Source organism: Gracilinanus agilis, chromosome 1 (assembly GCF_016433145.1).
Source record: "Gracilinanus agilis isolate LMUSP501 chromosome 1, AgileGrace, whole genome shotgun sequence".
In the NCBI taxonomy this organism is placed as follows: Eukaryota; Metazoa; Chordata; class Mammalia; order Didelphimorphia; family Didelphidae; genus Gracilinanus; species Gracilinanus agilis.
Genome location: NC_058130.1, coordinates 370,333,161 through 370,397,438, shown reverse-complemented (window position 1 = coordinate 370,397,438; position 64,278 = coordinate 370,333,161). Strand labels below are relative to the sequence as shown.

At 35.3% G+C, this 64,278-nt stretch overlaps 1 protein-coding gene across 1 annotated transcript; it reads right to left on the bottom strand.

The window, feature by feature from the left end:
* Positions 1–9,312: 9,312 nt before the first annotated feature.
* EMB (embigin) lies at positions 9,313–52,331 on the bottom strand. Its single transcript, XM_044657750.1, has 10 exons — positions 52,238–52,331; positions 37,767–37,897; positions 35,656–35,665; positions 23,492–23,660; positions 23,227–23,315; positions 16,956–17,083; positions 12,551–12,830; positions 11,823–11,856; positions 10,088–10,180; positions 9,313–9,340 (listed from the first exon to the last, which is right to left on the bottom strand). Exons 1-9 carry the CDS (start codon positions 52,329–52,331, stop codon positions 10,090–10,092), a joined length of 1,026 nt encoding a protein of 341 aa, XP_044513685.1. The 3' UTR covers positions 9,313–9,340; positions 10,088–10,089.
* Between the last annotated feature and the right edge of the window lie 11,947 nt (positions 52,332–64,278).

The following is a 64,278-nucleotide window of genomic DNA, read 5'->3' as shown; positions in this document are numbered from 1 at the left end:
ATTAGAGAAATGCAAATCAAAACAACTCTGAGGTATCACCTCACACCTAGCAGACTGGCTAAAATGAAAGAAGGGGAGAGTAATGAATGTTGGAGGGGATGTGGCAAAATCGGGACATTGATGCATTGCTTGGTGGAGTTGTGAACTGATCCAGCCATTCTGGCTGGCAATTTGGAACTATGCCCAAAGGGCTATAAAAGAATGCCTGCCCTTTGATCCAGCCATACCATTGCTGGGTTTGTACCCCAAACAGATCATAGATAAACAGACTTGTATGAAAATATTTATAGCTGCGCTTTTTGTAGTGGCAAAAAACTGGAAAATGAGGGGATGTCCTTCAGTTGGGGAATGGCTGAACAAATTGTGGTATATGCTGGTGATGGAATACTATTGTGCTAAAAGGAATAATAAACTGGAGGAATTCCATGCAAATTGGAAAGACCTCCAGGAAGTGATGCAGAGTGAAAGGAGCAGAGCCAGAAGAACATTGTACACAGAGACTGATATACTATGGTAAAATCAAATGTAATGGGCTCCTGTACCAGCAGCACTGCAATGACACAGGACAGCTCTGAGGGATTTATGGTAAAGATGCTACCCACATTCAGAGGAAGGACTGCAGGAGAGGAAACATATAAGATAAACAATTGCTTGAATGCATGGGCTGAGGTGGACATGAATGGGAAATAGACCCTGAACAAGGACACATGTTACAACCAGTGGAAATGTGCGTTGGCCATGGGTGGGGGGCGAGCAGGGGGTGGGGGTGGTGAAGGGGAAAGTAGGGGCATAAAGTATGTAAACAGATTAAAAACGAATATTAATAAATGTCTAATAAAAAAATCTATATCCCATATTTCCAATTCTCAATAAGGATTTGATAATCAAGTAATTGCCATTGCTACTAAGGACATAACAGTGTATTTCCCTTGGGATCCCCTCAAAATCTTTATGAATTCTGAGACATGGCTACATTAATTTGCAGACATTTTTCTGGGACTACTACTATTTCCCTTATAATCAATCCATCCATGCCAGACCCTTTGTGCTCTCTCCCCCATTCTATGTCACCATACCATTGCCCACTCTGGAATACAAAATTTCAAAACTGTCCTCTATACTACACACTTGTGTCTTTATCAAATCAATTACTTTGTACATCTTTTATTTAATTGCTTATGCATATGCTTGCCTTCAAAATAGCATAAGCTCCAGGAGACCAGGGACTGTTTCTTTATCTTTGTATTGCCAAACTCTAACACAGTACTTTGTATATCATATGCTTTAGAATTAAATTTCAGTATTGGAGATATTGAAGAGCATATGATCAGAAAAGCAAGAATATAGCATCTAATCAATGAAATACTTTTTATGTATTAAATTACATTTAAATGTCTATTTGAATATGTGTAGTCATAAATGTATGTGGTGAGCATAATTTAAGGGTTTAAAATTTTTATTATCTTCTATTTGTTTTGATGTTTGCTTATTTCTGAAAGCTTTAGAATATCAAATCCCCAAACTTAAAAACAAAATGAAATTCCCCCAAAAACTCTTTTTAAGCCAGTTTTGCCAAAGATGGTTGACACAAAGCAAAGTCAGCATAGGAAAAGACAAATAATTAGCCTTATCTCTGTGGGCTGGCCAATTAAACAATCAGGTTATGGCCTCATTTCTTTTGTGATCAGAAATAGACTTAGAACAAAGTGTCTGTGGGACAAGCTATTCTGTCTGCTCCTTAGGTTAATCTGTTGCTGATGATCACCACTTGGGGACAGTTTAGTCTATGATGAGGGAATGGATCCCGTTGACATTAGGTCAACCAAAAAATCATGATCTTCTGGATGAAATATAAAGCTGACTTCCACTGATGTACAAACTTTAACAATTATTCTTGAGGAGGAGAGAATGGATAAAAGTAGGCCAATTGCATAGTTCATAATTCTGCTAAAAAATCTTCTCATAATACACATGATTTAATATCATTCTTTCAAGAATAAAATATTTTGTTTCAGTAACATCGATTCAGATGCTGATAGTTTTACATAGGTAATGTAGAGAATGATTTCTAAATAATACAGAAAGTTCTTACTTTTATCAAGAAAACCCAAATAATTTACAAAAACAATCTTTGACATAAACAAAATATCACTCAGTATGAAACAGTCCCATTTTTAAAAAGAATAAAAAAATTTAATTTAAAGACAAAAATTAAAACAGGGTAAATTGTAATCAATTTTCTGTTAAGAATTTTCATGGATAGTTACCAAGAACATGTCTACCTGGATGACCAAAGAAAATGCTCTGAAATATCAATTAATTTTAGGTAATTATACAAAACTCCCAAGTTTTGTGATTCCTTACATAAAAGCATTGAAGAGATAAAAATTATGCATCTTTAATTTTACAATGACTTTTCTGTATCTATGTAGCCTCATCTTACAAAAGACTATCTCACAGTTTATTTATGGGTATATGTTACAACCATTAAATACCTTTTAGGATTGTTTCTAAGAATTCTAGGATGAAATCTTGGGAAAGAATTGGAAATTAGAATGTACGCTTGCGTCAAAGAAATTACACAACACATTTTCTTGTGGAACAAAATAACAATGTGGTTTGCCATTGAATTTCTACATCCACTCTTGAGCATTCATGAAGAAAAATTTAGAAAAAAACCATTAATATATTCTCAAGTATAAACAAATTTAAATTTCACCCAATACTGGGTACATGGTACTTAAGTTTTATTTGATGCAATTATAAATTTGATTTCTCCATTTTCTACTTCATGCATATTAATTTCATTAAATGCTATTGAAACAGATAAAATATTGATACTGATATAGTCTGTGCTATTTTTACAATACAGTAAGGAGTTGAACAATTACATATGTACATGAGGGCAAGACAGAGAAAATAAGGTAATTATCCCAAGTTGCAACACATTTTTTTCTTATTTAAATGTTTTATTTTCTTTTAATTACATGTAAAAACAATTCTTGACATGTTTCCTTTTTTAATTTTGAGCTCCAAATTCTCTTCCTCTCTCCGAGTCAGTAAGCATTTTAATATAGATTATACATGTCATCAGTTTTATCACATTCAAGTAAACATCTTAATAATTTCCATAATCATAAAGATTTGCAAATAATAAACATAACACCCTAAACAACTGTTTTATCATGAATGCCTTAAACATATTTTTATTAATTTCCCTTTGGCTTTTATACAGGATAAAGTAAGTCTTCATCTTGTTTGCTGAAGGTAATTTTAAAAATGATATTTTCTTGAGTAGTCTTCGACTTGGTGAAATTTTTCATTTAAAATTTTTATATTTTTAAAAAATATTCTTCCATATTTACATGATTCATTTTCTTTTCTTCTCCTTTTCCCTCTCCTTCCCAGAGCTGACATAACTTGGTAAAACTTAAAGCAAAGAAGGAAATAGAAACTAGTGCCTTATTATGCAGTGGGAGACTACTTAAAAAATTTTTTTTTTACTAACCATTTGTTAGAAAAGAGGAAAACTCAGTTTTTTAGCTTGTTACATAAGAGTATTAAAAGGAAAAAAATATATGTGGCTGCTTGTTTCCATAGATTGTCTCTCCAGAATGAGTGAGCAAGTTTTCAAGTGTTAATCATTCTCTAAACTATTTCACTGTTTCCATGCCAGAGATATGAAAATATAAAGATGACCCAGCATGCTTGCAATGTGGTTATATACATTGCAAATACTATTATTTATCAAACTTGTTAATATTCCTAATGTAGACATTAATGTATTAATTAGATCCTGCCTCTTAGATTATTCCAAAAAGCACATATTGTCTTATTTTATATTTAAATTCAAATCCTTAAGTCACTCAACAAAAACCCACAAGACAGGTCACAGCCACATTTGGTAGTATCCTTGTAATTAGCCACTTTTTAAAAGCTGTTAGGAATGGATCCCTTCATCATTCTAAATGCCTGTATTGACAACTGTTTCATTATGATTCAGGAGAAAAAAATTAAAAGGGAACTGATGATTTTGTTTAATGTTTCATAACAATAGATCACAGATTCAGAGCTGGAATACCCTCACTTTAGAGCTTAGGAAGCTTAGGCTTAGAAACGTTATGTGACTTGCCATCACAAAGATATTAAGTGGCACGGCTTAATGGTGATAGAAAAATGTATTCATTCAGGTAAAATACTGTACTGAATTTTGTATTAAGATGTGAGTTCTTACTCAGGTTCAGCTACTTGTTTTCTGTGGCCTTGGGTAAATGTCTTCATCACTTTACATCTTAAGTTACCCTAACTATAAAATCAGACAGCTGGGATCAGTATAGTCTCTTCCAGGTCCAAGTCCTTGGAAAAATGCTTATTGTGTTCCTCCTCTTTACAAGATACCATGCCGTGAAAATATGACAATATATGTGCCTGCTTTTTTTGAGACAAGTGGCCTTTTGTTGATTATTTAATAAAAGACTTATTCCTCATTCTATGAATAAAAATAAGAGAATTGGACAGTAAATACCTACATGGAAATACATGCAAGTGACTCTCAAATGAAGAGCCAGAAACTGCAAGAACTGAGTTGGGTGTCTTGTTTATATTTTTAAGAAGTTTGACCAAGAACAGAAAATTCTACTAGCTTATTCTTATTTTCTCGAAGTCCAAATTTTCAAAAGTAGCTATCTGTATTGTGTCTTTTAAGCCAAGGCCCCCAGGCACAAAATTGATCATGACACTACCTATTTGAACATGCAGTACCACTGTACACAGACATAAATACATAAGACTCACTAATTGAAACAGATTCGGAATTTGTAATAATTACAACATGATTCAGCCTTAAGTTAATGTTTGCATTCTCTGCGGGGGGGAGGGGGGGAATGGGATTCTGAAATAAATGAAGAGATTAAAGAGATTTAGGAAAGGATTATAAGATGCCTCAACTCTTTTAAGCACTTTGGACTATCCATATATACAAAGGGCCAATCAGGAAGAAGTCTTACTTGGTCATTAAAGGAAGTCTGTAGGAGTTCTGCTTAATTACTAATTTTCATTATGTATTCATTCTTATAAGTAGTACAACCAACATTTCTCTTTGAAAATATTTTGTAGTTCAGACTTTTCTCTAAATTACACAGAGATTCCTTCCAATTAAGAGAAATCAATGAATCTCCATTGAATTTGTACATTACCCTGAAAATTAATGCCTTTAGATATTTTAGGAAGCATGCCACTGACAAACTTAATGAGGCTTTATTTATTGCATTGAGACAGCACACTGTTAGTATGACAAATTTAATGTATTTTTCCCAAGTGTATAACAACATCATGGAGCAGCTTAGGCACTGGAATCATTTGGCTAGCTCACTCCCTCATTAGTCAATCCATTGAGCTTGTCCATGAGCTTGGCCAGTTAAGATCATTTCTGTTGTCCTTAAAATGTAGCCTGTCTGAGCACTCTAAAAAACCTGCAACTTCACTTTATATTATTCAAGAAATGTGTTCTATTAATCCATGAACTTACCCAGAGTTTTTTCTAGGAGGGGGAAAAAGTTATACTAAGCAATGTTACTTTAAAAAAAATCAATTGACTGTAGGAATATTTTAGACTCTATAGAACAGCAATTTTTCTTCCTTGCAAATTATTTCACACTAAGTGGATATAAGTAAAAGGAATAGGGGAAAAGCACAGCATAAATAGATGAAAGAGAGTGTACACCAGTGATTACCATGCAGAGCTAAAAATGTTCTAAACTATGTCATTGTACAAATACTAAACACATCATTCACTTGGACTTAATGAACTAGTCCATTCAGTCAAACAGCTAGCTTGCCCAAGTTTTTGCTGTGAAATAACAATTGACGGGTTCTTTAAACAAAACTGATACAATCGATCAGTTGTGTGGGAAGAAACCCAAGTCTATTCAGTCTTGAGGGATTTCCAAACAACATAAATGCAGTGGCTTTGGCTGTGAGGCTCAGTGCTGGGAAGTGTAGCATCATGGAGAGGTGGCACTTTCACTCCAGTATTTGTTCATCTGCAATGTATGACTATAATTAACAAGCATTTGAAGTCAGGACTGTAACGATTTCTTTGTTCACTAATGTCAATAAACTTTTAAAAACATTGATCTAGTCTGTGTTGTATTCATTAATAATTTTGACAATTTGATTACCAAAACATCACCATTTCCTCTATTTTTTCCCTATAAATTAATATCGGCATTCATGCGTGCTTTTGTAAATTGCTGACCTCCTCCTTCTAATATGACAATACTGCCAGCATTAAGGTACAAGGAGTTCAAATATCCGGGATCTTTAATCACATTTATTCTAAAGCATTTATGCTTCAGCATGGATAACAATTTAAATAAGGCTTGGATTCAAATCTTGCCTCACACTCACTAGCTCAGTTATCATGGGAAGTATCAGTTTCTCAGTTGTAGAATGGGGATGATAATTCTTGCTCTATAGGGATATTGTGAGGAAAATGCTTTGCAAACCCTAAGGTGCTACATCAGTATTAGTGGCTATCATTACTACAAAATACCTTGCCTTGGATTTCATTTAGGTAATTGCCATGTACTATATTCTCATTTTAAAGAAACATTAGGATGAAGCAAGGTAGTAATGAGGCATACAAAGTATATTTGTCTTCTGGAAAACATTACACTAAAGTAGTTTTGCCAGTTGAAGTCAGCCAAAGCAACACGTTGATGCATTTTCAAGCTGGTACAGAAGGTCTGAGTGACAGGTGAAAATATCCATGTCTGCTGCCCACCTCCCTCATTCTACAAGGCAGAATAAAATGCTCAGTAACAGCACCATGTACCTCTGCCATCATCACCAAAGAGCTCCTTTGTGCTACCAACTCTACTTTGCAGTATTCATATTTGGGAGAAACCAAAGAGGAGAAAAGAGGTGTGGCCATAATAAAGTCAAAGTCAGTTATATACCTTACCTTCTTTCTTTGTCATGTTAAATATATTGCCGGAAATTTATACATGCCACCATTTGGGGATTAAACAAGCTAAATAGAAGAGGTAGTCTCCTCCTGCTTAACAGATTCAAGTTATTTACCAAGGACATAGTAAGCATTTGACAATTTTTTCTTTCAGTAATATTTTATTTTTTCCAATTACATGTAAAAACTATTTTTCACATCTGTTTTCTGACATTTTGCCAACTTCTCCCCCATCCTCCCTCCCTCCTTTTTCCCCTTCCTGAGACAGTAAGAACTTGATATAGATTTTGCATATGCAATCATAACCAATACTTATTGAATGACTGATAAAAGACTGCCTCTGGAGAATTATTTTAGTTTTCAGAGTGTTTAAGGCTAAATAACAGAACAAAATCCAAACTGTATTGCTATAAAGTTCCAAGAACTATAATGTTTTAACAACAGTGCATTTAAAGAGAGAGGAACTGACAGTTTTGTTGTCAGAAACATATGGACAAGACATATGTAAAATACAAAGAGTAAAAAATAAGCAAAATAAAACATTTCTCAAACATAATTTTAATATTAAAATCAAAGACCTTGGTGTTAAAAACATTATATAAACTCATCTTCCATTTGATTTGGAGTATATGGAATATGTAAATATTTGGAGATATAGATATGTAAAACAATGCAAATAAGATCTTTGACAAAACGATTTTAACCAACAAAAGAGCAAGAAAAAGTTTTGTTTTGATTTTTTAAGGAAGCACTTTTAAAAGAATTCATTTTTAAGGAAGCAAAGAAATGAACTACTTTATCCTCTTAAAAGTACACTGGTTCACAATGGATGCCATAACATCTGTCAGCCAAAGGAACTATACAGAGGTATATTGAATATATAACAAATAATTCCTTAGCTCCTTGGGGGCAGAAACTGTTTTGTCTCTTGTCTTTGTATTAACACAGTGTCTAGAACAAAGGAGGCACTTAATAAATGTTTACTAATAGACTGAATAGCTATTTAGATTAGTCACTGAAATTTAAAAGCCCTCATCAACTGGGAAAAAATAATACCTGGGGAACTATCCTAATAATCAACTGTGTGAGATATAGCAAATACATATAATGTGTTCAGTCACTGTCCTTTGGAGCAAGTCAGGGATGTGGGGAAATCACATATTAGAAGATATATTGGAGCAGTCATCTCTGATAGAAATGCTAGTTAACAAATCTAATATCCATCCAAAGAGCAGTCCAGGCTAGTCACATATGAAGTCCAAAATCTCTGGGTCTAAATGGTTCTAGGGAGTCCAAAATGATGGTCTTTGGATTTCAAATTCCTCCACATTAAAACTAGGGAACAATGTGGTCCAAAGTGAGAAGGTAAGAGATGGGAAATGACATACATTGACCTTAGTTTTGGAGTGACATGATATGAATCAAATTGATTTGTTTGTTTCCACATTTGTTTGTAGTAAGATTATAGGTAAAAAGGTAGTTTTAAAAGGAAATAGTCTATAATCTTTTACAGAAGGCATTGCTTTCCCAGTTGGGGATGGGAATGGGGCCTATATGATTTCACTGGTATGAAAAAATCTTAATTAACGAAACTCTCTACCAATGGATGTTGACACTTTCTATGCAACTTATGGCCTTAGAATGTTGCCTCGACCACTGAGAAGTTGGGTAACTTGAGTGGGGTCCCAAGATACAATATTTGTCAGAGGTAGGAACTGAACCCTGATCTTCCTGGCTTCAAGGTGAGTTCTCTGTCCAATACAACATGCTGCCTCTCTTTCTCAACTGAAAATAAATTTTCACTGTGTGATCCTTTAAGTCATAATTTTTCTAAATAGGCATTCTATATTTTATTAACTTTTAAAAATATTTCAATATTTTATTAAGATACATGGCAAAGGCTTTCCCTTTAATGATATCTTTGGTTTTTTGTTTCTTTAATGCACAAATATCTATTAAAGATTTTTGCTGGTATCTGTTCTATGTGTTCTTGGAAAACTAGCATAAAGCCAAGATTTTCATAAGACTGGGAAAAACCCTGCTGAGCAACATTATTTTTTAAAAAGTGTTAATATGTGCAAATCCAAACAGTAATAATACTTTTGCCTTTCACTAATAATGTGAAATAATCACAGCATGAAAAATGTCTGCAACTCTGGAATAAGTATATACTATTTATAAAATAATTTATCAAACACAGGGATGGTGTCATTTTTCTATTGCATAGTATCTAATTTTTTTAAAAAGCAACAACAAGAAAAACCATATAACCTTGAGAGAAAGCATAAACAAACTTGAAATGTGCAACTGTGAACACAGCTTCCCAGGATTCTTCATTATTAAATGATTTTTCTTTTGTTGGCTTGAAATTTCCTGAATTAAATAAAGCATTTTAAGTATGATTAATATGACATTTTCTTTGACAAGCAGTGTTACTACAGTGATTCTTTAACATTGATTATACAGTGCTTTAAGAGGTTGCAACTCATGAAATTTGCCCAAATGAAATCCCTAGACTAAATTCACAAATGATATTATATGAAAGAAAATATAAGCAGAATATAACCAGTAAAGAAACTAGAGAAAAAGTGGTGAAAAAGTTTTCAGAATAAATTTTACATTGCTCCCAACACCCAAAAAAAGGTATAAAGAGGAATAAGGAGTTTATATTATTGAGAATGTGAATGTGTCAAAACTTGGAAAAGCAACAGAAAACTTGGAGCACAATAAGATAAATCCAAAAACACTGCAGAATAATGTCAGCATTGTAACATACTGTGATTCACTTTTTTTTAAATTTTAAATTGTACCTTCTATCTTAGAATCAATACTAGCTATTTGTTCCAAGGAAGAAGAACAGTAAGGGACTAGGCAATTAGGGGTAAGTGAGTGGCCCAGAATCACAGAGCTAAGCCATGATTCATTTTTCAGGAAAGGCTATATTCTCTTCTATGAAGATAAGAATCCTTATTTATTTAGATTTTTGTCTAAAATTTGTGTTTCTCCTATATAATTTGTGTCAAAAATACAAACGTATATTATAAAATTCTAAGCCTTTTTATGAGGCAAAAAGTCTTGTATGTCCATGCTAGCCATGGTATAAATAGAAGCAAGTTATACCTTTAATTGGAGGAGAAATTCTCACTGACTTCACTCTTTCTGTGTCTGGTCCTGTGCTCATCCTTTTGTACCCCATTGTGATCTTCAGATTTTCTGTATGAAATATAAACACAGAAAGGAAGACAATCACCACATGCTTACTCTACCTAAAATATAGTAGGATCGATTATCACATCAGGACATCTTTTAATAGCAATAGATATTATTAAAGCATAATTGATACCTCCAAAAACTACTGCTTCTACCATGGAATGGAAGTGGACCAGGACCCTTGACAGCTATGACACTAGAGAAGAGCAGGTCATCCTAAGCTAAAGAGAAGCTTCTTGTAATGGCTTATTGACTTTTTGTTGACTGAGGACCAGATTATGCTCAATATCAGAAGGGTAGCTTCCAAAGTAGTTCATTTGGCCAAATGAAACAGAACATTTTGTTTCTGTCCAATGAATACCATGAAGGTATTCAATTTTATGAAGCACATAGAGAAGTTGATCTCCATGGCCCTCCTCTCTTAGGCTCAGAGTGGAATTGTTCTCCAAAGTGGCACAGATGAAATGTCGTCAAGAAAGAAATATGTTACAGGTACATCAATGGAGAAACCAACAGATATATATTTGGGGTTATTCCAGTAAGTTTGATATCCTCACTTATGAAGTGAAATATACTCCAAAAACTAGGTAGCCACAGCATTCCTGCAAATAGAAATTATATATCTTTCAAAGATAGTATAGAAAAGAGAAAAATGTAAAAGGGATTTTCTGGAGATATTTATCCTGTGTCCATTCTGAATATAGAAATATAACCATAATTAATGTTCTCTCCTAAGTATGGAGGAGATGAGTTCCTTAGGACTATCTATATCAGCCTGTGAAGACATAACATGTGCAGAGTGCAGAGCCTAGAACCCAGAGCCCACACTTGGGGGAGTTGCTCCGTTCCCCTCTATTCCCCCTCTTCCCAGCACCTGAGGCCATTTTTTGCATAGCCTACCCCTCTGTCCAGCTGCCCAAAGCAAGCACTTCCTCTCTTGGCTCTCTCTGGTAATGTGGGGCCTCACAAAAAGCTTGAATTTGCACTCTGAAAAGGTTCATAGTTGCTAGTCTAGATGATGAGTACACATCTATTTGAACTGATTGAATCAACTAGACATTATAGTGTTGTGAAGACATCTTTGGTGCAAATGATCAACATTTACTATGTTACTAATGATGTGTAATGACCAATGAGCTAAATGTCTATAGATTCACTAAAACAATTATTTTGAGAAAAATGGGAAAATTACCAATTTAATATTGTAATGCTATAATCTGAATCATTCTCAAAAGAATTATTTAAATTCACTCTTTTCTTGGTTCTTAGATTTTATACCTCTTGATACAATTTTTACAATTTTATAGAGGTCATGGACCTTTTGTTAATATTGACTGAAATTTATAAAGTAAAACTGAACTAGCACATATAAAAAATTATGAGAAATTATTTGTTTATTAAGAAAGAGTGAGTAAATATTTGGACCTATGGTTCTGTTCATGTCCATTTTGCATTCTTATTTGTTTCATGAGTTGACTTGAATAATAATTTCAATACATCACTTATAGGTTAACATTTTGGTGAAGAAATTCTAGTGAAGTAAAAGTCACATTAAATATTCACACTTTTTCTAGATTATATCATTTCTTATAATTTCATATTAAACTATATAATTATAAATTAACAAATACCAAGCTATACTTACAGATGTTCAGATTGTTCAAAATCTTTTCCGTCTTCTGTGTTAAAAAAAAAAGGATAATTTTAATCTTAGGATTATTTTAATGATTTTTTAATGATAATGCATGATTAGTTTTCTATAAATACGTTTCCCTCAAAGAAAGTAAAGAGAGTTAACAGTTAACATTTCAAATTACAAATTTAATAAAGAGTTATGATGTGATATTTTAATTTTCCAACAAAAAGAAGTAACAGTATTGACAAGAGTTGATATTCAAAAATTTTGTTTCTCATTAACTATTTAGACTCATGATTATATGCTACATATAAAATGTAAAAGTGATATAAAAATTCTTGATTCTCCTGAATCTTTTACTTAATCAAAAATATGTAACTTCAATAGACTGATGAATGACTATTTTTGTTTTGCAACATTATACTAAGGATTATTACAGAATTCATTAATATTCTATTGAATACATTTTTATATACTATATGATGTGTGGGGCTCATCTAAGGAAAATCAGGGCCAAGTAGAAACAGAAAGTATGCTACAAAACTAATACATACTAAACAGGTTAATATGGACAAAGGATAAGAGTATCAGCTTTATTGGTATGGAATACCAGTAACTGCTAGTATGAACTAAAAGGCTCTTGATGTTAATAATGGCCACTTCTGGCAGTAAGAGTATCTAAAACTTTACTGTGTGCTAATGAGTCATAATGAAGTATTTTGGAATAACATTCCTACCTGAGGGCATCCGTTTCTTTTTGGTGTACTGCTCATAGAGAAAAATGCCAGTGACTAAAATTATAACTTCAGCAGTTACTGCAAGAAATGGTTTAAGTGGCACCAGGTAGGTTAGCACTTTTAGGAGCTGCTTTCCTTCACTTTCTCCTAGAGGGAATATCGCTTGGCACCAGTACATTCCACTCTCTGTTGCTTTAAGATGCTTTATCTTTATCTTTGTTTCGTTAAGTGAGGATGGTAGAATTTCATATTTGTCTTTCACGTCAATGTCAATGGGAACCTAAGTGAGGAGACATTAAAATCATGTATAAAAATTATGTGGTTGGAATTTTTTGGTTTGGGTGATTGTTTTTAAATGGACCTACAATTCCATCTCTGTGAAGGGATTTCCAGTGGTGAATTTCCTCTACACCAAAGCAGATAGGTACCTGCTCGGCAGCATATCGATTAGATTGGTCTAGGACCTTGGGAGCTAAGTGGAAAATCAAGTATCATACAAATCCTCCTGACTCCAAATTCAGCTCTATTACTTTTGTCACAATGCCTCTCAGAAATATATCTATTTATATGCTATATAGGCAAGGTATTCCTAAAGAAAACATAGCATAGTAAAAGTCAAGACATAGCATCTATACCTTTAAAAGACAAGTGATCTGTCGAAGGTAGCTTTCACAGATTCACAACTTAGACATTGTCCTAGACTCCAAATTCTCTCTTCACCCATATATCTAATCAACCATTAAGTTTCATACTTTCTATCTTAAAAATATCCTTCATATCTGACCCCTTTCTCTCCATTCACCAAACTATCACTTTAGTTCAGACCCACATCACAACTTGACTACTGCAATAGCCTCATCATTGGGTTGTCCTGCCTCATGTCCCTCTTCACTCATCCTGCCTCCAGAGTAATTTTGCTCAAGTACAGATCTGATCCTGTTAGGTGGCTTCCTATCACCTCTAGAATAAAACAAATTCCTAATACGGTGCTTTGGACATAGTAGGCACTTAATTCTTGATTGCTATAGATAATGGTCTTTTTTGGTTTTGAAGAGTCAACAAGGAGATCCCATCTTTCACCTTCTGTTTCTGTAGTGTAAAATAAAAGTTTGGATTATATCAGAGATTCCTAACCTGATTTTTATCATGGATTCCTTCATCAGCTTGATGATGCCTAAGAACCTCTTTTTCAGAATGAATATTTCAAGTGAATAAAAAAATGTGAAAATATTATCAAAAAAACTAATTGTGGTAAAATTATATACATACATTTTATATACATACACACACACACACACACACACACACACACATATATATATATATATAAACACTTCAGAGATCACATTTAAAACCCTTGATAGTAGACAATTTTAAAATTTATGATCCCATAATTATTATGGGGAAATGGAAATATTGTAGAATTTAGAAGCAGGTCTATGCTCTTTAGTATTTTTAAGATATAAAAATGTAATCCTAGCACACAAGAGCAGCATCTGCAAAATGTTGGTCAGTCACTCTAAGCATGCCTCTGAAGGGGGAAAATCCACTGCCTCTCCTAATAGAAGAATTCTCCTTCATCAAGTAAATGTGATTTCTTTAGCATTCACTGGTAGAGTGGGAACAGAAAGGAGATGGGATATCATCTTGAGAATCAGAATGTTGGTGCACTTAAATCTGACTCTTTCTTTTTCTAGATTTTTTAATGAATATTTATTTCTTAATATTCCCTATGTTCTGTTTAGTTTCTGAAGGGATCTCATATTCAGATATTATCTAAGCCTATTACTTAATATAATATACATTATTTTACTGACAACTTTTATCTTACTATATGTCATGACTTAAATTAGAATCTCAATTAAAAATATTTCCAAGATCTGATTAAGACCTAATGCCCTGGTCTTTTATTATCTGTGAACAGATTACTCAAACTCATGTCCTCTTGGCAGCCATGAGTCATCTGGGGACCTCTCCAAGGACGCTACTCTTGGGACTAGATAGAACTAAAAGTATATTCTTGATTGTATATAAAAACACAATATAATTGCTTTATATTACTCTTTGTTTTACATTCAAACAATAATTTCTTAAGTACAGATATCCCTTTCAAATGATGGGGTTCAGGGGTGTGGTGCCCCCCATGATCTGGAAAATCAATGTAAAATTTTTTGGCCCTCCCTTATTACAAGAAGAAGTCTCAATTTTTTTTTCTTTTATTTTTATGGGGGTACTTTATTGTCAAATTTAAATTAGGTATTTGGCCATAGGCTATAAGTAGGTCAATGTGAACATTTCTTGTATTTGGCTTTTATGTTCTTTTTGCAAACTTTGAAATTTACTTATTTTAACTAGAAAAAATAAATCATGCATATCTCTGTCATCAAAACATGAAATATGTTGATATTATGTGATATTCTACATATATTTTATGCACTTCTGAGTTTCAAAACTTTTTCTATGTCATCTACTGCCCTTCATTTGTTGTCTGTGGCTTCTGCAGAGCTCCCCCAAAATTCCTATTTAATTTCTTATGCTGATCTATGATACATTGAAACCATAATAGGAAAAGCCATTATGTGGAAAGAATACCTGTATAAATTAGGCACCAGGCAATGTTCCATCTCTCTTTCATATCATATATACAAACACTTGGGAACTTGATCATAAAAGTTTAAATGTTAGGGAAACCCCATCAATCAATCAAAATCACTCAACTAAATGTTGACTGAAGCAAATATTTTATGGTTGTTACTCTTCTATGTTGGTGCATTAGTAGCAAGGTCAAGGCAATATGATACCCTAAACTCACACGTAAAGCACTCTACCAAAATAATTCCATTGGTACCAAATTCTCAATTTGTCACTGAGAACTTTTTCTTCTAATAGAATGGAGTCTCTTCCCTCAAGGACCTGAAGCAGGATCAGTCTTACTTGAGTTGAAATGTCCAACAAATGTGGAAGCTCAACACAGCTGTAAGGCAGTATTATTATCTGACAAATCCACTTGCCTTTGACAGGAATTTATTCTCACTCCTCAATTAGGTGTTACAGCAAGAGAAGAAAGAGAATATAATGGTGACATAGTCTACTGCTATTATGAAACAATGCGGAGATGCTTTGATGAGTCTTATTGATTATCTGTCTTTATAGTCAGCAATTGGGACAATTCACTCTTCTGGATTACTTCTCAGTTACTGGGAATTGATTTTCTTTGTCTTCCCTTGGACATTTGCCACCCCTAGGACATCTAGCCCTATTTAGCTAGTAAAGTCTACACATTTGACTTAAGAAGATAAATTGCATGTGTAGATTAAAAGAAAAAAACAGTTTAGGAAAATGTGATGTTTTTCTTTTTCAACCAATCTGAGTGATATCAAGACAACCTTAGTTAACCTATATTATATGACCTGCCATCTCAGAGAAAGGGGAGAAGGCAGGAGGAAGAGAACATGGATTGCAAAATGTCAAAAAATAATTCTTAAAAATTGTATCTACATGTAATTGGGAAATTTTTAATAAAATAAAGAGGGGGAAAAAAGATCATAGTTAAAATCTATCGTCAGATATATACTAGTTGTGTGATCTTAGGCAAGTCACCTAACCTCTGTCTGTTTCCTTATCCGTAGAGTAGGGTTAATAATAATAGTACCTACCTCCCAAGCTTATGAAGATCACAAGAGGTATTATTTGTAAAGTACTTAGCACAATACCTGGCACAGAGTAGGCACTTATTCCCTCCCTACCCTTTTCCCCTATTTTACAATGATAGTGAACCAGGGAAAAGGAAGAGTGAGAGTTTTCTTTCAAAGGTTGATTTATTTTGAACTGTGATTTTGCTGTAGTTGGGAACTCCCATTGAGGAATCTTTCTTTTTCTCTCAACAAAGATCTTTCACAGCTCTAGAACTCATTGTATTAGACATTCACTGCTGCACTGAGAGATGAAGTGACTTATCCAACCTCCCAGAGCCAGTATGTGTCAGAGAGAGGACCTGAACACAGGTCTTCTCGATTTAGAGGCTAATTCTTTATCCACTTTGCACACTACCTTAGCAACTTGGGAATAAGGCCTCTTTCCTCAAAGAAATATCTCTCCAGATCACCAATTATAAACACAAAGGCAAATGAATTGTGCTCTCCTTTCTAAGAGATAAAATAAATCAATAATTTTATTTTAAAATCGGTTTTATGCCTTATTAAGAATGACTTCTGAATTCTGACTAGGCAGATGACAACATATTTATCATCAATACTGTTTGTGTTTTCTAAGGATACTAAAGGTGAATAGCAGGGTACTTTCAGGAGTTTGAATGAACCTAAAGTAAAGTCTTGGGTATATTATTAATAATGCAATAAAAACTTTCATTTATTTTTTTTCTTTCATCAGAAAAATTAAATCTTACCTTTTCACTTCCATTACTGGAATACCAGATCCACTCTAAAGGGACATATGTTTTAGTGTTACAGTATAAAACAACAGAATCCCGTTCATAATTCACCAATGGTTTTTCTTTTGTATAAACTCCAGGAACTAAGGAATAATAAGAGAAATGCAAAATTAGCAAAAATAAATTTAAATGAAATGCAAATTTAAGTATGTTTAAATATTTCTTTAAAAATTTATTTCCTGGGGGCAGCTGGGTAGTTCAGTGGATTGAGAGCCAGGCCTAGAGACAGGAGGTCCTGGGTTCAATTCTGACCTCAAACACATCCCAGCTGTGTGACCCTGGGCAAGTCACTTGACCCCCATTGCCTACCCTTACCACTCTTCTGCCTTGAAGCCAAAACATAGTATTGACTCCAAGACAGAAGGTAAGGGTTTAAAAAATTTGTTTTTTATTTCCTGGGGGCAGCTGGGTGGCTCAGTGGTTTGAGAGCCAGGCCTAGAAATGAGAGATCCTAGGTTCAAACCTGGCATCAGACACTTCCTAGCTATGTGACCTTGTGAAAGTCACTTAACCCCCATTGCCTAGCCCTTACCACTCTTCTGCCTTGGAGCCAATGTACAGTACTGATTCTAAGACAGAAGGTAAGGGTTTAAAAGAAAAAGTTATTTCCTCACATTTCTAATTGTGTAATGATTCATAATGTGATATTAGTTGCTATTTATTTCCCTGCAGTTAGTAGCACAATGTCAGAAGAGATGAAACGCTTATCTGTTTCAGTTTAACCTAGCAAGTTCATAAACCTCATCAATGTTGTTCAAGAACAACTCAATAGAATAGTTTCACAACAACATTAGTAAGCACTATATATCAGAAGTAATGGAAATTTAAGAACAATGACTAATGAAGTGACCAATCATTTTTAATTCTGATGATAAATCATGCTTTCTATGTTTTAACTAAAAGATGGTGTTACAGAATGAGGCATACATTTATAAACCCTGACCACATGAAGATTGTATGTATGCATAACTATACTGACTTGTTTTTTTGTTTTTTTGTTTTTTTTAAAAATTTTAAACCCATAACTTCTGTGTATTGACTTATAGGTGGAAGATTGGTAAGGGTAGGCAATGGGGGTCAAGTGACTTGCCCAGGGTCACACAGCTGGGAAGTGTCTGAGGCTGGATTTGAACTTAGGACCTCCCGTCTCTAGGCCTGGCTCTCAATCCACTGAGCTACCCAGCTGCCCCTGTATACTGACTTGTTTTAACGAAAGATTTTTGGGTAGAGAAAGAATTAGGAGGGAGTAGAGGGAAAATTATAATAGGATGGTAAAAAAGAGGGAGAGGAAAAAGAACTTAGTGAATCATCACAAACACACATATAAGAGAGAAAAGGGAAGTCCAGAAGAGTTCACAGAGAAGTAGGGGAGGATTAGCTCTACTGGATTAAATTTGAAATATACAAAACACTCCTTTTTTCTATTCTATGAATAGGTAAATGTGTCAAATTAATGATAATTAAAAGAAATCTGATAAAAAAGAAAGCAATGGAGAGTCAAGAATTTTGACACTAGGAATTTTTCAAAATGAACAGATTACAATGAAACCAGGGTTTCTAAATCCATCCTAATATCTCCAAGCTATCTGATAAGAAGACTGAAACAGGGATGTTGATGTTTTGGTAAATGCTTGACAATTGGCTTTATGGGGGGGGTGGGGGGCAATAATTAGAAAACTTTTATGTTTAATTTCCACTATTAATATCTCCTCTATTACTTTCATAACTTCAAGAAATCAGCAAAATAAATCAAGCCTTGATTTGTAGCACCTACCTATTTTGAAGGTGTAAATGATCACAATGAATATTTAAACAACTAGCCTTCAAGATGAAATGAGTCCAGCATAGTACTAGAAGGAGAATAAATAGCCAGGAGAAATCAGCAGGACTCTAAGGAGTCAGTAGTCTTCCCAGTGTGTCTGTATTTGTGTGTCCCACTAGGATGAGATTTATGTAGTGGGTTGTACAATGGTTTTTAAGGAATACAGAGGCAATGGGTAGTGATAGGGTTTCACAAAGAAGAAACAACTATACCTATAGATAGTTCCTTCTAATATAATTCCCTATTCTTTAATATGCCTATACCAAGAATGTGGAACCCTGATGTGACCACACCATAGAATATGGTTTTGTTCATACCCAGAAGGTATGATTTTTAAGGATCTCTCTCTCTCTCTCTCTGTCTCTGTCTCTCTCTCTCTCTCTCTCTCTGTCTCTCTCTCAACTGATAGGATCCATAGTAGAAGAAAAACACTGGTGGCTCTAGCTACAAAATTGAAATGAAGTAGTATTTAGGGTAGAAAGGGCTTTATTAGCTCTCTTTTCACAATGTTTTCTTACCTGATAAAAGAGGCATTTAGAGCAACTTGCTATGTGTCACAGAACAGAAGAAATTAGATTTAGTGTAGAAAAGCCAATGTGCACATCCATCTCAGTGAAGATTCCAACGTGAAAGGAGGGAAGAAAATCACTCAGGCAAAGACCAGAGGCCACAGAACTGAGTGCTGAGCTTGCACTTTCAGTTCAAGGAGCAATGAAAAGAATCAATCATAACATCATAGGATCAGAGACTTAGAACTATCTGTAAGAGACTTTTGATATCCACTACCAAAGAAGGAACTGATGGAACCTGAATACAGATTAAAGTATACCATTTTTCACCTTATTTCTGCCATGAATTCATCTCTCATGTAAACAATGTGACTTCTTTCACAACATGATGAATGGAAATATGTATTATATGACAACACATGTATGACCTAACAAATTACTTACCATCTTGGGAAGGGGGAGGGAAGAAAATATAGATTGCAAAATGTCAGAAAACAATTATTTAAAATTGTATCAACATGTAAAAAAAAAAAGAAACATTTGAGGCCATCCAGTGCAATACTCTCATTTTGCAGTTAAGGAAACTGAGGCCCAGAGAAACTAAGTGACTTGCCCAAAGTCATAGATGTAGCAATTGGTGGGGCCAGGAATCTAATATAGGACCTTTGCCTCCAAATCCAGTGTTCTTTCCACTATAACATCAGGATCAGGAAGTGAATCCAAGAAGATTGCCATGACAATTAATTATATAGCAGACAAGAAAAACTCATTTGTCAATCTGGATTTATTGAGCATTCACTACATGGGAGGCTGAACAAGAAGCTGGCTGAAAAAAAGCTTATTCTGATGACATTTGCACAGTAGCTAGAACGTTTCCGCCCTAACCCATGTAAGTTTAAATGAGACCTTTCCAAATCAAGGCATTCCACGCATGGCTGGTCCATTGCAATAAAAAGGAGTCAGCATGACAAAAGCTAGAGTGGGTCTCAATATGACCATAGAATAGAAGGAAAAAAAAAAAAGACTATAGACCCATTCTGACTATCTCTCATAACCAAAAATAAAAAAGGTCAACATGTACCTCCTGTGAAGGCTAAATTTTAAATCAGAGTAAATTTCCAATATACAACATTTCTCTCAAATCATCTTATTTAATTAAAAGGGAACATATTGTGGCATGTAATGGAAAAAGATACTTCTCTTACATAATTGCCCTGACCCACTTTTGAGAAAGTTATTTGTGTAGGCTCAGCTTAATTTTCTTCTGCAGCTGGCTGTCCATCAGCTAAAAAAAAAATGATTAGTCCTGTAGATGGGGGCAACCTGTCCAACTAACACTGGAAGCAGCTTCATGGTCCAAGTGCACAATGTGGCTGATCTGGTACTGGTAATAAAACTCTCCAGAGAATATGGGTCAGAGTAATAGGTTTTGATTTATTTTTAAGAAACGAAAACTAGGTACTTAAAGGTCAAGTATGCTTAAGGCCAGCATTAGGATGAATCTCAAAGCAGCTGCAATTATGATGTATTTAATGGAGATAAAAAGTCTTGGGTCACAATGCTCCTGTTTTTGAACAGGGTATGTAGGGGAGCCTACATCCTCATCCAGAAACTACATGGCACCTTTTGATCTAAAACTCATCCCTTGACTCATTAGCAGCTGCAGGTTCAGAATGTACACCTTGGTTATCGTTCACTTTCTGGCATCCAGATATTCTGCTGACAGCCAAATGCCAAAAGGCAGCAGCTTTTTTGGCATCGTACTAATCAGCTACGTAGAGGCCATTTTATAATCTCATAGTAATAAATCATCTCTGTCTTGCACAGAGACAATGACATTGTTGCTGAATTGTTCCAAGGGTTCAGCCTTGTGCACTTGTATTTGACTTAGCACTCAGTAGAGACTTCCTTTGTCCTATTTAAAACTAAAGCTTCAATAGACTTTCAGCTATGTCCCAAGCCCAACTCTTCCAGCAAAAGATGTTAAGACCTCTTCTTAGTAGAAATGAAGAGCCACATCTAATGACTGTGAAGTAATAGGAAGATTGAGTAGTTATAAAATATTTTTGCCTTGAAGGTCTGCTTAGATAACTGCAATATGGATCATTCAGTGAAAGCTTTTAAATTGTATTCTGATGAAATTAATTGTTTCTTCAGGCAATATTCATTTTCAAATGAATTGTAGGGCAGAATTCTCTCTTAGGAAAGAAGAGCTAGAGGAACACATTTATTAACTTTACAAATACCTCCAGGATAAGGGGTATGCTTACAGTTGCATTCAAGTTAAATGCATGTTAAAAACTATCAAGCCCATTTGAAATGTTTCCATCTAAATTCGAGAAAGGAAAAAAAAGAAACATTGCTAAAACTCAGGTATCCTTTTATCTAAAAACAACAACTAACAAATCAAAGCAGAAAAGTAATTAAATGGTACCCACTGATTCATACACACACAAATATGTATTCCCATATACATGTATACATAAATATACATATATAAAGAAATATATAGACATAACTTATAGAAAAACATAATAAAGAAAATACTAGAAGGGAAAAATTAAAGATTAAAAGAGGGGTGAATTAGCAATTAAGAAAAGTATCACCTTGAATTATACTACATTGTGAATTAGAAAGTAGCCCTGTCAAAGCTATATTTCTACTTTGAAAAATGGGACTCTTTCATTAGAAGAGCAAGCCTAAATAAGAAAAAAATAGATTATGTCTAAATACTTTCTAAGCCTTTGTTTTATTTATCTCTTGATTTGAACATATTGTTTAATCCATGAAATGTGATTTGAACAAGTGGCCCAAGGTAGTATATCCATCAAAAACATGTATGAAATAGACACATGCTGTGCGTCTAACAAAATTCCAAATGGAGGGAGAAGAGTAAAAGTGGAAGGGAAAAGGGAAAAAAAATACAAGGTAAGAATGTGAGTCTTTAGAGACATACTCTACACAAATTAATTTAGAATACTTAAAAGTAGGCTACTAACAAGTATAAAATGAAAAACAGCATGAATGTGTAGATGTTAGGATAACAGAGAAATGTGTCTAGAAGAGCTCAATTTTTAATCATGATCATCAAAAAGCAATGAGTTGTGGCTACTGACTAGGAACTTGAAGGAAACTGAAAGAAATTATCTCTCAAGTTGCTATGTAACTGAAAAATGATACAAGTCTTTAATAGTTAAGGCTTTTTTTATAGCTAACCTAACCCAGATAATGTTGTTTTCATGATATCATGGTATAGCTATGAAAATATATCACTCAAAATACTTATTTTTGCCAGGAAAATTCTATATCTCAGAAACTTATCTGTTTTTGATAAGTGATTCTTATTTTCACAAGCATTTTAGAAACAGGAAAAATGTTCATGAGGATGGAGGCTCTAGAAATGGGCTTGCCTGAGGGCTATTTGATGAGCAAGATTTCAATTTTCTTACGTAGCACATTTTTTGAAAAAGAGGTTCAAAAATCCAGTTGCTTTAAGGAATTACTAGTGTGAAAATTCTCTCCATCACTACAAGTGTTCAACTGTTCTTCAAGAGTTCTTAGTGTTCTAAGAAGCTTAGTGACTTGTCCATTTTTACACAGACAGGATATGTCAAAAATGGAAGTTGAATCTAGATAATCTGGACCTTAAGGCAAGTCCCTTATCAGTTTGCGTCATACTCATACCCAACATGGTAGATACATACCAAATGCATTATTTGTGGTCTATACCTAAATATTTGCTTATACATGTGGATCCATATATAAATGTTTTGTTTTTATGTCAAATGTTAGATTCTATTGTTTGCAGTGTTTATTCATTAGAAATGTAACAGAACTATGAAGTTTTATAATTCAGAGACCATAATACTAACATTGTTAAGTTCTCAGTACTGACCTTCTAGGTTAAATATGCCCTTTTGAACATTTTCTTCTTGAATAATACAAGAGTAGCTTCCCATATGCATTCTATCAGTGATCATCAACCTAGAGAGAATTGAAGTTATTATGTTTGTGCCTTTATATTTTTGAAGAAGGAAAAATGAAAAGATTTAGGCACTGAAAACAATCTTGATCAACATAAAAACACTAGAATGAAAAGAAATAATATTCAACTAATTCATGCTCATAGAAGTAAAAAGTCAAACTTATGAATTACTTACCTGATGTAAGTTTGCAAGATATTTCCAATTATTTGGACATTACTTGTTTTATTGATCACATCATTTCCTTTTTTCCAAACTGCATGCACTGAATGTGGTTTCTGGATGGTACTGAAGTTACATTTTAGTTCAATGTTAGCAGAGTTTCCTACAGTTACATTTTTTTCCACTGTTCCTATTAATTTAAGAAGACAAAGACTAAAATTAAGAATTAAACATTTGTAGCAGATTCAAAATATTTAGTGTAATTTTGTTTGATTCACTTTGTCAGATTTGAAGGAAAAAATATTAATAGAATACATATATTCCATAATCCTATTGTACTTATGCATTCTCAAGTAGGAGATAAGCTCTCTAAAGATAAGGACTATGATTTTTTTTTTGTTGTCTTCCTTGTTCAGTAATTTTCAATCATGTCTGACTCTCCATAACTCCATTTGGGGCTTTCTTGGCAGAGATACTAGAATGGTATATCATTTTCTTCTCTAGCTCATTTTAGAGAAGAGGAAACTGTGGCAAATGGGGCTAAATGACGTGCCCAGGATCACATAGTTACTAAGTGTCTGAAAATAAATTTGATCCCGGGCACACTATCCATTGTGCCACCTGCCTGCCCCAGCTTTATATTCTACTTTATATCCGTAGCATAATACTTGACACAAAGAAGGTGTTCTGATAAATATTTCTGATTGTTGAAGAATGGTCTCAAAGTTTGTTAATAGAGTAGCATAAAAATTTTAGCTTTAGAAGTTAAAGAAGTCTATTTTTATAATATTAATTTCATTTGTAAAATGAAGATAATCTCTATTTTAACTACTTTATAGAGTTGTTGGGAAGCTTAGGTGAAATAATATATGAAAAGTGCTTTGTAAATATGATTTTTTGAAAAGTCAGCTATTACTTCTTAATACTAAGAAGTTTGAAGCAGAAAATTTACATGGAGCTACAGAAGAACTCATTTTTATGGTCACTATGGATGGAGTAGTGATTGGAAAGTTTCCCTCAGAATCAGGAAGATCAGGGTTTAAGGTCTTTCTCCAGCAGAGTGTGGACACCTGGCAAGACACTTGACTTTTCAGAAGGAGCTGATTTGTACTAGATAATAGGAATGTCTTCAATCAAGAGTTCCCATTATTAATGAAATCCCCATCCTTACTGTTAAGTCAGGTCCTAAGGGTATCCTATTATCAATCACATAATTTGTTCTTACATAGCTTCCTGAGACTTCCCATAATTCTCTATAAGACTCTCAATACTCTAAAACAGTAATGGGCAAACTTTAAAACTTTAAAGTTTTTAAAGAGGGGGCCAAAGGAAAGAAAATGCTCATCTGTCAGTCTGTTTTTAAGGCAACTCTTTCGAAGTTTCATTGTATTGTATCCTACTCATAGTATTTGTCAGATTAGGAATAATGTCTTGTGCTGGAGAGAACATTTCAGGGGGCAGCATCTGGCCTGAGGGCCGTAGTTTGCCCATCCCTGCTCTAGTACACTTTTGATTTTTTCCCCCAACAAATGAATAGATTACATCAAGGGCAAGATGTGTGGAAAAGCTCAACAGCAACTAGCTTTTGTCTAATAGTTTATTATGCCATCACTTGTCATTACATTTAAAAATTTAGAGTAAAAAAATGCTTTTCTGAGAAGCAACCAGGTGTAAAGTTTGAAAAAAAATATGCACTATAGTCTGAAATGCTTTGTGAGCAAATGCTTGAAATAATTGCTTGTACAATTCAAAAACAGCTGAGTTAAATGCCCTGCTTTAAAGCAGAAAGCCTTTGAATATAGAATAATGGAATCTAGAAATTTTCAAACAGCAAGGAAAAATTTTATAAAACTATAATCAATTGAAAATGTAGTGCAGGGGGGCTGCTAGGTGGCCCAATGAATAAAGAGCCAGACCTGGAGATAGGAGGTCCTGAGTTCAAATCTGATCTGAAATACTTCCTAGCTGTGTTACCCTGGGCAAGGCACTTAATTGCCTATTTTTTACTGCTCTTCTGCATTGGAACCATTATTTGGTATTGATGCTAAGAAGGAAATAAAGGGTTTAAAAAAATGTAGTTCAGGTAGAAAGAGTTTTGTATACCATTAAATATTCTAGGGTACCTGAAATATCCTCTGCTCCCTTTTGGGAATACTAAATATTGTTTCCAAGGTAGAAGGGTGATAAGGGCTAGGCAATGGGAGTTAAGTGACTTGCCGAGGCTCACCCAACTGAGGCCAGATTTGAACTCAGGATCTCTCTCATCTTCAGGCCTGGCTCTCAATCCACTAAGCCCCACTGCCCTGGAAGATAAAGATTTTTTTTTATGCAGTGCAGGTAGAAATAGTTTTGAATACCATTAGATATTCTAGGACACCTGAAATATTCTTTACTCCCTTTTGTGTTGTCATCCATCCTTTAGTCTCATTTCAATTTAACCAACATTAATGTTAAGACCGGAGCCTTGGATATGGGGATGGAGGGAGGAAAAATGAGACTAGTCTTGCTTTCAAGTAACTTATATATAATTGGGAAGTAATCAATAAATGTGGACAAAATATATAGAGAATAATACAAAGTTATTTCAAGAAGAACACATTAACAACTGCATGAATTGGCAAAGGCTGCTTAGAGGAACTGGCACTTAATCTGTGTCTTAAAGGAAAGTTTGAATAATCTGAAGGATGTAAAGAATTAAGTCATCTGACTTCTGCTCAGCAGAAATACAAACCAAAGAAAATGTTGAACACTTACTGTGTGCTAAGTATTAGGTTATGGATATAAATGGAAATATCTTCAAAGAGTTTACGATCTAGCTGAAAAATGAAACTTTTGAAACTATGAAATTATTGAGTAATTTAAATTATAATTGTATTAAATTTAGTACTACAAATTAGCCACAAAATCATACAAGAACTGAAAAAGGTAAATTACTTCTAAAAAAAGAAGTGTGTCATGCAATAAAAAGTCCTATATTTGAAGTGAAAAGACCAAGTTTTTAAATCCTGCTTCATTTTCATGATGACTAGGAAACCTTGTACAAATTACAGAACCTCCTGGAAGCTTAGTTTCCTTCCTTGTAAAATGGGGCTGATGATACATCGACTTCTTACCTTACAGTGTCATTGAGAGGATCCATTTGGATAATGTGTATAAAATATGTTAGCTATTGTTGCTATAGTAATTCTGAGAGAATTATGAGCACAGAATTCACCCCTGGATATGAGATTTAAGTTGAGCCTTGAAGGATGAATAGAATTTGGAAAAGTAAAGGGGAGGGGAGCATTCAAGGTAAAGGGTACATTTTTTCTAGAGACACAGCAACCACTGCTATTAGGCAACTTGTGAGGAATTAAGTAGAACACTAAACATCTGTTCATCAAAAGCAATAGGAAAGGGGATGCCAGCAATTAAAAAAAAAGATTCTATCATCATCTCTCTTTTCAAATTTCCTTTCCCAATCCTCTCCTTTTTTAATTCCAACAGGAAATTAAGTTTTCAGTGATATTCTAAAGGAAGATTAAAAAATATACTTCTAATTTTTCTCCAACAATAATATCCCTGTATCTAGAACATTCTCACTCCAATGTCTATCCTCTTTAAAGGAATTACAGTGTTCTGAATAATGCAATACTCAGTCAAGCAATGAAATCAAACATTCAAGAAATATGACTATAAGACTGAAAGAAGAAAAGATTCTGAGAATAGAAATGGTTATTTTGTAAAATTTGGAAACACAAACCCTAATTGTTATAGGAAAATTGTAGATTAGTATTTATCATAAGATAAGATAAGATAAAGCAGACCAGGAAAAAACTGGTAGGAGCTGAAAATTCCAAACCTGGAATTGTGGGCAGTTGCTTATCCAAAGTGACTGATAAGGCTGACAAGTTTGCCTTTGGGAGTGAGTTGTGGAGTTGGAGGTTTTGGCAAATGACCAGCAAAGCCTGTGGATTTATACTGGGATCCTGGATAGTGGAGCTAACCTTGGATTTACTGAGAGAACTCCAAGCAAGACCAAGGAGTTATTAAGTTGAGTTAGGGGTTTTTCTGGGCTGGTGGACAACCACAGAAAACCCTATTCTCCCAAGCTTCTAGTGGATTTACTTTGGTGATCACCTGGAGTTTCTGAGACCTGATCCATCTTGAACTAAACCGTGGACTGCTCCATGAGATTCCCATTAACCCTTGCCTTGATAGCCCTGCCTAAACTGACTGCTTATAGATAGTGTTAGAGAAGCCATTTTCCCTATCCAACATTCCCTGGCAGTTACCCATAGACTGAAGTGACAATTGATCCTCTTACCTCCCTTTCCTGCTCTAGTTAACTATTAAAATCTTATTACATAAGCTTTCTTGACTTCTCGTTCCCAGACTACAAGAACCCACTGTTAAAACTGTTTCCCTGGCTATGCTTGGTTTCTGTTATTTGTTATTTCCCCAGCTAAGTGTGATAGTTTGTTACCTTTCCCAAATCAGCTGAGAGGTTAGTTTACCAGCCGTAATTAGAAATATTAGAAGGTATTTCCCCTTCTAATCCCGTACCTATTCCCTTATTCCCCAGATACTCATTTCATAATGAACCAATCAGAAAGAGGGCTTGGAATGGTTATAGAAAGGCTGAACTAAGCATGATTTATGAATATAATGGTATATTATAGTATAATAAGAAATGAAGAGAATCACACCTGGAAGACTTTTATGAACTGATGCAGAATTAGAAAGCAGAACCAGAAAAACAATTCACATTAACAAAAATAGCATAAAGACAAAAAACTCCTAAATACTTAGAAATATTACCAATGCAACAAACAGCCACAATTCCAGAGTACCAATGATGAAGCATGCTATGTTTCTCCTGCCAGTGAAATTTTAGACTTAAGATACAGAATAAGACAGAGAGACATTTTTGGACATGATCAATATAGGTATTTGTTTTGTTTGAGAATGTGAAAAGGGTTTTGTTTTACTTTTTTAATTTAGTGAGAATTTGAGGGATATAAATAAGCAGAACACCTACTGGAGCTGGGGACTACTAGCTGGGCTACCTTACTTCCCTTCCTCTGGCTTTCCCTTCCCTTCCCTTCCTTCTCCTATCCTACCTTCCTCCCTTCTTTCATCTCACAATTGATTCTATTTATCTTCTGAAATGGATAGGTGTTGCCTTAAAAAAAAATTAATTGAAGGCCAAATCCACATCCAAATCCACATTCATCTCTTAAATCCAAATTTTTAAATTAATTTTAGTTATTTTGTAGGTTTTGTTTCCTTCTTATTTGTATATAATCAACATTATAGAGAATTTTTTAAAAAGTCCTCTTTGAAGTGAAAGAAATCCTATAGGCACAGCACCATCATAATCTTTTCCTAATATATCACAAATATTTAAGTTGATAATGCATAAGATTCAGAATTTTATACTCCATAAAATAGTCATTATCATTAATGATTTTAAGAATACAATGATTAGTTATTTTAATTGAATGTTAACTTGAAAAAATGCAATTTATACTTTAGAGAGAAGTGAACTCCTCGCTTTAAGGGCTTCTGTCACATTCCTTCTAGGAAATTCTGGGTAAATTTCTTAAACTCTTTGTCCTAGGCAACTCTTTAACTAAAAGTCAAATATTTGATTTGGTAGAGAGTGCTTTACTAGATGTTTCCTATATTAATGAAATCACAATTATTTTTAATAATCCTATGTGTGCATGTATACATAAAAAGAGGAAGAGGCATTCAGACCCCACTAGAATATCACCAGTTATTTTAAAAAAATTTTAAGCATATGTAAAATTTTCATTGAGGTATCAATCATCTGTAAATCCGCCCCCACTCCAATTATGATATTTAGAATATTATCATGTGACCATGGGGGCAAGTCAATGGTTTTGAGATTCTTCATCTGCAAAATGAATGGACAAGATTATACTGTATACCTGTCATAGGAGCCCATAATTATTGAGATAAGACTCCCCTTGGTAGTTTTATAAATAATTAGAAAATAATCAATTTACAATAACTTTCAGTTGGCAAATTCAAATTTCCACTGAAAGAAATCAAAGTGGAATGAATTGTAGTGGTGACTGAATTAAAACAATCCTATTTCACTTTGGATTGACTGATTTTAGAACCTGACTAAGAATTTCAGAGATTTAAACAAGAAATGTGAATCCAAAGCCTTTGAGAAAATATCCATTTTATGATAAGTTTATAGGGGGAGGTGAAAATACAGGTTTATGATTTCAGAATAACATGACCAGTCAGGCCGAAAGGAATACTTATTAATAGTTGAATAACAATTTGTAGAGGGGGAGGCAGTGGATGAAGAGGAATGATTTCTAGTGAACCAATCCCAGGATCTGTACATATCTTGTTAGTATTTTGTCAGTGATTTGGATAGAAACATAGATGTTCTATGAAGCAAATATACCAGTTACATAAAGCTAAGTGTAATAGCCAACAGGTTAGGTTATAAGCATGATCCCAAAAGATCTTGACATGGTAGAATATTGATCCAAAACTACTAAGATGTGATTTAATAAAGATAAATATTAAGCCTTACATAGTTTCCTAAAAAGTATAAGGAAGAAGGAAGAGATGGATGGACATTATTTCAATTTTTAAAAAATGATATGGACCCATAAAAGCATAACTACTAAAGATCTGAGGAATCATTCACTTTGAGCTTTCCCCTAAATCTCAGAGCTTTAGTGGAAAATAAACTCAATATGATGAGCAATGTAAAGGGTCCAACCAAAAAGCTACTATGATCTTAGGAAAAACCTGAAGAGCACATAGGTGAACAGGATCTGGAAAGGATCCACAATCACATAAATATAGAATTGATGGTAAGAACTGAGAATATAGAGTATAAAAAAGACTGAAAAGGATATAATTGTCTTTCTTCAAATATTGGAAAGATTCTCATGTGAAAGAGGGATTATACTTTTCTTACTTGATCCCAAAGGACATAACTAGAAGATATGGACAGAATTTACAAAGATGCAAATTTAGTCTTGATGTCAAGAAAAAATTCAGTCATTAAAACAAACTAATACCTGACCAGATTGCCTTTGGGGTAGGAATGCTCCCCTCACTATAAGTTTTTAAATAAAAGCCAAATGGACTCTCAACAAGTATGTTGTAGAGAGGATTCCTGTTTGGGCATGTGTTTAGAGGTCATCATCATTATCATGATAGCTAACATTTATGTAGTGCCAAGCAATATGTCAAATGTTTTACAATTATAATCTCATTTGTTCCTTTAAATTTTGAAATTCTTTTAAAATGTTATATACATATATATGAAGAGAGAGACAAAGACAGATTTTCTTTTTATATCATCCTCATTTTTAAATATACACCTTGTTTCTTTGCTACCATGAAGGATTCTTATTGGTTCAGATCAATTACTTTTGAAAACTCTTAAACGTTTAAATTTAACTGAATCTTGTCTTTTACCTTTTAATTTCCAATCACCTTTTTTAATCCTTATTCATCTTAAGTTTTCTATAATATTTGACACTTTTCTCCTTAATATACTATTTTCTCTAGGTTCTTATGATACAGTTCTCTTTGTTCTCTTCCTGTTTTTCTGACTGCTCCTCCTCATTCCCTAAAGCTCTTTATCCAGGTTGCATTAGATAATTGGGAGTGTCTCCCAAAGCTCTACCCTAGATCCTTTTTTTTTTCCTGTATACTACTTCTCCTGGTGGTTATCAACTCACATGGAGTCAATGATCAATGTATGCAGATAATTCTCTGATCTTCTTTTTTCCTTTTTTTTTTTAAAACCCTTACCTTCCTTCTTAGAATAAATACGATATATTGGTCCCAAAGAAGAATAGCAGTAAGGGCTAGGCAATTGGGGTTAAGTGTCTTGCCCTCGGTCACACAGCTAGGAAGTGTATGAGGCCATGTTTGAACCCAGGACCTTCCACTTCTAGACCTGGTGCTCAATCCACTGAGCCACCTAACTGTCCCTCTCTCATCTCTTTATCCATTATTAACCTCTTCTCTAACATCTGGTCTTGCTTCTCCAACTTTCTATTGGACATCTTGGATTAGAAGTCTCAAAGACAACTTAAACTTAGTATGTCCCAAACTAAACTTTTTATTTCTTATTTTAAAATTTCTCGGCTCACTCACTTGTTTCTTCTGTCAAGGAACCACTATTCTTCGATTTACCCAGTTTCACATTGTCATCCTCTACTACTCACCCTCACTCCTTATCCAATCAGATGCCAAATCTTACCATTTTCCCCTTCATAGTATATCTTCTATATACCCCATTCCCTCTTTGTACTCTGCCGTACAGTGGTATAGGCCATCATCAACTCATGACTAGACTGCTACAATAGCCTGCAAGTTGTTATTCCTGCTTCAAGGCTCTCTCCCACTCCAGTATGTCCTCCACTAAACTGTCTATTTTACCTTCTTAAAGCATGTCTGACCATGTTTCCCTTCCCTCCTCAACCAAATTCATAAAAACCAATGCCTTCTTATTTCTTCTAGGATCAAATATTAAATCCACTATGTATCTTTTAAAGCTCTTCACAACCTGGCATAAGTTTAAGGGTTCCTGGGTTCAAGAGTTTTAGGCAGTGGATGCCCAGAAGGAGATTTATTGAGTTTTTCTGCTTCTTAGAGAAAGAAGACAGGCCAAATGGTTCTTATGTGGCATCCTACTTGAAGTGTAAAGCCACCAGGGATTTTGCCTGAGGCAAAAGTTGGAGGCAGGAGACCCTATAATCTGAGTGCCTTGTAGACTAGAGTAGAGCAGTATGTTCCAGAGACTGCAAGACCAAGGTCAGCAAAAACAGTGAAACAACATCAACATCCAAAGTCTAAGTTACCCCTCCTTCCCAAGCATTGACCACACAGATTCCCCATATGTGTTCCTGTCTACTTGTGGCCAGATGAGACAATAAGCCTTTAAGTGCTAAAACATGCTAGAAACTGTGCTAAGAGTTGAGGGTACAAATGCAAGCAAAGAGACAGCCCCTGCCATAAAGGAATTTACAATCTAATGGAGGAAGACAACACACAAAAGAGAACTAGCTGGAAAGAATGGGTTGGGCAGACACGGTGTTGAAAATCAGAAGCACAAGTAGGGAAACCAAGAATGAGCTCACCATGAAATGAAAGTTGCTGAAGGAACTTGTCAATGGGAGAAGAGACAGGTACAACAGAGGCACAATAGGTGAATACTACAAGGTAAAAGACTGTACATAGTGATGGATGTTTCAGGGTAAGACTTCATGAGGCATAATATAAAATTCTGAAAATCAGAAGCATAAACTTACAACCTCTTTGAGTGTCTACTCTCAGCACTGAGAGTATCTATAAGAAAATGTACTCTAGTTTTATGGGAAAAATACTATGCTGCTATTTTTCTTACAAACTATGTCTTTTAGCTGACTGAAAGATATGAGGCAGCAAGGTTGAACAATACCAGCTATAGAGGTAGGAAAACCTGAGTTCAATTCCAGCCTTGGGTTACTAGCTATAGAAATCTGAGCAATTCACTTAATGTGACTATGCTTCAGTTTCCTTATGTGAAAAGTGAAAATGATAGTAGCACCTATCTCCCAAGTTCACTGTGAAAAGAAAATGGGATATTTATAAGGTGTATTGCAAACCTTAATATGCTGCTTATTTCTTCTAGGATCAAATATTAAATCCACTATGTATCTTTTAAAGCTCTTCACAACCTGGTACAAGTTTAAGGGTTCCTGAGTTCACTGATTATTAAACAAATCAGTGAAGGCTTGAAAGCTATAATTTCAGAAGTATGGATCCATCAAGCACCACAAACCTGAAGTATCCATTTCCTGGGAGAAATGACCAGAAAAAACGAATTGGGGGCAGGATGCCCCAATATTGCTACATGTGTAAGTATTAAGATATGCATTGTGTATATATGTATAATGTGTGTGTTATAAAAACACATAAATACGATATGTATAGAAGCATCTGTTTATAACATATGCCTAGAATACATGGGAATAATAACAAAGGAAACATACTAGAAAGACTTTTCAAACAGACATCCATTTAGTTTTAACAATGCAAGAAAATCTGGAGGGCTTTCTGTGACTGAAAGTACATTTGCAAAATGGGAACTTTTCAAAGACGTTTAGTAAATATTGAGAAAATCTGGTTGCCTTATAACTATTCAAGTGAAGTTTTAAGCCTTATTTCCTGTTAAGAGAAGGTTCTTGGCTCACTGTTTTCCTCCATTTACTCTTGTAATAGACATTAAAACATTTACTCTGTTATTTCTCCATTTTGAAAATTGATTTCAGATGCAAGTGTTTTGTCATCTTGGGGACAGATGACAAAGTGGTAAATGTCTACTTATGTTTTAACAATGTATTTCTACTCTTATTTTCAACAGTCGAATAGTAATTGTTAGTGAATGGCAATGAATAATAGCCCGATTCTTGCACAATCATTGTTCCACAACAAAAAGAATGGAATAGAGTAGTATTTCAAATCCTCCTGTATCATCAGTTAAAGGGATGCTACTGCTTTTGTTAGACACATTGCCTTAGCCATGATTTAGGCTTGCCACTGCTGTTTTCAAATGATTTTACTAACACAAAGATATTCTAAACTGATACAAAAATCACCCAGCTAACACACTACAGTGTTTAAACTGGGCGGTCTATGTTGTTGAGTTTGGGTGCTGCCAACTCCTGCTTTTTCCCACAGAAGCCCTACCTTTTTTAACTACAACTTCTTTTTTCAGAACAGGTGAATGAAGGGTACTGAATCTCAACAGCACACCCACTTTCATTTGACCAGAATCTAAATAGCCTACAATCACTTTTTTCTTGACTCTCGTCTCATCATCACATCATCACATCATACCTTTTCTTTCATCTTTATTGTTCTAACAGAATTCTGACAGAAAACTATGTGGATACTGTCTATTGGTTCTTGGTGTTGGTGATCATATTCCCCTTACAAACACAAAAGGACTGAGCCACAGGAATCAGTGTCAGAAGAGCCTAGTAGCTTGTACTAGAAGTGGGGTTAAACTAAGTGGCATGGATTGTATCCCATGCACAGATTCATCCATCTATTCATTGTCATCTGACAAATGTTGATTGAATCAATACATGCCTATTGTGGATTTTAAAATTAATGTTCAATAACTAAATGTTCTATTTTATAATGTTTTATTAATAATAAAGTAACATAAAAAATAGAGGGAAAAGGTGATAAACTCACACAACCCGCTTCCAGGAGTAAAAGAGCAAGAGGGAAGAGTTACAGCCAACTATAAAACAATAACATGACCATGCAAATGTGGAGGTGCAGGAGACATTAAAGAAAATTTTAGGAAAACTAAGGACTTATGGGGATGAAGTCCAAGGTTTGAAATTTCCATTTATACAATATGCCATATTATAGAAGACACTGATCTTAGTACAGTCAAATCAAGGTATGGACCAGTTTAAAAAATACTAATAATAATAGGAGTTGGCTAGGTGGCTCAAGAAACTGAGAACCAAGCCTAAGGTGGGAAGTCCTGGGTTCAGATCAGACACTTCCTAGCAAACTCCCATTGCCTAGCCCTTACCACTCTTCTGCCTTGGAACTTCTAAAACAGAAGTAAGGGTTTTAAAAATAGTAACAGTAATAAAGAGAGAGGAGAGATATAATTCATAATCCTCAACACAAACTTATTTAAAATACAAGTGGTAATTTTCTTTGCTAGTTGCTTTGTTCCCTGCTCCTCGTTCCCCTATTCCAGACATGATACATTTACGTGCCTCTACTTGCAGACTCTTCTCACACCACTGTGAGACAGTTCTAGCAGGGGAGAGGAAGTACAAAAGGCATCTTTGCTTCACAAAGCCCTTTGTTCATTCACTTTCAAGCTCTATTTCATCAACTGCTCTAACATTCCTGTAATTTAGACCCTTTACCTATCTCCTAATCTTTTGTTGCCTAGATTATTCCAAGTGGTTTCTTGATCCTTGAACACTGTTACCGTAACTACCTGGCTGCCAGAACTCTAGCTTGCTTAGATCTATAATGGCCATCTGTCTCTCACCGATTTGGCAGACAATGTTGGACTTGACCCTTGCTTGCTTAGATACAGACTACCATAGGTACCCCAGGGCTGCCTAATTTATCAGACCTGTCAGATTGGTTGAATTCTGGACCTGGCATGTCCTATCCAGTTGACACTTTAGTCTTCATTTGATGCATTAGTTATATCAATAGGTAAGTGTGGAAAGAGATAGTATTAATTTTGGTGATCAGAAATTATGGAAATTGATATATTTGTCTGAAACTCTCAAAAATGTTTTGGCCTAAAGGACCAACTGCCAAATGGCCAGAAAGGGAAAAGGGAGTGGGGGGGAGATAAAGTAAAAGTGAAACAACTCTAAAGTGAGGGACTATTACACAATCAACAATGGTCAAGCAATAAATATTTATCAAGAATGTTATGTGTCAGGTACAGTGTTAAGCACTGGGAAAGGAATTCTCAGTCTAATGGGGAGGGAAAAAAAGCATTCAAACAATTATGTGCCTACAGTTATGGGCAAAGAAGTTATATACAGGTAAACTGGAGATAATCAACAGAAGGAAGGCCCTAGGATTAAGCTGGCTCAGGAAAGGATTTTTTTTGAGGTGGAATTTTAACTGAGACTTGAAAGAAATTACAGAAGCCAGGAAGCAGGGATGAGGAGGAAGTGTTCTAGATGTCAGGTACAACTAGTGAAAATGCCAGAAACCAGAGATAGAGTGCCTTGCGAATAACAACAAGAAAGCTAGTGTCATTGAAATGCAAAGTCTGGAGTATCTATTAAATGTAAAAATACTGGAAAGATGGAGACAGCAGGTTATAAAAGAGCTTCCCATTTTTGGATTTTTAGAATTCCTCGTGAAAGTGATAAGTAGACAATAAAGTTTATCAAATGGGTAGAAAAGAAAAGAAATGGTTGGACCAAATACCAAGACAGGAAATTTAGAATAAGAAGCTCTTATGTAGCAGTATTGCACATATGCCATCAAAAATCCAGAGTAAAAATGCCAGTGATATTAGAAAGTCTCTGATGCCTATTAAATACATTCAAACAAAAGTAAAATAAAAGAGTTTGAAAATGTGCCTTAACCATAGTCTCAGCAAATACAATTGCTAAAACTGCTTAAACCAACTAGAAGTAACTTCAAAGCAAAATAAAATTTTTATCATGCTATTCTATTGTATCAAATAATAAAAATGGCTATTTTTAATGTGCTAAAACCTCTTAAAACATAATTATTCTTACTGTTCAAGAACTAAAAATTGCTATTGTAAAAATTATTCCTGAACAATTGAGTCAATAAGCTTTTATTAAACACTTATAATAAGATGGTAGACATAGTGGGAGGAAGAGAGGGAGAAAGTGAGGGAGGATTCTGAAGGTTAAAAGTCTTTCAAAGTTCCAAAGTTTACTCTTCATATGGTACAATGCATGGACTTGAATAAGAACAATTTGACTCTAAAATCCTGCCACAGACACTTACTAATGGTGTAACTCCTATTCAAGTCAATTAATTTATCTGTGCCTTAGTTTTCTTATCTGTAAAATGGGAGCAATAATAGAAACTACTTTATCATGAGAGCCAAATGATTTAATATAGCGTCCCAAAAGTCTAAGGGCAATTTTAACCTAGCTTTCATAGTTTAAATTCATATTTTATAATAATATAATAATTAAATATTTAGTTAAATAGTTTAAAACTACTACAAGATTTTGGGGACACCCTATATATAAAGTTTTTCACAAAATTAAAGCATTATATAAATTCTAATTATTATTATGGTTTTTTTGCCAGTCTATTCACTGAATGCTTTGATGGATTCACAAAATCCATGTGGCCATCAGTCCACATTAGTCCAAGTGTCCACGCACTTGGACAAAATATAACCATTTTGCCAGGGTAAAAATATGGCTTATAATTTTAGTCATTTCCTCTAGAAAAATATGGGGCCAGTAATTGTGGCAAGAGTTAATTCCCTTATAAAAGTGAAGGTCTTCATGGAAGGAGACAAGACACTAAGAATTTTAGTTGAAAGTAACTAAATTTCTTTTCCTCTCCACTTAAAATTATGAATAATTATAAAAATTCATCTATAAATAAACTTGAGAACTTTTATCAGAAAAAAACAGTACAATGTCACAATGGATACTAAGGATGCTGAAAAATATAAATTCAGCAAGATTAGAAAATAATCTAAATGTGTATTTCATTTGACCAATTCGAAGTGCATTAAATACCATACATATTTACCCATTACAAGGAGGCTAGCCTCCATAGAGATTGGTTCTGGGTAAAATTCAGTTGAACTTGTTGCATTTTCCTTGTCCATACTTATAGTTTCTTCAGTGGGAATTTCAGTAGTGAAATCTGCATCTATTAGAAAAAAGAAAATGTAATTTTGTTAATTTCCATACATATACCAGCATATACCAGATAATTCTTTGAAAAACTGATTTGTAACACAATATTATATACATATTATTTAATATGCTATGAAGATGCAGACAGAATGATTAAAAATAGATCTTTTTTCTGGGTAGGTTTTTGGTCTAATTCATGCTTAAAAACTAGTATTTTAAATGAATAATTTTCCTTTAAAAATAGTATGCAGCTCATCTTAAATTAGACCCATATATACTTTTTCCCAGGACTCAAAGAAATTATTTCTTTTATTTTAACTAAGGCTTTAGTGGTAAATGTTTAACAACTGGATCTTTTTTTTTTAATTCAATATACTTTTTAGTTTGATCTTTATTATTAACATATTCTCCATCACTTTCTGAAGTCTAGACAACCAACAAAAAAGTATACCAAGCTGATATTTGTAGCATTTGCCTATTTCCCAGGTGCAAATTCTCAAACTGAAAATTTAACAGTTGGCTTGGACTTGCCATATGGTACTCTGAGAGGCAAAGGAACTAGGATTATAACCAATAATCACCTACAAAACTAAGTGGAATTCTTTAGAGAGGAAAAAGAATACTTAATAGAATAATTTTAACAAAATAGAGGACTTCTAAACATTCCTGATGAAAAGACCAGTTGAATAGAAAATTTGGCATTCAAATCCAAGATTGAAAAGAAGCATAAAAAGGTAAATATGAAAGAGTAATTATAAGAGACTAAACAAGGTTAAACTATTTACATTCCTATGTAGGAAGGTACACGTAATTCCTAAGAATTTTAACATTAGAACAGTTAAAAGGAATTTATGAATAGAGTATGGATGTGAGTCAATTAGGTTGGAATGATCTCAAAAAAAATGAATACGGAAGAAAGAAGGATGAACCAGAAGAAGGGGGAAGGAAGAGGTAGAATGGAGAATTTTTTTTCTGACAAAAAAGATAAGCAAGGAAGAGTTTTTACAATGCAGGTGTGGCAGGTAATGCTTAAACCTCATTCTCAGCAGAAATGGTTCAAAGAAGGAAGAATATGTGTCTGTATATATGTGCATATATATGCAATCATTTATGTGTAGAAATGTAACTTGCCCAATTAAAAAATAGGAGGCGGTGATAAAAGAAATGGGGGAGTAGGGAAAGGGGGGCAATAAAGGGGAAAACAGAGAGGAGTGGTTTAAACCAAACCATACTTCTGTTTAGGGATGAGAGTATAATGTATGGGATGTGCTTATCCATAAAAGGCAAGCAGACAGCAAAATGTTTTAGGAGACAGAATCTAACACACATTGTTTATAAGAGACACACTTAAAACAGAAAGATCAGTTTAAAAAAAAGAGCTGGAGTAGAATCTAATATGCTTCAGCTGAAGTAAAAAAAAAAAAAAAAAGGCAAGGGTAGCAATCACGACATCAGACAAAGCAAAAGCAAAAACAGACCTAATTAAAAGAGATAATCAGGGAAATTACATTTTGCTGAAAGATACCCTTAACAATGAATTTATATCAAAAGAATTTTACAATATTTCTCTGATAAAAACCTCATTTTTTAAAACATACCAAATATGGAACTGAATCAAATTTTAAAAATAAGAGCCATTCCCCAACTGCTAAATGGTCAAAGGATGAGGAGCAGTTTTCAAAAGCAATCAAAGCTATCTATAGTCATATAAAACATGCTCCAAATCACTATTGATTTTAGAAATGCAAATTAAAATACCACTTCACACCTGTCTGAAATGAGAAGTGTTGGAGGGGATAAGGAAAAATAGATACATTAAAGAACTGTTTATAGAGTTATGAAATGGTCCTATTCATCCTGCAAAACAATTTGGAATGATGCTCAAAGGGCTCTAAAACTGTGCATACCCCTTGTCCAAGGAATAACACTGCTAGGTATTTATCCCAAAGAGATCAATAAAAAAGGACCTATATGTATTGGGGTGGCAAAGAATTGGAAATTGAGAGGATGCTCATCAATTGGGGAATGATGGACTAAGTTATAGAATATAATTGTGATATAATATCATTATGCTGTGGGAAATGACAAAGCAGGGTGATTTTGGAAGGACATGGAAAGACTTATGTAAACTAATGAAGAGAATGGTGAGAAGAATCAAAAGATCAATGTGTACAGTAACAGAATTGTTGTAATGATGATCCACTGTAAGAGACTTGGCTTAATACAATGATAATGATCCAAGATAATTCCAAAGGATTCATGATGAAAAAACACCACCTACCTCCTGAAAGATAACTGATGAACTGAGTACAAATTGAAATATAATTTTCTAGCTTTGTTTTTCTTCCTTTTTTTGAAATATGGTTAATATGGAAATGTGTTTTTCATGATTCGCATGCATAATTAATAACATTTTCTTTGCTTTCTCAGTGGATGGGGAAGGTAATGAGACAGGGAAAGATTTTGGAAAATCAAATTTAAAAAGAAAAAAATGTTAAAAAATAATCTTAAAGAAAAGAAGACAAGCAAAAATTAAAAAAATAAAACAACCCCAACTCCTTATCTTAGGGATGGAGGTAGGGAGACAGTTACTATAATAGAATAGTCTGCATCCTTTAAACTTTTCCATTCAATTTAAACAAAGTTTGAAGAATTTGGGAGGGGGAACTAAGATATCAGAGTAAGAGAAAGCAGTCAGCTGATCCCCTCTGCTCTTCAAACCTATCCACACAGACCTAAAAAAATTTCCACACTAATCCTGATGAGAAAATCTGAGAGAAGTCATAGGACATTTAAGAATAGTGAAGAGAGAAAAGTCTTAGGATACTGAGGATAGGGTTTGGGTTAAGAGCATGCAACACAAAAATCAGTATAGTACCTAGAAAGAAGCTATACAAGAAAACAAGAGATCTCAGACCCATACCAAGGATCTCCTGGCCCATTTTGAGGTAGTATAATGAAGACAGATTCCAACTGGCAGCTTTGTTGTACCCTACCCCTGTTCTTTATCACAGATCAAACCAAGATTTATTTGAACAGATCCAGAGCTAACAGAGGACCAGTGGCCTGAGGCTGATATTCCTAGGCAGTGAGCTCCTTAGGAGTTGGCAATGTACCTAGAAAGAGGAAGTTCAGAAACATAGAACAGTAGCATGGCTCAAACAAGGATGTGACTTCCAGAATCAAAGGCAGCCTGCAGAGGAATTAACCAGAGCAGGAATTCCAAACCAAAAGGGAGTATACAATTCTCCCACTCTGAACCTAGAGAGCTTTTCAGCTTTTGGGCTGATAGGGCAACAGTCTACCTGTAGTCTACTCTTGCTCAGACCAAAACTCAGGTCAGAAACTGTAATGAAGACCTCAACCACAAAAAATAACAATCAGATATTGTCCTGAATCATATCAGAAATACTGAACATTTAAAGGTCCCCAGTCTTTCCCTGTTATCTCATCAGCTAGTCAATAAATATTTATGTATCTACCTACTATGTGCTAAGCACTTAAAAAAAGAAAGAAAAAAAGTCCCTGCCCTCAAGAATCATTCACTCTAATGGAGGAAGATAAAACACAAAATAAGAAGGGGAAGCAGGTATTAGAAAGAAGAGAATAGAATCAAGTCCAAGGAGTGTGAAATGACCATAAATGAAGAGATGGCAGGCCTGGGAGCCTTCTTTAAATGGAGGTTTTTGGGTGGAGTTCTTTATTCCATACTCTAGTTCCCAATTAGAGAATATTGAAAATGTTTATGAGTTGGAAATATCAATGCTGATGCAATCTCCCAGGATGAGTTACCCTTATGGGAAAATTTTCTTACAGTATGGCAGAATTCAGTTCAAGAAGAGCAAGCTGGTCTGAAATAAATCCTTGAATAATACAACATCCAATACCCAAGAAAGATTCAAGAAGGCCAACCTTGTCCTTCCTACCAGAAATGATGCAAAGCCCAGGCTTAAACATGAAGTCAGAAGTCAAGAAGTAGGCTTGAAAAATGAATCACAACAACAACAAAATCCCTATAAACAGTTATTATGGTGGCAGGGAAGCTCAAGGCACAAATCCAGGAGAAAAGAATGAAATACAAAGGATATGCAACAAAGCCTCAAAGAAAATACAATTTTGGCACAAATAATGCATGTGATAAATATAGATGAAAAAATGTCATTTGATACAGCGTGAAATGAACAGAGCAGAAAATATAATATAAACAATGACTATAATAATGTAAATGGAAAGAATACATACTACCCCCCAAAATAAAAGATGAATGTAGAAAAACTATAAAGATTAAGTATAGGGGCAACTGGGTAGCTCAGTGGATTGAGAACCAGGCCAGGAGATGGGAGGTCCTAGGTTCAAATCTGGCCTCAGACACTTCCCAGCCATGTGACCCCCCCCACAAGTCACTTGACCCCCATTGTCTACCCTTCCTCTGTTAGGTGGAAGGGGACACATACTGGGGATAATTGGGATGATTTTTTAAAAAGAAAGGTATTAGCAAACCTATTTAAAAAAAAAAGGAATGACTGAGAAGTTGCAGTTTTTCTTTGCTATGACAATTTAGGATGTACTTAGAACTGTGTGGCAAGATGGCATTCCTTAAAATCAAAAGAAAATTGATTCACTAGAAACAGTATACCCAAAAAGCAAAAGTAGGAAAAGGAAGAAAATTCATCTTCTCCCTCATCTACCTCAACAGTGCAAAGAGATTGACAATTTCACCTGAGCTCAATTTTTATAAAAACTGTAATTTACCTTACTAGCTGCTATAATGTTAAAATGAGAGAATTCATAGATATCTTTGGTGTTTTTGAAATTTTAAATACTTTACAAACATAATCCACAAACATATGAATATTCCTTCAAATTAGTGATAAAGTAAACATTATTCCTTTTAAAGAGACTACAGTTGGCATAAGGTAGTTTCATGAAAGACCTTGGCTGATGCTGACATTAACAGAAATTGGCAAGAGAATCAAGCAGATGTAAGCTGACTACCAAGAAACTCTGGCTGAGTTAAGTATTTCAAAATGACAAGGTAGGTATTACCACATCCTCACACTAACTCTGCCAAAAACTAGCTATTTTGATTAATAACATGGAAATAGGTCTTGATCAATGATACATGTAAAACCCAGTGGAATTGCTCATTGGCTACGGGAGGGGTGTGGGAGGAAGGGAGGGAAAGAACATGAATCATGCAACCATGGGAAAATCTTCTTAAATAAATAAATAAATGAGCTTTAATTTTTAAAAACTAGCTATTTTGATTTTTCAAATAGATTGTGCCTATTTTAGTCCTTCAACGTTGTTCAATAAACTAGATTGCATTTAATAAAAAGAAACTTTAGAACTCAGGGAATATTACATTAGTTCCTATCTAATGATGACACTTCTTTGGATTAGAAATCGGTCATTTGAGACCTCATTCTCATTTTAATAAAAGAAACCTTGACTAGAAAGTCTTTACATGGTAAATCTTTTGAAGGGCAACACTGAGAGCATAATAAAAAACTAATGTAACAGTGTTACAATTAACTAGCTTGCTTTAAATCTGGAGGCAATACAATAATCTCTTAGGTCCATAATATTCTACCCTTGGCTGCTTTAGGGATAATCTTTATTTATTTATTTGTTTTTTGGAGGCCCTTACCTTCTGTCTTGGAATCAATAAGAGTGGTAAGGGCTAGGCAATGGGGGTTAAGTGACTTGCCCAGGGTCCCACAGCTAGGAAGTATCTGAGGTCGGGTTTGAACCCACAACCTCCAGTCTCTGGGCCTGACAGTCAATCCACTGAGCCACCCAGCTGCCTCTGGGGATATTTTTATTAAGTGAAAAACTGAGAACAATTAACAATTGCTCTGAGCCCCCAGTTAGGAAAATCAGTAACATTTTGTTATGCTTTAAATTCCCTGGAGACTGTAACTTAATTCATAATTATTTATTAAATGATAAAAAGTAGGCCAAAGTAAAAGGAGACATCAGACACCATGTGACCTTCAGCTCTGCCTCTCCTCCTACCCGTTCCCCCATTCCCCACCAATCCCCAGAGTTGGCCAGAGCATGACTATACACCTACTTAATCTGGAATTCCAAGGAAAATGTCCCTACTTCCTTCCTGTACTCCTATTTATGCTCTTTCTGGGGTCCCTTTCTCAAGCCTCATTGATTAGAGCACTCTGACATTACTTTAGACAAGTGTCAGGACACCAGGAGTAAAGAGATGTTTAGAATGGCTCACAGTGGGCATGTCCACTTTTCTCTGCTACATCATTTTAACAAGTATGTTTACATATAAAGAATTTGTCTCCATCCTAATGGGGGAAGGTGAGAAAGAAGCCCGTTGTAGTCTCAGTCTTAAAATTAAAACTTTTCACCTTTAAAATCCAAAGGATGTTTTGGGGTGCCTAAAAAGGGGTACAGTAAGTGTGAAATCTCCAAAATTTGAAGGGTATCTGGGCTCTTTGACATAATTTACACTCATATTCACCTCTAAGTTCTATCACCTTTGATAGTCAAAATTCATGTTACAAGGAACATGTGGAAGGAAGCAGAATCTATTACAATATCTTTTAATAGACAGGTACCAAGAAAGGGAATCTGTGGAGAGAATAGATCTATTCTTGGAATTTCCCTCAATCCTTGATGAGGTGGGGATAACTGGTAATATCAGCATAAATATTGTGCTTTTAGATTTTTATTGGGTTTATGGCCTGGCCATCCTCAATCACTACCTTCTCTACCACAGCTTGGACCTATTTTTTCTCTCTCCTTTCTCAAATTTCCCTTGTGGTACTAATCCTTTCTGACTCAGCTCTTAAAATGTGTCCCCACCTTCCTGCCTTTTGCCAGACTTGCTTGTTTTTAAAGCTCCATACAATTGGACTACCTACCTCAACCAATGCAAAAATATTTCCTATCATATCTAGAGGGAATTCTAGACTTCCTTAATACCTAGTAAATAACTGAGATGTGTTTTCACTTAAACAATATGTCAGGATTAAATAAGGTGGGGTCATTTTGAAAACATAAGCCGAACTTTCCATCCCTAATATACACCCCGATAAAGTAAGTAAATTCACAAATCAAGTTTTTTCCTTATGAATCAATCGGGTATGTTCTAGATTTTGTATTCCAACATTTTTTGTAAAGTCTCTACACAAAAGACAAAGTAAGAGTTTTCTAGATTTCTTAATGCATTAATCTGACCTTTGGACAGGCACAGGTGAGGTTTTTTTTTTTAATTACCAGTAATGTATATCAAAGTTTTCCCATTTAGATTTCACTATGCTTAATATTTACCAAATATTTTATGTTCCTAAAACATCTTTTTTTGTGCCAGGATGGACATTTTGGGAATATGATTTAATCAATCATGTCTTAATTCTTAATTAATGTAAAAACTCATCTTGTAAATCCTTGGGTATGTAGAGAACTGAATAAGAAAGAATAATTTATCCTTGTTCTGCAATGGTGCTTTCACATTGGATAGCTCCAGAAAGCCTGGCTTCTGGATTCCTCTGTCCCCTCCCCTCAAAAAAAAAAACAACAAAAAAAAAACCTTATACTGCATCTATATGGTTCTTTACAGGTTAGCAAAGCCAATTTTATATACATTATCACAGTTAATCTTCCCCAGGACTATTATGGTAGACATTGAAGGTAATATTTTCCTACCTTTATAGAAAAAAAATACAAGATTTGGAAAGGTTATTACTTTCTACACATAATGTTATATTGCTGGAAGCCATTGAGGCTGTGAGGTTAGCACGGTTACTCACAAGCTCTGACAATCCAGCACGACAGGTTGTCAGGATGGAAATTCCACACTCGGTTTCCCCTATGTGACTCTTTTTACAGTGACATTCACTTGCATTGAAATTATTGCAATCAATATCCTTCTCCGGCTCAAAGGGGACACAAAAAACAATACAGGTTCATGACAAGAACAATCACAGCCATAGACTACCCACTATCCCAAAATAAACCCCTGTACAACCCCCTAGAGTATAGAAATTTCCCGTAAAATCAGCCCAGCAGAAAACCAGCAGTTAGTGAGTTAATGCAAGTTTCTAAAGTTCCCAGCAAGAAAATACCTGGCCTGAGTTTGTTCCCAAACTCCTAGACCAAAGAAACAGTGAAACACAAAGAAATTAAGGCAATGACAAATTAGCACAGAATCACCCTACCAGAACTGTATTCTTAGTGATCCTATAGCAGAAAGAACACCATGGGAACAAAACTTGGACCAGACTGATATTATTGTATCTTATTAGATGTAATCAACTAACTTAACCATTTCCTTGATTTATGATGAGAATGGAGAATATCACATAAATATATACATGATTTAATTAGTCAAAAGAAAATTAACTATTATGCTTAGCTAGGAACTGTTGTACTTGTACCTTACGCATGGCTGAAAATAATAAGTTCCAACTAAGCCACCCCGTAATGAATAATTCTTGACAAGCCTGCTTCTTTGTTTAACCACAGTAAGATAATTAGTAAAAGCCAATCATATGATGTTTCAAAAGTTAATATGTGATTTTGAATGTATGGGAAAATCAAAACCTGTATGAGATCATAAAGAAAAAAGATATAAAAATAAAAATTAGCAGATGGCACAAGAAGGAACAGCCTCTACAATTTGACTTGCACTCTGGCTCGTTTTCATTTCATTCTTCACCACGCCATCCTACCTCCAGAGACCCAACCAAGGGAAGAGTGGGCTCTTTGCATTATATAGTGAGATTAGTGAGATTATTCTCCTATAGTTTAACTCTTCATTCAGATTTCTACTATACCACCCTCCTTCCTAATTCTATCAAATAGCAAGCATTTATGCTACTATGTCCCACAGCTGATGCTAAGTATTGAGGATACAAATAAAAGATGAAATAGTCTCTATCCTTGAGGACCTTATGTTTCTTAATATTGAACAAGTCACTTTAACCTCTTCAGATCTTAGTTTCTTCCTTCATAAAGAATAGGATTAAAAGAACTTTAAGGTCTCTTCTAGATCAAAATCATTTGATTATCTTCACATATAAAAGACATAGGAAAATGCTAGTATTGCTTCAAATGAGTATGGTATATAAAAAACTATACTTTTAGTAATTACAAAAACAAGTAATGTGTGACCTCGAGAAATGGATTTAAAAGGAATATAAACCCCATTACTAGAGGAAATGTCTTATCTAACTTTTCTATGTATTCTAGAAATAGAAGGCACTGATGTTGAATATATTTGATGTTGATGTAAATGGTTAGGCCATTACATTAAATATTTTTTTTCTCCGTTAGCATCTTTCTAAACTTCAAACATCTTTTTTAAGAGATTGTGCTAGTTAGTTCTCTGTGATAACAAAGAAAATGTAATTTTCCTTTTTCATGTAAAATTCTTTGTGGTAACAAAGAAATAAAATGGATGCTCAGCAACTGAGTAATGGCAGAAAGTGCTGTCAAATATATGAATATGATGGAATATAGAATTATTCAGGAAAAAATTATAAATGAGAGATCCAGAGAAATATAGGAACATTTGCATGAATAGAGGCAGAGTGAAAAAAAAAGGAAGAGAATAAAAACAATGACTACAATAATATAAATGAGATCTCTAGAAGGAAAAGATCAGTGCCATCCTAGAGGATAGATAGATGTTTGTCAAGCAAACTTCTTTCCTCATGGAACAAAGGAGAGGAAATAGTAGGTCAAATAATGTGTAAAATAACAGACAGTTACTGAATCATTAACTGTGATTGTTTTTCATGATTATAACAGACAATTTACTTTGGTGGGTATTGAAGAAAGGAATATTTTCAGACATAACTACTATAGTATAAGTTATCAATAAAATTTACTTTGAAAAAAGAGAACTTTAGGTTGGCAATAATAGCAGAAGAGAGGACTGAAGCACACTGGTGGAGAAAATAGTACTTATGGTTAAAGCCATGAGGGAAGACATGAATTTTCCACTATGTGATTATGTAGACTTGCCAGTAATTTGACTATGCAGTTGGTTTCAGTTGAAAAGAGTAAGAGATACCAAGGACAAGTTTAATTCATTTTGAGAATGTTTTCCCAGAAGACACCTCTTTCAGACTCACTTTCAAAACTCTTTCATTTTGACTTGTCTCTTAGTCCCCATAGAGAAGCTTCCAAAGCAATTATGCCTTGGGGGTCCAAATAACTTCCAACACTAAGTAGGAAGATAATTCAATTCTCCCATATAGTATTTTTATTATTTAAATGGTTACATATAGGCAGTTTGGAGTAGTGGACAGGGAAGTAGTACTTACAGGCTGGTGAGTCAATGGGCCAGTCAAATCAACCTCTAGGTAACTACCTAAGGCTATAATTTGTAGAAATGTGTTCAAATACACTTAAGAGAAAATGTTTCACTGGAAAAATGTAATGTCAATGAAATCACAGGTAAGGTTTTTGTTTTGTTTTGTTTTGTTTTTAATTCTTACCTTCAGTCTTAGAAGCCATACAAAGTATTGGTTCCAAGGAAGAAGAGTAAGGGTTGGCAATTAAAGTGACATACCAATACTCATACAGGTAGGAAGTGTCTGAGGCCACATTTGAACCCAGGACCTCCTGTCTCTGGGTCTGGCTCTATCCACCCAGCCACCTAGCTACCCCCATTCGTTTGTTTTCTTAAAGCAAAATTAACTGGAAACACTTCCTGAGTATAGCAATAGTGAATTAACAAAATGTTGTTCCAAAGGTTGGTTTGGAAACATTCAAAGATGATGTTTGGCCAGGCTAGCATTCTTTGTGAAGGCTGATGGGAGGGAAGGAAACGAGCATTGAGAGCACTTTAAAATATGATCTCATTTGATACTCTCAACAACCCTAGAAGATGCTATGATTATCACAATTTTACAGTTGAGGAAACTGAGGCAAACAAATTAATTCACTTGTCTAGGGTCACTACTAACTAGTGAGTGTCTTGTGGTTAAATTTGAATTCAAGTCTTCATAATGGGGCCTAGTACTTTATCCACTTCAACATCTAACTGTCACATGAGATACTGATTGATGCATGATGAAATGGTATATTACAAAGACTAAAGAGGGAAAAGGCTACTCACCTAGTCTCTGTAGATTAAATTTTGGAACTTTCTTCCTAAAATGGGTTTTTCTCTCAGATAGCAACAAATCAATGTGTGTTATATTTCCTGTGGATGGCAAACCTTGGATTCTAACCATGTTCAGTTGAACCCACCATAGTACATTCAAATATAATACTCAAGCTAGAACAAGCATTTTTAATTTATTAAATATCTATGTGTTAAGACACCCATTCTAAGCACTTTACAAATATTGATCATTTGATCATTTCTAAAGAAGGAAAAGCAACTTACATGAGGAAAACCTAATCCCAACAAAGATATTTAGTAAATGCTTACTGTATAAGACAGAAATAATTTTAAAACTGTACAGAAATTTTAAAATATTTTCCCACAGGCCTATGAATTTCTATAGAAATCAGCTTTGCACATTTTCTTTTTAGAACAAAATGTTTTCTTATACCAAGAGGCAGATGCTATTGTTATTCCTATTCACAGGTGAGAAAACTGATTTAGACAAACTTGCAGGTCACCCAACCTGTAATGTATGAATCTTCCTGACTTCAGGCCTAGTAAACTAGCCATGGCATCAGCTACCTTTATCAACTGCCTCTAATTCAGTCTAAAATACATTTCTGATAATAAGGTGGTCACTCTGCACTGGCCTGCCACTCACCGTTTTATCCCAGAATCTCAGTGTGCAATTCACAAATGGAACTTAAGTAGTACACTGGAGATCATGAGAAGCTATTTAGAATGCACAAAATAAGATCAAGAAAAAAGGCAAAAAGTGCCTAGTGGCAAAAAGAAATTGGTAAGTGGTTGAACTGGCAACACAGTTCAGAAGTTTAGAAGTTCCCAAATGGGTCAAAATTCATTGTTGGTAAAGATCTGAATATTCAGCTCTCCTGAGAGTCAGACTTGGACACTATTAAAATACAATGGGAACTGGACAGCTAGGTGGCTCAGGTGATAGATAACCAAGCCTAGAGATGGGAAGCCTTGAGTTTAAATCTAGCCTGAAATACTTCCTACCTGTGTGACCCTGAGCAGGTCACTTAATCCTCATTGCCTAGCTCTTACTGCTCTTCTGCCTTAGGATCAAGGGTTTAAAAAAATAGAATGGGGATTTAGGAAAGTTTATTGGGCAAAGAGAACTGAGTGGCAGAAGGTCTTAAGAAAAGTAGCCTAGGCTAGAAAACCTAATCCCAACAAAAAGTAGGCAACAATTATTTAGTAAATGCCTACTGTATGACACAGAAAACTTATGGTGCAAAAATGTCCAATTCCACCTCACTAAAGACCCAAGTCAGTTCACATCCACAAGTATTTTCTTATCGAAAACTCTTTATTTGTTTAGACTCTGAATTTAAAAACTTCCTTATTCCACTTCCTTCCCCCCCCCCCCATTCTTATCAACTTTCTGAGTATTCCTTCCTCCTCTTTGCCTATCAGTGACATCAGAAAATTTTCAGAGGCAATGGATAAGGAAACTGATGACTGAAGAAAATAAAGCATGAAGCGGATCTGAATTCTTCTAACTATATATTCCTTGTTCTTATTAAGCCAATAATCCCCATGGATCTGCCATGAAATCAGAAGTATGATTAATTTATAGCAAACCAGCCCAGTCCCTTTGTTTTAGGGGCTTCAACCAAGTAGGAAATGGAAAAACAAGACCTGAAAGTGTTGGAAACACAAAACACACACACACACACACACACACACACACACACACACACATTCAGTCCAAAGAATGGAGCAGTGAGCCCAGTTCGCCCCCGACCTCCATAGTTCTACTAGGGTTATTATTGTGATATTATAATTTATTTTTCTTCAAGCCTTTCTTTTATTCTAATTTAATTTCACCTATAAGGTAGGAGAGGGAGATCAAAGGGATAATTTCATAGAGCCAAGGGTCTCAGCCCTACAACTTCCCTACACCAAGTATTTCTTTTCCTCTAGTATTTCCCTAGACATTCACTTTAGTTTAAATTTTAAATAAAATGGTGATTAGACACGTGCTTTTGACTGATCCCAGGTGGTAGTTGGTGGTACTCAGAACTAGAAGTCATTATTTTGGAAAGGGGATGACAGAGGATATTTGGGGGGGGGGGGATAAAAATTTCAGGATGTTAACAATCAAAATGGGGTAGAACAAAGAGGGTAGCAGAATGAGATTGGGAACAAAGGCACAGTAAAAACATACTTAAACTAAAAGTGGGTCCCAAATTTAAATGGATGCTAATAGTAATGTTTTGTGGCCAAAAAGAGTAAACATACTCTAATGCTTGTTATAAATATAGAATGTGCTAAGATTTCTTTTTTTAAAAGAGGCCTTTGGTTCTGTAGTATTTACAATTTTGTAATAGTTTTGTTCTTTATGTAAAAATACTCTTCCATTAGATTTACTTCTTTTCAGGACTGGGGATACCAAAAATAGGAACTTATTGCCAGCTCATTTTAATGTAATAGTAACTGGTGATGCTAAGATGATGTAAAATAAAATGACCAATTTGCTGTTGGATTTGGTCAGGACACCTTTACATGTACAGATCCCTGCTCTCTCCAAGTTTCCAGGACACCTAAAGAAAAAAAAATTTTAATCCAGAAAGGGGAAAACATAGGACAGTTTTTCTTGGGAACTCATGAGTCTCCCTTTTCTGGGGTCTACAATTCAACTCTGAAAAGACAGAGAAAGCACCTTCCTCAAGCAGGTGCACCTGCCAGGAAGAAAGGAGCTCTTAAGTCTTATAATCACTAGCAGGAGGGCGGCTATCTGAGGGGAAAAGAGCTTTCAGAGGTTATCACTGCTCTCAGCTTCCCTATCTCCACCCGCACTTGGGTCCTTGAAACAAGAATAAACCTACTTAAAACCCAGACTCCAAAATGAGTTCTGGATTCACCCAAGGAAGGGATGTGGCGATACCATGTTTCTCATGTGGCTGAGACACCCTGTTTCTCCATTTTCTCCTTTAACTCGGTATCAGACACACGAGCCAATAGCAAAGCGACGTAAACCCTAGTTTCTCCACCCACCTTGGCCTGGGCATCCCCGGTTTCCACTCCCGCTTTCTTCCCCACAACTTGCTTCCTTCCCTGGACTGGGCGCTTACTTCTCTCTGGGGATGCTAAATGGAACAGATGAGCTGCGCTTCTGGTCAGCAACGCAGTACTCCCTATCATCTCCCCCCCTACCCTGCTTTCTCTGGCTGTCTCCACCCTAAGGAAGGAAACAAGAACCTCAAAGACGCCGCAGAGAAGATGTCTTTCTTTTACCTGTGGTCGTGCCCTCAGAAAAGCACGGACCAGCCACGTACAGGAGGAAACTGAGAGACAGAGGGGCCCAGAGAACCCCCGGAGAGGAGCGCATGGTGCTGGTTAACTCGCTGCAGAGTACCCTCGATGAGACCCTGGAGGCACAGTCCACTTCAGCTAGTCCGACTGAGCAGAAGGTTGTCGCCCGCTAGTTCCCCAGTAACCACCTAAGGGAAGGACATCGCAGTTTGTCGGAGGAGGAAGTGTAGATGTGGGTGGGGAGAGGGAGTAGCTTAGAGAAAAGGCAGGTGGGAGGGGCTCGACTAACCTTTCCTCCTCCCCCAAAAAAACTCTTTCCCCCCCTCGCCCTAACCCCGGGACAGTTTTGAATAGTACATGTTGCCTCCATCAATTATTCAGCCCTGCAGCTCAAGCTGGTTTATCTTCAGTTTCTGTGGCTAAGCTGCCTCAATGTCTTGCCCAACCTTGGCCTCTGCAGATCTTAGCTAGGACTTAAGGCTAACCAAAGCAAAAATGGCCTTACATGTCCAATAAACTAAGACCTGGGAAGGTGCTAAAGCTGCCTAAAACAACTTGCACCTAATTATTTTGATAACGCCCAGAGTAAGGAAAAAAAATTCTTTCTCTCCAAGAATCTTTATTTTAAAGGCTTTTTTCTTCTTTTTTCATTTACTGGCCTATATGTGCCACCTGTGTTAAAAGAAAAAGACTGGGCTTGGATCTTTGGAGCAAATTGACTTCATTTGAGAGATGCAGGTCACAGCAGAGAGAACTGAGATGCATGGCCATAGAACCTGATCATTACAGCTGACATGTTTATAGGTCTAAAAGATATTACAGCAAGAGGATTTTCCTTCCTTTCTTTCTAAGAGAATGAGGAGAAGCTGATCTTTTCTCTCCTCTTTACTTAAAGAGGTTAAATGATGTGATGTAACATACATGGACAATCTGAGCAAAATAAAATCACAAGAAGATATGTCTCATACTAGTGTAAGGGTTAAATTAGGGGTTTTGACAAAATAAGAGAGCAGCTTCCTTTTTACACTAGCTAGTTTCCATTCTGTCTTGTGTCATAATTTATGATGCCTTTTCCAGGACATTGTGTGGCAAGCCTAAGGCTAATGCTGTCATCGGGCACTGAGGCAATACAGTGACCTATGCTTAGTTTGTACATCCCACCCTCCCTCACAAGGTTATGACTATGAGATTAACAAATATATATATTTAAAATATATACATATCTAATCTTACCATTTGATTCTCAGATTTATGGTACATTACAGTTATTCTGTGACTAATAATTGAGACTATTGCTATGAAATGGCAGTTACAACTTAACCAGATTAATTAACAAGAATGATTAAAAGTAAAATAATCTTAATTTTTGTTTTACACATAAAGGGAACTAAATGATCACTAAGACTCCTTTCAATTGTGATATTATGTGATCCTTTAATGAAGTAAACCAATTCATCATGTATGAAATATTCTCCTCTGTACTTCCTACCATAAAATCTCAAGAGGCCTGTTCTCTGAAGGTTATGCTTGGCTCCCATAGAGAGAGTATGTGTTTTCCTTTTATTTGTTTAGCAAAGATCCACCTTGAAATTGTTACCATAGACCTTGAGTGGAAAAAAAAAAACAACCTAAAATAGAATAGATGTACTGTGCATTGTTCTGACTCAAGCACATTCAGGTAGTGGAAAAGGGGGAGGAAAGAAGGCAGGTAACCAACCTGTGGTGCAATGGCTTGGAATGCCAAGTGCTAAATAAAAAAATAACAATAATAAAACAAAATGTATTCAGTACAGCTACATCATTACAAGAGTAAAGGGTAATAATAATAAGTGATACTATTAGACTGTATTTTTTCCACTTAAAAAATTACTCAGGTTTCTTTTTTTTCCAAAACTGAAATCCTTTTTTAATAAATGGAGAAATGAAAATTTTAGAGACATGAAATTGCTAAGGGACAGGCCCTGAAGGCAAGTCATATGGTTTTAAACAGAAAACAAATGGTTGAGTTCTGATTCTAGCTATTGTTAAACTTAGAAAAAATGCAGAACTATTAAATAGTCATAAAACCACTCTTTAATCAAGGGAAAGGGGGATGAGGGCTACTTGGCCTCTTATGCAGAGCTGCGCCTGGTGCAGATTCTAAATGAACACTGCTTTGCTCTGCTCCCTGATCCCCCTGGGAGTGCCACCGCCCTAGATGATGACTCCCAGGAACAAAGGAAATTGGGGAACTTAAATACCATTTGGGAAGATCCTGGGGCTGGGAGAGATGATTGACATTATACTGACAGGATACAATCAAGCTAGAGAAAGGGATCATAGCTAGGGGCTATGGTGTAAGGGAAAGGGACTGCTTACACAATGGATACTAAAGGAATGGTCCCTGTCCAGGTAGTCTTCCTGGGAAAGGTCTTTGATACAATGGGGAAGACTACCTAGGACAAAAGGATATTTAGCATTTACCTGGGGTCCATTATTCAGTCTGCAACTGCTAGCCTTAGATTCCCTTCAGGGTGGATTCTCAAGGGAACTGGGAAGAAGCACAAGCCTTGGGGGTCTCCAACCTACAAACTATTTCTAAACTTGGGGTTCATCATACCTGACTAAGCTACAAGTTTGGGAACTATAGAGTCGATGTCGACACTATGAAATACTGTAATAATCAGCATATAAATATGCTCCATGATAGGAGTCTTCTTGTCTCCTAGCCATGGTATCTTCATGTTGCAATGGAAAAAAGAGTGATATTAGAAACACAGAACTTTTAAATTTCAAATCCTAATTCTGACACTTGGTTTGTATGACTTTAGGCAAGTTATTTAACTTCTCTGGACCTCAGTGTCCTCATTTGTAAAAATAAGGAATTGGAGTAAATTATCTCTAAGGTCCTTCTCAACTCTAATTCTATGATTCATTTCAGAGAGAAGGAAAAATGATTAAAAATTAATTCAAATTAAAAAGGAATTTTTATTGAAGTTATAAACAGAACAAAAGCTAGATTCTTTTCTACCATTGTTAAATTGGGGGAAATTGTCAATTATATAAGTATAGTTATATTTCATGACACATAACCACAGCCTTGGAGAATAGAGGGTGCAATTAGATATTTATAATATATGGATTGTGAAAGGGAACTGCCTTTCAGTTAGGTCAGTCAAATTCTAGCCATCCCTTACAACTATAGTAAAGGGTCTCTCTTCCACATAACAGGATCAAGTACCTTGCATGTCTACATGGAATCTAGAGTCCCCAAACTTGTGGCTTAGTGAGATCTGATGAACCCCAAGTTTTAGAAATAGCTTGTAGGTTGGAGACCCCAAAGCTTGTGCTTCTTCCCTGTTCCCTTGAGAATCCACCCTGAAGGGAATCTCAGGCTAGCAGTTGCAGACTGAATAATGGACACCAGGTAAATGCTAAATACCCTTTTATCCTAGGTAGTCTTCCCCATTGTATCAAAGACCCTTCCCAGGAAGACACACCTGGGCAGGGACCATTCCTTTAGAATCCATTGTGTAAGTAGTCCCTTTCCCTTACACCCTAGCCTCTAGCTATGATTCCTTTCCCAAGCTTGATTGTATCCTGTCAGTATAATGTCAATCATCTCTCCCAGCCCCTGGATCTTCCCAAATGGTATATAAGTTCCCCAATTTGCTTTGTTCCTGGGAGTCATCATCTAGTGCAGTGTCACTCCCAGGGGGATCAGGGAGCAGAGCGAAGCAGTGTTCAATTCTTAGACTCTGCACAAGGCGCAGCTCTGCAAAAGAGGACAGGTAGCCCTCATCCCCCTATCCCTTGATTAAAGAGTGATTTTATGACTATTTAATAGTTCTGCATTTTTTCTAAGTTAACACTATAATTAGTTGTATAAAGTAGATAACATGGTGATTCTGTTCAAAATCAACCTTAGAGCACAAGCCTTCAAAAAATATTAATCAGAGAAACATTTTCTAATAATGAAGAAAAATGATCAATTAATGAGGAACCTTATTCTTAGATTAAGGGTTAATGCTTTCTTAAAGCTTTGTCAAGATTACATTATTTGCTCTGGTGAAAAGCATCAGGATCAGATGTTAATCTGAGGTATTGGGGTTCAGCTCACATTGAAGAGTTATCACTCTCTCTATGTGTCCTGATATAATGAAAGGTCAGTTGTGATTTCAGCCCTCTGATTATGTTTTCTTGTTAACCATCTCTCTTTGGAAAATAGAGGAGTCTTTCAAGCATTAAACCAAATGGACTATGTTACTGGAGTCATTTGTCGTTATTACTAACATTGTTTTAAATCGCAAATGTGAAAACAAATGAGCAATATGAGTTAATGAATGACTAATAAGTAAGCAATCTTTAATTAGTAGGTGACAGAAACAAACCTATGACTTCAAAACCTAAGAATCAAATAAGTAGGCATGAATATGACTGAACTTGGAAGAAAACAAAATTATAAGTTTCAATATAGCCTAAAAATAATTTCTTGTCTCAGAAAGCTGGAAACAGAAGAAAAGAATGAAAACATTTATTAACTTTTGACTTCATGACAGCCATTGTGCTCATAGCTGGAAAAAAATAGTTTCAAGTCACTTAATCCAGACCCAAAGTTTTGAACAGATGGAGAAAATGAGTTCTATAGAGTTTAGATGACTTATTTAATGTCACACAACTTGTAAGCAACAACACTGGGATTCAAAGACAGGTCCTCTGACAACAAATTAAGCATTCTTTCCTCTCCACCATACTACATTTGGTTTTATGTTTAATTTTCATTACATTCTCTATATTATGGCCTGTCTACAAAGACATGATAGAAATCAAAAAATGTGTTGTGTCTACTATATCAAGTTACTAGGCTTATCATAATATAAAGAAGAATGGCATATGGCCACTACTTGTAATAGGGTTTCATACTCCAAAATGAACACTGGTCATGTAGTCCAATAATAATAAAATGAAATCAACTATGAAACAAAATAAGAAATATAAAATGCTATGTTGAGAAGGGTAAAGGAATCAAAAGGCCTCAGCAAAGAAAAATAGACAATTGATTGAATATTTCAAATTTGGAGGAGGAGGTAGACTGAACAACCTGAACAATGACGTTTTTTATGAGACTTCAACTTTGCCCAGACATTAATCAATCAATATGAATAAATTATAAAACCAACCTTAATCAATGTGCCAGGCACAGTAAAACACTGAGGCTATGAAAAGAGGCAAAAGACAGTCCCTCCAACTTGCAATCTTATGAGGAAGACAATATGCAAATAAGTATATAAAAAGCAAGCTATATGCAAAATGAATAGGAAATAATTAACAGAGGATAGGCACTAGAAGAGGGTTGAGCAGGGATTTCTGTAGAAGATGGATTTAGTTTGGACTTAAAGGAATCCTAGGAAGTCAGTAAACTGAATTTAAAAAAAAGAGAACATTCCAGACATAAGGAACAAGCAGAGAAAATGCCCAAATCTGAGAAGGGGAGTGTTTAGTTTTTTTTTTTCAAGGAACAGCCTGGAAGCCAGTCACATTGGATCAAAGCCTACATGGCAGAACACTTATAAAAGGGAGGTAGGGGGGAGGGGACACACAGTAGGAGATGTACTTGTTCATGAAAATCTGAATGCAACCAGAGCATTTTTGGTTTTTGATCATGGAGACAACAGGGAACCATTGGTGTTTATTGAGTAGCGGAATGTCATGGTCCAACGTGCCCTTTAGGAAAATCACTTTGGTGGCTGAATGGAAGATGGAATGAAGTAGGGAGATACTTGAAGCTGGGAGATCCACTACCTAGGTATTGCAGTAGTGAAGTGATGAGAGCCTGCACTAGCCTGGTGACAGTATCAAAACAGAAGTGTATTATAGAGGTGATGCAAAGGTGAAATCTTTCCTTTGTCAATGTGGAAACTAGCAACCCCAAACTTGTGGCCTACTGAGATCCGATGAACCCCAAGTTTTAGAAATAGCTTGTAGGTTGGAGACCCCCAAAGCTTGTGCTTATTCCAAGTTCCTAGTTCCCTGGAACATCCACCCGGAAGGGAATCTCCAGGCTAGCAGTTGCAGACTGAATAATGGATCCCTGGGTAAATGCTAAATACCCTTTTGTCTTAGGTAGCCTTCCCCATTATATCAAAGACCCTTTCCAGGAAGAAACACCTGGGCAGGAACCATCCTTTTGTATCCATTATGTAAGCAGCCCCTTCCCTTACACCCTAGCCTCTGGCTAGGATTCCTTTCCCAAGCTGGATTATATCCTGTCAGTATAATGTCAATCATCTTTCCCAGCCCCTGGATCTTCCGAAATGGTATATAAGTTCCCCAATTTCCTTTGTTCCTTGGAGTCATCATCTAGCTCAGTGTCACTCCCAGGGGGTCAGGGAGCAGAGCAAAGCAGAGTTCACTCTGCATAAGGTGCAACTGTTTAGAGGCCTAATCAGACCTGTTCCCCCTTTCCCCTTTCCCTTGATTAAAAAGTGGCTTTTATGACTATTTAATAGTTCTGCATTTTTTCTAAGTTAACACCTTGATAGGAGTGAAGCTAACTGGCAATATTCTAGCTAGTTTCCTTCCAGTATTTATACCACATTAGAATCAGACTAATGCATAGAATTTTATACTTTGAAATAGGAAGACTTGGATTGAATCTCCTATTCTCCTTCTCTCACCTATTATATAGCCTTGGGCAAGTTATTTAATTTTTATATACTTTAGGCAACTCTCAAGTGTAATGCAGGGTTGCAGCAGAAGCTTTTTGCTTTTGCAAATCAACTGTAGCAGCTCTGGCAGTTAGAAGTTTTAGAATGTTCACAGAAAAACAGTTGGAGCCTGAGATTATAAATAGTCCTCAGGTTCCAACTGAGGGGCTTTTTGCCTGTTGGCTTTGGGGCTTTTGGATTTTGGCTTCTGCTTTTGCCTGTGCCTTTTGTCTTTGGGACTTTTGGACTTAGCGGGATTTCTCTAGACCTATCCCTGATCTCTCCATTTACATTGTTAACTTATAAAAAACACAGAACTATTAAATAGTCATAAAGCTACTCTTTAATCAAGGGAAAGGGGAACAGGGCTACCTGGCCTCTTATGCAGAGTTCAGGATTGAACACTGCTTTGCTGTGATCCCTGAGCCCCCTGGGAGTGACACTGCACTAGATGATGACTCCCAGGAACAAAGGAAATTGGGGAACTTATATGCCATTTGGGAAGATCCAGGGGCTGGGAAATATGATTGACATGATACTGGTAAGGATGGAATTTACAATCAAGCTTGGGAAAGGAATCATAGCTAGAGGCTAGGGTGTAAGGGAAGAGACTGCTTACACAATGGATACTAAAGGATGGTCCCTGCCCAGGTGTGTCTTCCTGGGAAGGGTCTTTGATATAATGGGCAAAACTACCTAAGACAAAAGGATATTTAGCATTTACCTGGGGTCCATTATTCAGTCTGCAACTGCTAGCCAGAGATTCCCTTCAGGGTGGATTCTCAAGGGAACAGGGAAGAAGCACAAGCTTTGGGGGTCTCCATCCTAGAAGCTATTTCTAAAACTTGGGGTTCATCAGATCTCCATAAGTTTTGGGTCTCTAGATTCCACATCGACAACATTCCTACTATTTCCTTGAATTTCCCCTCTGGGCCCTTGGAGGAAGGGTGGTTTTGGTGGTTGTGAAGAAGGACATTTTCCAGTATGAACTTTATCTAGACCAAAGGGCTAGTCAGGACCTCAGGTAGTTTCGCAATGGTTTAAGATATACTGACTGTCTGGATAAGAACTTTCCTGCGATGATGTCGAGATAAGAACATCCTGGAGACTGGTTAAGCCCACTAGAATTCCAACTCCTATCCCTTCCCCCATTCCAGTTACTTTAAAAGAACCCTGCTGGTGGCTCCGGGGTGGAATGCTACTTTACAGCTTTCCCCTGGTACACCAGCTCAATAAACAGACCTCCTTGTGTTTTGCAGTGTTGGTCTCAGTTTGTTGGGTGGGCTCATGGAGAACGGACCCTAACATATGGGGGCTCATCCCAGGATCCGTTTGAAGACCACCACTCAACAACCAGAGGCGGCAGGAGGCAAGAGAGACCTGTCCTTTGATTCCGGGGTAAGCCTGGAATGTATGTGTGAGTGAATGTATGGCAAAGGGGGTAACGATCCACGCAACGCATACGGGTTTGTAGGGCGCCTGCCTGGCCGGGGGTTATAAGGCCCGCCTTTGCCTAAGCATCGTGGTCCACTCCATTCCAGAGTGAGGGGAAGGCTTCCACCGGACCCGCGACATTGATTGTCCCCTCAGCCTGTTTCTGAATGTGGACCTCGGATTAGTTCGGTTCCGTCACCTCTCCAGAGGAACGGCAACGAAACGAGGGAAGCGAATTGTTGAGTGTTTGTGGCGAGCCCTGGAGTCTCTGGGATTGGGTCTGAACAAAACTTGCGAGGGTTGGAGTCCCTCGCCCTGACCGGTTAGAGTTTAGCGGGCCCGACTGGTTCAAGTCCGGCGGGACTGTCAGTTTGAGTCTGAGGGAAGAAATTACTTTCCTTTTATTTCTTGGGGAAAACCTAGGCATCCATCTTGGGCAGGAAGTACCCAGCAGAGACTTCCTGCATACATCAATTTCATTGGCAGGGAGGAACCTTTGACTCCTCCCTCAAGGGTTCTTAGAAATTAACAAGAGAAAACCCTCCAGCCAGCTCTAATCATTTCTGACTGGCCCAATTCCTCTTGTATCATAGAGATACCTTTCCTGCTGAAGAACCCAGCCTATTTCCTCCCAGCACCCTCTGTCTCAAGCCTCAGTGAGTAGCCTATTTGAGCAGCCCTTCCTATACTCCCGTTCATTCCTTTACCTTCCTATATACTACCCATTCATCCCTTACCTCAGCTATCTCCTTTATCTCTCCTCATATCAACATTTTGCCTCCTTTATAACACAAGGAATTATCAATTTTTTTATTTTTTATTATTAGAAAGATATTTTATTTTACCAATTTCACATATTAACAAATTTCTACATATGTTTTCCAAATATATGATTGAAATTATCTTCCTCCCTCCCTTTCCTGCCCCTTCCCAGATCTGCAAAAGATTTTATCTGGGTAATACATCTATTATCCTACAAAACATATTTCCATGTTGTTCATTTTTGTAAGATTATAATCATATAAAACCAAAGCTCCAAAATAAAAACCTGCATAAATTAAATTGCAAAATTATATGCTTTGATCTGTATCACAACTCCAGCAGTTCTTACTCTGGAGGTAGAGAACATTTTTCATCATAAGTCCCTCAGAATTGTCCTGGATCATTGTATTACTGAAAGTAGCTAAGTCTATCACAATAGATCATAAGGAATTATCCATTTAGGCAAAATTGCTGTCTGTGTTGGTGTAGACATTTATACCAAGGAGTTCTTCATTCCACTTCTCTGCTAACATAAACTCTTCCCTTTGTCAAGATCTGCTCAAATCCCACCTGACCCATAAAATCTTTCCTGAACATCTTAGCTTTATGTGATTTCTCCTGTCTAAAATTCTATAGTGAAGTAGGTAAGCGTGATTCCTAAAACCATAGAATTTCTGATAACAGAGATGGACAGAATTTCAACTATTATCTAGTCCAGTCTATACCAAATCTAGAATACTTTGCAAAACATATTCCTAAAGAAATCATTCAGGTCTTCTTCTGAAGACTTCCAGTGATGAGGAACTCACTTCATTCTAAGGGAGTCAATAATACTTTGGACCAGCAAAATAATATAATTGTCAGAAACTTTTTTTTTAGATTAAACCTCAAATTGTTCCACTTTCACTACCACTGCCTTTCACTAAGGGCAAGTAAAAACTACTTAATTCCTTTTCTATATGATATCTTCTTGAATAATTAAGATTACTGTCATTTCCCTGCCTAAGTCTTATCTTCTCTAGTCTAAACATTAACAGATGTGTCCACAATTCTGCTCAGACATTCCTGGATGAGCAACAAATTTCTTTAAAAAGTGGGAGGTAGATAAAGTTACAAAAGTGAAGATACTATTTTCAATGCAAAGGTGGAGATAATATTTATGAGATAAGAATTGTGGGACAAGTGATTTGAGCTTACCTTAGTAAAGCTTGCTGTGAAGGAGAATATTAAATATTAACATTAAATCTAGCTTCATTAAGACTTAACAAAATAGAATTTAAAATTAATTTTCCATTTTATAACTCTTTTCTTTGATTCTTGGCAGGCCATGCTTTCTATGAATTAACCCAATTAAAGTTATAAAACAAGGTTTAAATTGGAATTCCTAAAAAAGGTGTGAGATTAACAAAATTGAATGTAAGAAAACAATTGAATTAATAAATAAAACAGAATTGGCTTTATGAAAAAACAATGAAATAGATAAAATAATATTAATATAATTTTTAAAAAAGAAAGCCAAATCACTGACATAAAAAATTAAAAAAGGTGAATTTACCACTAATGAAGATGAAATAAAAATAAATATGAGGACTCATTTTGCCCAATTATATTCCAACAAATTTAATAATTTTAGTGAAATGGATGAAAACTTACAAAAATCTAAATTGTCAACCAACAGAGGAGGAAGTAGAATATTTAAATTAAATTATATTTTAGAAAAAGAAATTGAATAGGCTATCTAAAAAAATCTTCCCCCAAAAAAGTGTCAAGATCAGATGGATTTACAAGTAAATTTTACCACATACTTAAAGATCATCTCAAATTCCAGTATTAGATAAATTATTTATAATAACTGGTAGAGAATGAATCTTACTAAACTCCTCTTATGAAACGAATATTGTGCTGATACTTAAAGTAGGAAGAGCAAAAACAAATAAAAATGTATAAACCAATTTGGATGCAAAAAATCAAAATAAAATATTACCCAGGACTCTATAATAATATATCACAAAAATTATACATCATAATCAAACATAATTTATACCAAATATTCAGGGGTGGTTTCGTGTAAGGAAAACTATTAACATAAATGATTAAATTAACACAAAGGTAACAAAAATCATATGATTATATCAATAGATATAGAAAAAGCTTTTGACAAAATACAACACTGCTTCCAATTAAAACACTTTAAAGCATTGGTATAAATGGATTTTTCCTTATATTAGAAAGTATATATTTTAAACTATTAGCAAACATTTTCTGTAATGGGGATAAGTTAGAGGACTTCCTTATAATATTAGGAATAAAAATCAGAATTTCCTTTATCACAAATATTGTTTAATAATGCAGTCGAAATGCTAGCAATAACAATAAGAGAAGAAAAAGAAATCAAAAGAATCAACATAGGAAAAGCGATTCTGAAACACTCACTTTTCCCAAAGGATATAATGATATGTATAGTGAAAATCGTAAAAGTTAAACTAAAAAATTCAATGAAACTGTTAATTTTACAAAGTAACAAGATATAAAATAACCTCTATAAATCATCAGTGCTTCTATATATCAACAATGTCCTGCAAGGTGGAATAATAAGAGAGAACCCTTTTAAATTAACCATATACAGAATAAAATACCTAGGAGTATAATCTTACAAAACAAATCAGAAACATATCAACATAATTACTAAATACTATTAAAAAATAAAATCATATTTAAATAATTCGAGAAATATTAGTTGTTAATGGGTGGACAGAGCTAATACAATTAAAATAGCAACCCTACCTGAACTAATATATGTATTCAAAGCCATGCCTATTAAATTACCCAAAATTATTTTATTAAACTAGAACAAAATAATAACAAATCATTTGGATGAAGAAAATGTCAAAAATAATGGAGAAAAATATTAAGGAAAGAGATCTAGCAGTACCAGATTTCAAACAATATTGTACGGCAATAATTATCAAAACTCCTTGGTACTCTCTAAGAAATAGAAATGTATATCAGTAAAGCAGAATAGATATACCTAAAATAGTCATAAAAGATTATATTACTATTGTGTTTGACAAAGGTAAAGTTCCAAGTTGGAATAAGAATTCACAATTTGGTAAAAATTGTTGGGAAAATTGGAAAGCAGTT

Coding starts and splice junctions, on each gene's coding strand:
- EMB (XM_044657750.1), bottom strand. CDS start 52,331: ATGCGCTCCTCTCCGGGGGTTCTCTGGGCCCCTCTGTCTCTCAGTTTC. Junction 12,831..16,955: donor CCAGTAATGGAAGTGAAAAG/GTAAGATTTAAT, acceptor CTCCTCACTTAG/GTTCCCATTGACATTGACGT. Junction 10,181..11,822: donor TTTGAACAATCTGAACATCT/GTAAGTATAGCT, acceptor TATTTCATACAG/AAAATCTGAAGATCACAATG.